The 72089-nt window shown below is 33.5% G+C and overlaps 1 protein-coding gene and 1 long non-coding RNA gene across 2 annotated transcripts; one reads left to right on the top strand and one right to left on the bottom strand.

Moving 5' to 3' along the window:
* Positions 1-21894: 21894 nt before the first annotated feature.
* LOC145938282 (uncharacterized) lies at positions 21895-64310 on the bottom strand. Its single transcript, XR_014425700.1, has 8 exons — positions 64138-64310; positions 55601-55767; positions 26291-26537; positions 23800-23907; positions 23595-23691; positions 23400-23486; positions 22223-22449; positions 21895-22003 (listed from the first exon to the last, which is right to left on the bottom strand). It is a non-coding gene; the product is annotated as an uncharacterized LOC145938282 (long non-coding RNA).
* Positions 31131-31876, top strand: LOC145938671 (uncharacterized). Its single transcript, XM_083042437.1, has 2 exons — positions 31131-31338; positions 31471-31876. Exons 1-2 carry the CDS (start codon positions 31131-31133, stop codon positions 31794-31796), a joined length of 534 nt encoding a protein of 177 aa, XP_082898563.1. The 3' UTR covers positions 31797-31876.
* Positions 64311-72089: the final 7779 nt, after the last annotated feature.

Below are 72089 nucleotides of genomic sequence, written 5' to 3'. Positions count from 1 at the left end.
TGTTTTCTATTCCTGAACTGATGCAATAAGAATGAGACAATAAAGTATATTTTGTCTCACTCTAATTTATTGGACCAGTGTGCACAGTTCAGCCAGTGCAAGAATAGAAAAACAAGCCTTATATGGCATAGAACAATATATATATTACTATTGTACATACAATATATATATATATATATATATATATCATTTTTATAAATATTATTTATGAATTTTTCCTTTTTTTGTGTGTTTTTCATCACTATTTCAAATGTCGCGCTTCGATAAGCCACACCAATATGGCGCTTAGTGTTCCCCCCTTACGTCTGCTTGCCAGGCAAGGGGGGTATATCCTCCCTGTCAATTGTCAGTATGCATTAGTTGTATTACTTCGGAGCTCGTCGTATTTGACTTGTCAAACGGAATTTACGCTAATTTCTCTCGCACGCACACTTCACAAGTAGGTAACTTTTCGTCGCCCATTACTTTTATTCCGTATACACATTCGTGGTTTACTAGATATTTTAAGTCTTTCATATTTAAATGTCCGAAATTTTCGTGAAGTTTTTGCCACGAATTTTCTTTGACATTCGCGATGCTTGCGATCTCATTTGTATCTTCGATGACGTATAAATTTGCCACTCGCTTCGCCTCGAAAATCTTCTCATTATCTTCGTTTACGACCGTTGCGCCATCCTTTCTGAATGTAACTTCATGCCCATAATCAGTTATTTTTGCCACTAAAAGTAAGTTTGAGCGAAGATTTGGCACAAACAATGTGTTCTTTAGTACGGCTGTTATTTTATCACTCACGTTTAATTTAACGATTCCAGTTCCGTGGATTTTCGTTGAGTCCGTCATAGCCAGATTTAACGTTAGTTTATTTTCTTCATTAATCTCTTCGAACGCAGATTGATCGCGGCACATGTGCAAAGAGGCCCCAGAACTGAGACACCAAAAGTTCCGCGGTTTTAAGATGGTCATCATAGAGGGCTCTGTCTTTCCGACAGACGTGCACGCCCTCATGGCCGCATCCGCGCGCTTTGAGTCTTTATTGCTTCTTCCAATGGCCGTCGTAGGGGGCTCTGTCTCTCCGACAGACACACGCATTTATGACTACTTCCGCGCACTTTGATTCCTCACTATTCTTTTTTTGAGTGTTCGATTGCTTTTTACAATGTCTCGCCAAATGTCCGACTTTCTTACACTTAAAGAACTTTATTTCTTTTCGTTCGTCACTTTTTTCGGCCGAATTTCGCGTATACTGTCCTTTAGGTTTATTCTGTTTCGAGACAAACATAGCCGTCGTCGATGCTTCTTCAGCATTTATTCGTTTCCGCGACTGAAATTCTTCCAGTAACTTGATCCTCAATTCATCGGGTATAAGAAGTTTTTTACGCGTCTCGATTGCCACTCTAAACGGTTCGTAATTTTCCGGTACACCAGTGCTGGAATTTATTTGCAACTTTCGGCCGAATTTCTTGATTCACGCCTACTACTCTCCTCTTACTGCTCGCGCCTTAGCAACGCGTCGCCGGACACTCGTTATTATATTTTTGATACGTTTGATACGTTACATACATTCCTAAAACAATATCGCGCTTCTTGGTTACGAGCGTCTGGCGATTGCTAAGGCGCGAGCAGTAAGAGGAGAGCAATAGACGTGAATCAAGAAATTCGGCCGAAAGTTGCAAATAAATTCCAGCACTACGGTACACTATAGAGCATGAGAATCGTAACAAGTTCTGGATTTATTTTTAGTTCCAACTCTCTTCTAACTTGTCCACGATATCCAAGAAATTTGCAAGATGTCTGTGCATGTCGTTACCGTCCTTCATTTTTGCGTGGATTAGACTCTTCAGTAACATCGCTTTTCGCGCTGGCCCTTGCGATTCGTAAATCGATTGCAATTTCTTCCATATGTCCTTAGAAGTCACACATATCTTGATGTGCTTTAATTTTGGGGAGATGGATAGGATTAAGTCCGACATGGCCTTCGCATCGTTGTTAGTCCATTGCAAAATGGCCGCTTCGATCTCCGTCGGTCTTGGTATTTCGCCTGAGACGTAGCCCCAAGTATCGCTTTTCATTAAAAGAGCCTTTACCTGCACTTTCCACGTGTCGTAGTTATCTCTGTCCAACGGCTGGATCCTTACATTTAATTGACTCATTTTTCACAATACTTTGTAACGAGCAGAGATGGCCATAACTAGTAACTTTTGTATTTAGTTACGTAAAAGTTACAAGTTACGAATGTATCGAGTAACTAAATTTTCATTGCTACTTCGTTACAAATTTTGCGAGAAGCCACTGTTACTCGTTATACTTGTAACAAATGACTAATGAAACAATAACAGAATAACAATAACAGAAATCGATAAATTAAATAAAAAAGAGTAATTATTATATTATTATTATATTATTATATTATAATTATTATATTATCATATTATTATAATTATTACTATTTATATGTCGATATTCGTTACTAATCGCCACTTTATCGAGGATTCGCAATATTTGAAGCTTTCACGGCGTTTGCTTTCATTAGTATCCTTTGCTCGAAGTGCTCTTTCGATAAGCGATTCTATTTCGGTAAATTCATCATTGTTGCATAACTGAACAGACGCTCGACAGGTGCAGATGATGGCAACGGCGTGTTAAATTTAATAAATAATTTTCTTATAAAATAAATTTTGTTACTCATTACAAATGTATCGAGTAACGAATATTTTTTTGTTACTCGATACTTTTCTAACAAGTAACAAAATTGATTTCGTTACTCGATACATTTGTAATGAGTAACAAAAATAAATTTGTTACGCATTACAAATGTATCGAGTAACGAAATAAATTTTGTTCCTTGTTAGAAAAGTATCGAGTAACGAAAAAATATTCGTTACTCGATACATTTGTAATGAGTAACAAAAAAAATTTGTTCACTTTCGCACGACTAATGATCTTTTCGATCACTCTCGAGATTCACTTTATCAGTCCGTCCTGGCCCCATAACCTGTAGGAATTAGGCAGGGATATGATTGAATAAAACACACACAGTTAAAGGAAAGTATTCTTTGGTTTATTCGAGTTCGTGTCCTCGAGACAACGGGATGGAAACGACTGACTGTCGTGCCACAGACTATATATATAAATATATGTAGAACAAGAAAAAACGCGGGCAAAAGATGTCGCCATATTTGTCGAATTGACTAATCAATATATACAATAAATCTTCATGTTTTGTTTATTTCAAATATATGTTGAGTTACTTTTAATTAATTACGTCAATTAATTCTATTCTCTTTCTCATTATTAAAATTCATACGATAACTTTCTTTAAAATTTAATATAATAAATAATGCGGCTACTATTCTTAATTTGTATGCATTAGGTTACTTTTATGAGACACTTAAATGGAAAAACGTATCATGATAATTGTTATTTTCAAAAATTTTATTAGTAATTACTTTTCAAAACGCTATTGTTGGAATGAGAAAAGTAGGAAGAAAGAAGCTTTCAAAAATTCATTATTAACCAACTGCATAAAAAGTAAGTTAATATTTAAATTACTAGTTTTCTCGTTTTAAAATAAATAAAATAAATAAAATAATTATTTAAATATTGTATATTATAAGCACATTAATGTTTTCAATAACATAATTTTGAACATCTCAATATTATATAATATAATCTCAATATTAAATAAATTTCCTTGTTTTTTTAGAATGTGTCCATGCGAAGTTCGAAACGGATGACAAACAAATTATGGAAATCATCTAAATGGTTTATCCAGGGTAAATTACGATATGACAGAGATAAGTAAGTAAATACTAAATAAAGAGTGACATTGTTTATGAATTTACATATTAAAGTACTTATTAATTGTTATATGTATGTTTAGGGAACGATTGCAACGAAGACAAAGAAGACAGCTATCGACATAAATTATTGCTTCAATTTTATGTTCTTTTTTTTTAATTTAGAAAAAAGTTTATTTTGTGTTTAAAATAAAAAAAAGTTAAAACTGTGTTATCTGTTATTCAACAACAATGTTATTCAAATAATGTTATCCAAATATGCAAAAATCCAAATGTTTTATTTTATGTAGTAAAATATTATTTTTAATTTAGAAAAAAATTTATTTTGTGCTCGAAAAAAAATGAAACTATTATCAGAACAATAAGTAATGTTATCCCCAAATATAAAATCAAATTTTTATTTTTTATGTAATAAAATATTACTACAATGCTACTCAATACTACAATACAAATAAAAATATAATAAAAATTATATAAATATAATGCATTGTTTATTGCTTATATTTATAATTTTTTATAATTATATTTTTTTTTATATCCTAAAGCTAAAATACTTTATTATAAGTAGGACAAATTACATATACTTACAATTCTTATATGAATAACGTAAATACCTAGACTTAACATTCGACTTTTAGTGTGAAGCTAACCAGTTAACAAAAAATTGCAATTAAGAGCTACCTTTACATATTACTTTTTCTTTTCTTTAAATATAAATGTTGATCGAAAAGAGAATTATTTTTCTATATAATCTTCTCTTTTGAATCAATTTTGATTATAAAGTATTTGGAAGAAAAGAAGGGAAAATATGTAAAGATAACTCTTTGTTGCACAGGTACTTTATCAATGATATGCCAACATTACGCTTTCTGTAGAGAAATAAATAGGGAAACTATATATGAATATTATTAGATTTAGCTATATTTTTTTTAAACATATATTGATATATTACAGTAATTATGTTTATATTTATTACATTAATTACATTGCAAATACTAAATAAAAATCGTACAATGAAAACATTAGGTATATGTTATTGTACATAATTTTTATTGTAATGTTTTTTAGTATTTGCGCAATTCTCTGAATATAATAAATTTAAATATCATTTTTGAATTATTTTAAATTTACTTCAGTAAGAGTTTCGTAGACTTCCGTTTCCGGTGTTGAGAGTGACAGTCACTAGTAAAATCGGTGCGAATTTTGGGAGTGTAAGGAGCGAGATTAAGGAGAGAAAAGAGTGAGAGAGTAGTAAGAGTGAAAGAGTGAAGTGGAGTAAGGGAAAGTGTAGGAGAGAGAGAAGAAACAGATTAAAAGGGTGAAATAGGAGAATAAAATTGCAACGGCGAATGAGTCAGCAATAAGTAAGATAGACCAGGGTAGTGGGGAAGAGTGGTGCGGGAACTAGAAAGAAGCAGTAACGGTAGGAACAGGTAGAGGGAGCAAAAGTTACTAGGGAAAAGAAACGACTAGGGAGAAGAAACGACAGATAGGTGGCGTAGGAATATAGACGGGCATAGAATACGAGGAATAAAGAAAGGAAAATGGAAGAGATACCTAGAGTAAAAGGAGAATGTCTTAAAGATAGGAGGGGAAGTATGGGAAGATTAGAGAAATTTTTACTAAAGAGGAAAAGGGTAGATGTGGATGAAAAAGAATTGAGAGAAACGGAAAGAATGAAAGGAGAGGAAGATTTGATTTTTGAAAAAAGTAAAAGAGTGATAAGATCACCAAAGGAAGGATATATGGAAAAAGAAGAGGGGAGTATAGGTATAATATTAAAAGAGATTAGAGAATTAAGAGTAGAGGGAAAGAGAAGATCTAAAGGGGGGAATAGATGTTACAAGAAATGAAATAAAGATAGAGATGATGAAATAGAGATGATGAAAATGAAATAGAGATGATGAAAATAGAAATGAGGTCAAAAGAGGAGAAATGGAAGAGAAAGAGAGAAAGAGGAGATGAAGGAATTAGTAAGTTAGAGAGAAGGTTAGAGAAGGGAGTAAACAGTTGGAAGTGTGAGGAAAGGATTAGAGATATAGAGGGGAAATTAGAGAGCGAGGAAAGACAGAGAAAGAAAAATTTGATATTTAAGGGTGTGAGAGGAGAGAAAGGGAAGGCAAAAGAAAATATTGAAAAAATTTGTAAAGAAATAGGGGCGGAAGTAGGAATTGAGGATATTAAAGAGATAAGGGCAGAAAATGAGGAGAGAGGAAAGATGGTGGTAGTTAAATTAAAATCTGAGGAAGATAGGAGGGTTTTAGAAAATAAGAGAAAGTTAAAAAAGAAAGAGATCTGGATAGATGAAGATTTGACTTTCAGGGAAAGAAAAATGAAATGGAAACTGAGACAGATAGCAGAAGAGGTGGAGAAAAAAGGAGGGAAAGTAAAGGTGGGATATGGAAGGATATGGATTGAAAACGAGTTATGGTTTTGGCATGAGGAAGTAGAAGAGTTAAGACATGGAAAGAGGTGAAGGAGAGAAGAGGTAGTAAAAGATAAGATAGGGAAGGGGGAAGAAATAGGGGGCGCATAGAAAAGAGTGAGGAAAATACGAGAATGCATAATGAGGGAAGGAGAGTAGGGAAGGAGATTAATAGAGAGGAAAAAATAGGGAAGGGGAATCAGAGAGAAGAGAAGGAGATAATGGAAAAGGGAGAAATATATAAAATAGCGTCTGGAATGTGACAGGTTTAGGAAATAAAGATAAAGATTTTTGGAAAGAGCTAGAGGAATGGGATGTGATGTCTTAATTGAAACTTGGATAGATGAAAAGAGATGGGAGAGGATTAAGGGGATGCTTCCAAAGAAGTATGTATGGGTGGTTCAGTGGACTGGGAGAAAAAATAGGAAAGGAAGAGCAATAGGAGGAATACTTATAGGAGTACGTGTAGGAATAAAAATAGAAAGGGAAAAAGGATAGAAAACAAAGAAGGATTATTAGCTATAAGGATGAATTTAGGGGGAGAAGAGTGGGAAGTGGTAGGAGTATATATAAATAAGGATTTAGAAGAAAAACTGGAGATTTTAAAAGAATGGATAGAGGAGAAGGGTGATAATAGAAGAATGTTAATAGGAGGGGATTTTAACGCAAGGACAGGAAGGAAGGGTGGAAAGGTAAGGGAAGAAGGGGAAGAAGAAGGTAGGGAGTCGAAAGATGGAAAAATAAATGGGGAGGGAAGAAAGTTATGCAGTTTTTTTGGAGGAATAGGGATGGTTTATCTTTAACGGAAATGTAAAGGGAGATGAGAAAGGGGAATGGACATATACAGGAGAAAGGGGAACCTCAGTGCTCAACTACGTGATAGGGGATGACAGAAAAAAGGGTGGTGAATTTTAAGGTTGAGGATAGGATTGACTCGGACCATCAACCAGTGACAGTATGGGTCAAAGGGGAAAAGAAGAGTAGGAAAGAAGGTAATGTAAGAAAGAAAATAAGTAGAGGAATATGGTCAGAGGAGGGGAGGAAAAAGTTTATGGACACGTTCGGGGAGAGATCAAAGGAAGAGGGAAAAGGGGTACAGAAGGAATGAGGAAATTTAAAAGAGAGAATCAGAAGAGCGTTAAAGAAAGTAGAGGAGAATAGAAAAGAAGAAAGGAAAGGAGGGTGGTGGAATAAAGAGTGTAGAAAGAAAAAGAAAAAAGTTAGAAAAGAACTTAGAAAATGGAGAGAGGAGGGGGGATCAGGTAGGAGTTATAAAGAGGAGAAAAGGGATTATAAAATTATGTGTGAGAAAAAGAAAATGGAGGAATTAGAGAGATGGGAAAAAGAAATAAGAGAAATTAAAACAGAGAGTCAGGTATGGAAGGTTGTGAATAGATAGAGAAAAAGAATAAATGAGGGGATTAAGATGGAGGAATGGGATGGTTATTTTAGAGAATTGCTAGGAGGGGTAGAATGGAAGACGGTGTGGGGTAGAAGGAAAAGGGAGGAAAATGGTGAAAAAGAAGAGTTAGGGAGAGAGGAATTAAAAAGGATAATTAGAAAAATGAAAGATGGGAAGGCAACGGGAGAAGATGGAATAGCAAATGAGATATGGAAATATGCAGGGAAAGATATAGAAGAAGGATTGTGGGGAAATATGCAGGAAAGTATGGAGGGAAGAAGGATGGCCAAGTGATTGGAGTGAAGGTGAGATCGTCCCAATTGTGAAGAAAGGAGAGGGAGAAAGGGTAGAAGAATATAGGGGAGTGACGTTAACACAAACGGCGTATAGAATATACGCTACGGTGTTAGCAGAGAGGTTAAGGGAGGAAATATAAGGAAAAGGTTTACTACCACCGAATCAGACGGGATTTAGGAAGAGAATGGGAACGGTGGATAATATATGTGTTGTGAATTATCTAATTAATAGACAGATTAGTAAAAAAGGCGGGAAAATGGTAGTTTTATTTGTAGACATGAAAGCGGCATTTGATTCGGTAGACAGAGGAAAGTTAGTCGAATCGATGGTAAAGAGGGGTGTAAGGGAAGGATTAGTAAAGAGGTGCGCAGAGATTTTAAGGGAAACATGTAGCAGGGTGAGGGCGGATGACATGGAAGGCGAAAGATTTTGGACAGTAAGAGGGGTTAGACAGGAGTGCCCTTTGAGCCCAAGCCTATTTACGTTGTTATTAGATAGAATGGATATTTATTCCCCGCAGGGCTATAAAGGCGCTTTTTAAAGGAGCGTTCCCCAACCTTTTACGTCCTCCTAACTCTCCCCGTACCTGGCCATTTGCGATCTCACAATATATATAACAAAAAAATACAAAGCAAAATACAAAAATACCAAAAGACAAAAATATTCCATCTTCTCTCCTCTTTCTCCTTCCTCTCGCCCAGACTCATCCTTCCTTCCTATTCGATCTTGCCGCCTCTTTTCTCTCTTTCTCTTTATCCTCCTTTTTCTCTTCTCTTCTTTCCTTCTCTCCTCCTTCTTCCATCTCTCTCTCTATTTGCTCGTATCCTGCCTTCTCTTCATTCATTCCTTGAGCTTTCCGGTTTTTCTTCTCCTTCTTCCTCTTAGTCTTCATCTTCTTTCCTCTTCCCTTCTCCTTCCCCTTGCTTTTCTCCGCTTCTTACTCTCTTTACGACTCTTTCCTTTCCACCAAGTCAGATCTTCCTTTCGCCCATCTCAGTCCTTCCGCGTCCCAGAACCATTCTTCGCCATCGATCCATATCCTCCTATTCGTCATCTCCACTATTCTTCCCCTCTTTCTTTCCATCCTTGCTTTCTCCACTACCCTCCACCTTGCGCTTCTCTCCTCCATCGTCAAATCCTCATCAATCCAAACTCCCCATTTCCTACTTATCTCCCGACATTTTTCCAACATCTCAACTTTATCCTTTTCCTTCTTTACCTCCACGATCAGTACCCAGGCTCCCGTCTCTCCTATCCTCTTCATTATATCTCTTATCTTCGCTTCCTTCCCTATCACTCTCGCTACAATCTCCTCCACAAACATTCGCCTCCCTTCTTGGTCTTCTCCATCCACTCCTTTCCAGATCAAGTTCCTCCTTCTCTTCCTTCTTCTTTCCTGTTCCTCCTTCTTCTCCTTTTCCTTTCGGCCTCTCTCCCGTCTTTCCATCTCTCTCCTCCGTTTCTCCTTTCTCTCCTCTATCTTCCTCCATACCTCCAATCCTTTACTTCCCTCCTCTTTTTTATCCATCTCCATCTTTCTTCTGCCCTCTCTGTCTCCTCGTCCTTCCTCTTGCTGCAGATCTCCTTCTCTTTCGCTTCCTTTCTTCTCATTTTGTTTACTTTCCTCCCTGACGTTCTCATCCTCCTCTTTTTGCCTTCATCTTTCTTCTTCACTTTCTTTCCTCTTTCTTCTGTTCCTTCCTGAATTGTATCCTCAGCCTTCGCGTCCCATTTACTTAAACTTTCCTCCTTTTCTTCCTCTTCTTTCTTCATATGGTCTCCATCCAACGGTTTCTCTTTTAACGCCTCTCCCTCTCTCCTCTTCTCATCAGCTCTCTGCCTTGTATTTCCCCCTCCTCTTTCTCCTCCTCTTTCTTACACTTGCCTCTGTCTCCTCTCTCTCCTACAGTCAACTCCTGCTCTTCCATCCTCCTGTCCTCTCTCTGCCTGTCCTCCTTCCCCCTGTCACTCTTAGCCTCCGTCTTCCCCTTTCCTTTCTCCATCTCCCTCTCCGCCCTCTGTATCACTTTTGTTTTCTCTGTCCTCTCGTCCTGTACTTCCTTCCTTCCTTCCGCCTCTCCTTCCCCTTCTACATATGTCCTGTTTTTCTCTCCTGTCTTTCTCTCCGCAACGCCTTGCTTCTCTCTCCACCCTTCTAACCTCTTTCCTGACTTTTCTTCCAAAATCTCCACTATCCTTACCACTAACTCCTTCAACTCCTTTAACTCCTTTATTCCCTCCTTCGACTCCATTTCCTTCGTTAACTTTATCCACCTTATCAGCGTCCTTTCCTCTTAATCTCCCTTACCTCTCACTTTCCACCGGCTCTCTAACCTTCTTCCCATCTTCCAAAACATTTGTCAGCTGGATCGCTATCGACCCTGCACGTGTCGATCATACCGGTGGCGCCCTCTTTCCACTTCCTCTCCTGTATCCACCTTCCTTCGCCTTTTCCATCTGAACCGCTCGAACCACTCTCTACTTGCAGCAACCTCCGTGGCGCCCTCTCCATCTACCCTTTCTCTCGCCTAAACCTTTCCGTACTGTCCAGCGCCCTCTCTCTCTCATCTCCTCTGCCACGTCACGTCTCATCGTCTTTTCTTCCCGCTGCTCCGTATTATTCAACCTTCCATAAAATCCTTACTACTTCGTTCTCAGGCTTACCATCACCTCACTCAACTCCTCCTGTATTCCTCTATCCGCCTCTTATTTCCTTCTTCTCCATCTCACCCAACAAACCACCTTTTTCACATCCCAACACGGAGCACTAGGTTCCGCCTGTTACTACCTCAGCGGCCATGTCCGATCCTATTTACGTTGTTATTAGCGGATATAGATGAGAAGTTGCAAAAAGGGGGATAGGGAGGGGTAAAGGTAGGAGGAAGACAAATATACACTTTGGCATATGCAGATGATATAGCAGTTTTGGCGGAAGATGAGGAGGGAATGAAGGGGATAATAGGAAAATTAGAAAAATACTTGGAGGAAAAAGGATTGGAATTAAATATAAGAAAAACAAAAATTATGAGATGTAGGAAGGGGGAGGAAGGTGGGAAAAGATTAACTGGAGATGGAGGAGAAGGGAAATGGAGGAAGAGAATTTAAGTATTTGGGGTACATATTAAAATATAATGGGAGACAGGAAGCACAAATTAGAGAAAGAGTAAAAAGGGGAGCTGCTTTGTTAGGACAAGTATGGGGAATTGGAAAGAGAAGATTTGGAAGGGATTGGGGAAGAAGAATATGGCTGTTTGATAAATTGATATGGGCAGTAATTAATTATGGAGTAGAGATATGGGGATGGAAGGAAAGGAAGGGGATAGAAAGAATTCATGAAAGGTATTTAGATGGGTGTTAGGAGTAGGAAGGTACATACCAGGCTATATGGTGAGAGAGGAATTACAAAGGGAAAGGTTGAAAGGGAGAGCAGGTTTGAGGGCATGGGTATATGAAAAGAGGTTAGAGGAAGGAAGAGGAGGAGAATTGGCAAGGGCATGCTGTGAGGAGATGAGGAAAAGAGCGAGGATAGGAAAAATAATATCAGGATGGGAAGAAGAGAAAAGGGAATTTTTTGAAAGGAGGGGGTGGAAACTGGAAGAGGTAGAAGAGTTAAGGAAAGTAGGACAGTTGAGGGGAGAGGATATAAGGGAAAACGAAAGGAAGATACAGAGAGAGGATAGATGGGAAAGAATAGGAGAATGGAGGTCAAATGAATGGTTTAAGATGATTAAAACAGAAGGAATACCGAGCTACTTAAAAAAGGAAGGGGAAAAACTAGGTGGCAGAGGATAGCCAGATTTAGATCGGGAGGGGGAATGAGAGGAGGGAGATTCTGGGAGGAAGAAGAGAAAAGGAAATGTAGGATATGTGAATGGGCTATGGAAACGTGGCAGCACGTATGGGAGGAATGGTACGGGAAATAAGGGAACCATGGCGGGAGAAGATTAGAGATATATTAGGAGAAGAAGGAGAGGGAGAGGAATGGTTGAAAGAACTGGAAAGGATAAGAGAGAATGAAGGTGTGGCTGAATAGGGGATGAATGAAGGAGCAGATGGAAAATTGGAAATTTGTAAACGGAAACGGAAGTCCGATTAGAGTTTAGAGATTAGCTTAGGGCAGAGATGTGTGTGTATGCGTATAGTTAGGAGGCGTTTTTAAAAGATTTATTTTGCGTGGCGATTAAGCGATGTATTGCGACGAAATAAGAAGCGAGCGTTTATTTATAATTTTTGTATTTTTGTATTTTTATTTTTATTTTTTATTGTTATTTTCTTTGTATTACGATTTTATATATATGTGTTTTTAGGTATTTCATATTTTATTTTTGGTTTTTGTATGATTATTAGTATTATATTTTTTAGTTTTTTGTTTATTTTTGTAATTTCCACGCAGGGAAAAGAATTTGTACTGATAACGGGGATAACTCCCTTATGTAATCTCTTTGGAGACGCAATAAATATATCTATCTATCAGTAAGAGTTTCGTAATCTATTTGCAATATTACAAAAACAATTTAAAATTATTTCAATTAACCTTAAGCAATATTTCAAAGAAAAAAATTAGGTTTTAATTATTTCAGTAATCTTTTGGAAATATTTCAGAAAGGAATATGAATATTTTAGAAAAGTTGCAGATTTATTAGCAACCTTTCTACAAGGTTTCAAGTGCAAGAATCGCGGACATTTTCCAGAATTGTTTCAGAGCTGTTGCAGAAACATTTTTCAATATTTATGACATGTTTCAATCTATGACATGAAATATTCCTGAAATATCTTTCAAAAGTTTCTGTGCTGTATGGGTGTGCAAACATGGAATCGAAAATTAATTGATTTTACAGATTATCCTATATAAAATATTATCAAAATAAATTGATTATAAAGTAATTTTTTATGATATTCTCCCTTACTATTTTTATATGCAGAATAGTATAACAGATAAATTTATAAGAACAAAACAATGTAATTCTAGTTTTAAAAAATATATATAATGTAATATATAATGTAAATAAAATTTAAATATATTTAAATTTATGAATGTATAAACTTTATAAATTGAGGCCATGAATGGAAAAAAGGCACATAGGCTTATATGCCCTTTTTCCGTATATCATCTAAATTGACTCAGGTATGTTTTATATATTGTATAACATACAAAGAATATATTATTTCTCTAATGTAACAATATTATATAATAAATAATATAATAATAATTATATATGTATAATATACAATATACAATGTATATACATATACAGGGTGTCCCAAAACTCATAATTGACCTTTCAGAGGCAGATTTCTGAGATCATTTGGAGATGATTTTTCCTCAGCGAAAATGTCGAGGCACCAATAATTTTCGAGTTATATGCTATTGAGAATAAAGGGTTTTTCGCAAACTAAGCCTTATAGAAATAAAATATTAACAGAACTACATTCTTCAATTAATTTCACAAGTAGAGTTTACTTTAATAGAATTTTAATTTAAGGCTTAGTTACAAAGATACACAATGGCAAAAATTAGGAACATGCAAAAAATGACGGCCTACATCGACATTTTCGCTGAGGAAAAATCGTCTCCAAATGATCCCATAAATATTGTATATATATGTTATATATGTTACATATATATATATATATATTATAATATACATATAATATAATATAAAATATATAATATATTATAATACTATATAATATATGTATATTACTATTAATATTTTAATATTTATTTAAACAATATATAGAAAGTTATAAACAAAATAATTAATTATGTTTAATTAAAAAAAAGACCACGATTTTACCTTATTTATGGAAAAAGCACATAAATCAATTTTTTTAAGCTCATAAAGAAAAAACAAATATCATCTTCAAATCATAATCTCTGTTTTCAGAACGTTTAAAGAGGATATGTTACTACACCTTTAAAAAAAATGATTTTAATCGCATTATTTTTCATTGAGTAATATTATAATAAAAATTTTGAAGTCGATTTTCTCGAAACAATGTTTTGGCATATGTGTCTTTTATCCATTCATGGTCTCAACTTCAAATAATATTATATATAATGTGAAGTGTAATTTTATATTTATTTTTTATTAGAAATGTAAATAAGAAAAGCTTACTTTTTGTAAATATAAAAATAATGTTAGTTTAAAACTTAAACAATTACCTTCACAAAACTGAATATTAATATTTATTAAAAATATTAATACAACTGGGCACATTGATGCAAATAAAGACATGATAAAATTAAAACCAAAAAAAATCGCAAGACTGCAAATATCAATATTTTCGGAGTTTCACAGTTTTATGCATTTGCTTTTTTATGCGAATTTTACGGAACAACTATTACTATTTCTAGGAGGAACTTAATTTTTTATGTAAACGTATACTTATCAATTCTACAGCAAACTTGTAAGTTTATCATTTACATCACTTTTTATTCATAAGAGTAATATTGTTATCTTAGTTTGTTGACTATTTATTGAATTTTAGGCTAATGCAGAGTGCATTATTAACATAAACTTTATTTGAGATATTTTATTGAAATGCGAAATTATATATATAATTATACACAGGGTAGCCCATTTTAAATGACGTAGGCAAATATCTCGAAAAAATGAAAGATACGGAAAAACGTTTCAAACAAAATTTGTATGGGTTCAAGGAGGACATAGATAGTGGCAAAGATTTGACTTTGGATAGTCGTTTGAAGATCACGTGAAGGTTATCTTCAATTTTTTTAATGGAACTTATAATTTTTCATTGCATATTCTTGTAGCTTATCTCGAGAGCTTTCCAAAACACTATAATAAAATATTTTTCTTTTAAGTACCTTTTGAGTCATAAGGCTTAAAGTTAATCAATTTTTTTATATAAAATGTAAAATATTCTGTAAAATATTGAGTTTTTGTATCTTACCTTAATACTTTTATGCCAGAATAATAAGATTAATCAATTGATGTAAAAAAAACACATAATTGCTTTAAAAAAAAGTTTGTAATTTGCAACAATGTTTTTTTTAATCAACTATGTGCTTTCTTTACACCAATTAATTAGTCTCATTATTCTAGCATAAAAGTATTAAGATAAGATTACCGAAAACTAAATATTTTATAAGATATTTTACATTTTATGTCAAAATATTGTTAACTTCAAGCCTTAGGGCCGGTTTCACCGGTTGAGACCGGCCCTTATCCATTATTAAAAAGAAGATGTAAAGTCGATACTCGCATATATCGAAGATCGTGTCACCGCTTTATCCGCGATGTTGATTGATTGTCCCGATGTCGAATAATCGCGCGAGGAAACCTCTTGACAAACACTAATTTTTATTATTTCCGAGTTATTCTGCGTTATAAAAAACGGAGCTGTCTCAAACACAACCGCACTGTTTGACAGTTGTCACAAATCTAAGATGTTTGATGTGAGACGTGAATTTTGCTTAATATCATTGAAAGATGTTTAATTATCTATGGCACGTCGTTTTACTTTTTAATAGCAAACATTTTAAGTACAAAACTAAAATTGAATTTCTGATTTTCAATTAATAAAGAAATTATTCGGAAACATTATTATTATGTAGAGACATAAAAATTTATTAATTATTTAAAATGATATTGAACGTAAATTTTATTTTAACAGCATAGGTAAAGATAAGAGTTTTAGGGCATTATTATTATGTGCTGACATAAATATAATTCATTTTTATTACATAGAAACAAAATATTTTTATTTTGTAAATAAATTATTAAAAATTAGAACAAATTTTTTAATACACACATTAAAAATATACATTATCAAAATATTGCAAGTATATCTTATTTTTATATTTTGTAATTCATATTATATTGCATTTAAAATGTGCACATTTTTATTAACATTTAGAAGTAATAGACAAATTACTTTTTTATATCATCTAGAATTATGTGTATTTAAAATTATTATGTGAAATTATTTTTATGCAAAAAAAGATAATTTAATACATTTCTACAGATTGCAATTTTATTTTGTTTTATTTTCAATATTTTCAAGAATTATGAAGGAATGTATAAAATTAATTTATGAAAATAAAATTTTATTGGGACATTATAATAATTCAATAAATTAAAATTATATTGCGACATAATAATAATTGGCTTAATTAAAATCATGTTTGGACATAACAATAATTCCGAATTTTTATTATGTCATGACATAATTTTAATTCATCGAATTTTTATTATGTCGTGACATAATTTTAATTTGAACTGGTGATTTTTTATTCTACAATATTGGCAGCACTGAGTAGTATGGCACGCCGTTTTATTTTTTAATAGCCAGTGCTGTCAATATTATAGAATTAAAAATTATTAGCTCGAATTAATGTCGTGACATAATAAAAATTCGATGAATTAAAATTATGTCGCAACATAATAATTCTGAATTATTTTTATGTCCTTATATAATTTTAATTCATCGAATTTTCATTTTTTCGCGATGTATAATAACAATTTATAAATTAAAATTATGTCGCGACATAATAATAATTCGATGAATTAAAATTGTCGAAACATAATAATAATACGATAAATTAAAATTATGTCACGACATAATAAAAATTCGATGAATTAAAATTATGTCGCGATATAATAATAATTCCATGAATTAAAATTATGTTTGGACATGAATACAATTCCGAATTTTTATTATGCCCCGACATAATTTTAATTTATTAATAAGAATCGCAATTTTTCTTAAGACAATTATTTTTTGAAACTTTTATATTGAATGGAATATTATTTATGCTATTAAAAAGTAAAACGGCGTGCCATAATTATCGTACTTATTTCAAGATATTCATTTTATTTTATTTTATACTGAGCTGTCATTGCTATCATCTTATTGACATTTCATAAAAGATTACAAGTTGCAAGTATTAAATATTGTATGTACTGTTATAAGCTGTGTTTATTGAGTGTATTATTATTCAAATTATTTATTAATAGTAAGTAAATAATGCAATTATTATAATTTTAAAATACAATTTTAAATATAAATTTTTGTTTCAGTAAGATATTTACATAAATTTTTCCTGTATAAAAATTTAAATATGTAATATGCAGATAACTTTATTCATTAATAATAATAAATAATAACATTAATAAGCATGCGCAGTATCTTATGCAGCCATAAATTAACGTTTTCTTACTTACCGACATCATAAAACTTTGAAATGAAGTAAAAAAACGAGGTATGAGCGACAATTTTCCTTCTCATTGTCAGAATATATTTTACACATAAAAATGAACAAATTTACAAAATTTCAGAAAAATCGGAGGTGAGGGCATTATACTGCACATTTACCATTTAAATTTTAATTAATTAATTACATAAATATTAACATTATGATTTATTGTTTCAGGAATTAGATACTTATATAAAGTTTTCCCTTAGACTGTGAATCTCGAGTTCTTATTTGTCGTAATTGTTCTTGAGTTCCTATGTATCGTATGTTGTCTTTAAATTATTTATCATAGTAAGTATATAATTGAATTATTAGAATTGTATTATTAAATTATTTCACATTTGTATATAAATATAAATATATTTTTGTAATTAAAAATTAATTATTTATTTTAATTAATTATTAAATTAATTATTATAATATATATTCTCAATTTATTATAAATTATTATAAAAATAAAAATTTATTATTTAAATTTTAAATAATTAAAAAATTTAATTTAATAATAATATTTATAATTTATATTTTCAGAAATAACAGTTTTCCTTTTAATTGATCTTCCTGAATTCTTATGAATTTTATATGTTCTTGATGTTACGTCCTAGAGATTCCACGAGTATCTAATTTCTGTAGATAATACAAAGCGAACTTTTGATTAAATCTATTAGAAACTTTATTGACTTACATGTTATTACGATATATGTGTATATATCCCTAACAGCACAGATAGATTCTGAGAACAATCTGAGACTATCGCAAAAGTGTAATGCGATAATCTGAGAACAATCGCATTACGTACTGCGATTGACGAAGTACTTACTACGAACATTCGAATGTCCGCGGTACTTTCTCCCATAGAATTTCGCCGCGAATGTCTACAGCTTGAGGGCAGTTTCAGGAAATGATAAAAACGGGAATGTTTTATTAGTCGATCATTATGCACGCACACATATGCAGCCAGGCGCACGCGCTCACATATATAGATTAGGTTAGGGTTAGGTTAGGTTATTAATTTAATTATTTCACTTATTTATTATTATAAATTAATGTTTTTATTAATATAAGAATTTTTTTACAAATGAGAAGTTTTACAAAACTATAGCATGCTCGCGAAGAGCATACAAATAATGTATAAATATACAGTTGTTTTATTATTCATCGCATCAATCCATGGCAAATATTTTAAATCATAGATTGAAATATGTAGATATAGCATCCTCTTTTAGTACAATTGTAATTCATCATAGAGGGAGAATCAACAAGAATCTGAAAATAGAAATATATTAATTATTATTTAATTAAATTACAGTAAATTATTTAACAATTTACAATGATATAATACAAACTTTTTGAAAATATCCTCTTATCAGACTTATCCCTTCACTTGCGTCGAAAATATACGTATCCCCGGTAATAAAATTAATTCCAATCAATTTGTAGAAAAAATGATTTTCTGTCATACTCTTTCAAAGCACTAGTTTGCTGCACCATTATAGCACTTCAAAAGTAGAAAATCTTGTATTTGCAACGATATATAGAATTACACTTTTATATTATTGCTACTGCCATATCCTCACCTAAAAACAAGCAGACACATTAGTATATAAGAGTCGGTCTACGAGAAGTCGAAACATGCGTCATATTTTTATTAAAATCAAAATTAAAACTTTCATTAGACATTAATGTACACATTTATATAGAAAAATGTTATATGTTTTACAAAAAAGAAACTAGTTTTGTCAACTGGAAAATAATGCTCAATTTGAAAAAACACTTTTCTATCTCCACTCTGACTTGTTGTAAACAACGTCTCATCTAATTTGCAACGCGGCTTTTTATGTTGCGGGACTCTTTTTAAATGAGCTATCATATATATATATATATATATATATACCAGAACTAGTGGTAATTAAATTCGCGCGCTGTATAATTGCTGGAGAGAAAATAAGAAAATTACATAACTAATCGTTTCATTATTACTATATACATTTAATATAATTATAATACTTATTATAAAACAATAAAAATTTTTCATTAGAAAAAAATTATAGTTAAAATATGTAAAATATTTATTCATAATTGCATCTTCTTTCTGTTTCTATTTTTTATTTTTGTAGAGTATAAAAAAATTGAAAAAGTCGAAAATTCTTTTTATTAATTTTATTTTTTCTTCTTTAATTAAATATTATTTTTATTTACTTATAAATAAATCTCATTGAAATGTAAAATAAATATTAAAATTAAAAAATGTTATATATGAAGCAGAGGCACATTTTATTTTATTTATTTATTTTCCATCTTTGACAAAATAAAAAAAATATTGAAAATAAATCAAGCATTAAGTAGAACGTCGACGGCACTTTTTTTTATGAAAAGCAACCTCAAAAAAAAACAGGAATGTTTTATATCAATGACGTTCGTCGGGTTCTTCAGTTTCTTCAAGTTCGTTGCTTCGAACTTGACCTCTTTGAACCGAACTTTCTTTCTCTTTTTTTTTCTTTATTTCGATTCATGCGTTTTTTGGCATGTGCTAACCATATTTTTATGGGACTAGAAATTTGTTCATCCTTCACAGATGCATGTGCGTTTCTTATAACACCTGTAAAACAACAAATTTTTATATCTCTTTATTATTTCGAATAATTAATACAAGAAATATCTATATATCACTACAAGTTTTTAATATTATGATTATTAAATTAATATAAGTGATAGGGCCTTAAGAGCCGAACGCGGATGTTGATGCGTATTCCAACGAAATTTAATTTTTTCGCTGGACTTAAATTAATTGTGCATAGGGCACGAATTTTACTGCTTGGTATACTGCCAAGTCTTGTATGGAATAATCTCATACTTGAGATTTTTATTCTATACATCCCCTCTAACCCCCCTAAACCCCCCTAAAGAATTAAATGCGAGAGAAAAATATAGATCCGAAAATCGCTGAATCGGGAATCGAACCCGAGACCTTTCGCTTGCCGGGCGACTGCTCTTCCATCTGAGCTATTCAGATCCTTTCGATTCTATATTTTTCTCTGCTTTTTAAATAAATACTTTAACTAACGCCTTTTCGGCCGGCGTAAATAAACAATAAGAATTACTATTAAGGCTCTTCCGTAATAAATACAAATATAAGTGATAGGGCCTTAAGAGCCGAACGCGGATGTTGATGCGTATTCCAACGAAATTTAATTTTTTCGCTGGACTTAAATTAATTGTGCATAGGGCACGAATTTTACTGCTTGGTATACTGCCAAGTCTTGTATGGAATAATCTCATACTTGAGATTTTTATTCTATACATCCCCTCTAACCCCCCTAAACCCCCCTAAAGAATTAAATGCGAGAGAAAAATATAGATCCGAAAATCGCTGAATCGGGAATCGAACCCGAGACCTTTCGCTTGCCGGGCGACTGCTCTTCCATCTGAGCTATTCAGATCCTTTCGATTCTATATTTTTCTCTGCTTTTTAAATAAATACTTTAACTAACGCCTTTTCGGCCGGCGTAAATAAACAATAAGAATTACTATTAAGGCTCTTCCGTAATAAATACAAATATAAGTGATAGGGCCTTAAGAGCCGAACGCGGATGTTGATGCGTATTCCAACGGATTGGAATACGCATCAACATCCGCGTTCGGCTCTTAAGGCCCTATCACTTATATTTGTATTTATTACGGAAGAGCCTTAATAGTAATTCTTATTGTTTATTAAATTAAATTATTAAATTAATAAATATATGTCTAATGCATGTATATAAATGTGACGAATAGTTGAAGAATGTTAAGGTTCCTGTCGTCGTGGTCATGTTAGATGTGATATCAGAGGTGAGAAAGCACACGCTGAAAATTCTTAGATTCCATTTTTAAATGAAAAGATATTTCGATAAAACACTACTTTAGATGGCTTTAGCACACTTTTAAAATACTTAACTATTCTTTTCCCTTGACAGTCAATCCACAACCGTAAAATAATCGTGATTGTGATCAAACTGTTATGCAGAATGATTGCAAAGACTAAACAGACAGGCCTCATATTACAATCATTTTACAACTGTTGATTGATTATAAAGGGAAAAGGATAGTTTTCGATTTTTAAAGTGTGCTAAGGCCATCTAAAGTGCTGTTTCATCGAAATATTTTTTTTATTTAAAAATGAATTCTTAGCGTTTATTTTCTCGCCTCTGACGTCACAATTCCAACATGGTCGATGAGCAGCCAGGAGCTTTAATAATAATATATTATTACACATATAAATAATTTCATAAATTTAATAAATATATAATACAAATGGGGCGAACGTGGTCTATAGAGGGCAAACATAGTCTATAGAGCCGAAGGTCCCGGGTTCGATCCCCGGTAAGACCAAAAAGTACATTCGCTCGTTCTCCTCTCGGAAGGCAATGGCAAATCACCGAGAGTACACCTTGCCATGAGAACTTCTCTAAGAATGTAAACAAAAACATCATTGGCCGTTCGGAACCGGCGTTAAACTGTAGGTCCCATATACATGTGTACAATCCACATGCCCAAACACATGTATATGAATTTCTTTCTTCAGAAGTCACTACACGTCGAACACGACGTTGTATGCAGAAGAAGATACAAATATTTACAAATATATCTTACAAATTCGGAAAGAATTTTAGCATTTAAAATTAATAAAATAAAAAAAAAATTTTTTTTAAATATTTTATTTACTAAGAATTACTTGGCACAAGCTCAATTTTGAAAAAAAAATTTTTTTCAGCATTGTGTCAGCTGAATAGCACTGCAACTTCGTTTGAGACTATTTGTCTCATTAAACATAAGCAAGAATGTTTAATATCTTGCCCTGTTAATCGTGCTAATTGTTTGATCTAGAATAATTTGAAATTATTATTATACCTATGTTTCAAATATGAACAATTGAAAGTATAGCTGTTTTAATTATTCTTTGGAAGCGTCACTTAGACGTCCCTAATTAAACAAGTGATATCAATTTAGGATCTACAATTCTTAAACTGCAATCGTAAACTATTACTAATTGTCCTTCTTTAAAAAAACATTTTAATGTGTATGTGTGTTGTTATATTTACCATTTCATTCCGATAAGATGTATTATTGCCAAGTTTTCTTTCCATAGCTAACTCATTTTCACTTTTCAAAGGCAAATCTTGAAAAATGTCAATTTTTTCCTCTTTTTCTTCTGGCTGTACTGTATTAGACATCTTGTCTAAAATTTGTTTTTGTCGTTTTGTGACATTACTTATTTTAATTTCCAGATGCAGGAATTTTTGAACGACATAGCGTTCAAAATCAGATCCTACATACATATAAAAATACATTAATGCGTGTATATGTGTGTGTGTGTATATCATAGACCTTATAGATATGGACTGGTAATACATAAAGCAGATCTTGTCCGGAGGGGGTTAGAGAGAGAAACACACAGACATAGTATATCTAGACCAAGCGTTTGCCTTTATTTAAGGAGTGGAGGTAAAGGTGCACGTAGAAAGAGACACACTCTGTTCTGTGCCCTTGCGTTCTTTCTCATACATCTACGCGTCCTACCTACGCGTAACACACCTTGCGTTCTCTCTCTTTCATGCATGCGTAGATGTGTGAAAGAGAGAGAACGCAAGGGGCATAGAACAGAGTGTCTTTTTCTACGTGCACCTTTACTCCCACTCCTTAACACTCGGTCTAGATATACTATGTCTATGGAGAAACATACTACTTCTCTTTTGCACCAATGATATTTCCGGATACTCGGAGAGAGAAAGTACTCTCTCTACGAGTGTCCGGAAATATCATTGGTGCAAAAGAAAGAGTAGTATGTTTCTCTGTCTAACTTCCTCCGAACGCTGCTGCTTACAGAAACTATAGGCAATTACCAGTCCATATCTATAAGGTCTATGGTGTATACACACACACACATATACATATGTATATACAAGATGTCCTAAAATTGATAGTAAAAAAAGACAATCTACAAGTAAAAAGAAGGTAAAATTGTCTTATAAACATGTCTGAAAACGCACTCCGACTGAGCTACACTCCCTCAAAATTTTCTGAAAAAACTAGAATTTTCTGTATATTGTCTATATTAGGGCTTCAAATTTTATAAAAATTGGTAAATACATATTCTTTTGGTTTTTATTAATTTTTTTGTCAAAAATTATCTAACAAAATTTCGAAAGGAGTTTTAAGGAGGAGGGTGCAACTCATAGACTTAACAAATAATCGTAGATTATTAACTTGCATACTAACCTTCTTCATAATTTATGATCCTTGCCAATCTATTTGGAGTGACATTTTCATTATCCTGCTAATCATCATTCACAGTGCATTGCAAATCTAAAATAAGTAAAAAAACATGTCATTATTAACATAATAGATACTCGTAACAAAGATAAAAATTATTTACAAAGATAAAACGGAATTTATATAGATTTATTTACATACTTTGTTTATAATTTAAATTCGAATTTGTACGTGGGACTATATTTTCGTTATCCTGCCATTCGGCATTCGCACTACAGCATTGTAGTGCGTTGTGAATCTAAAACAAGTAAAATATGTTATCATTAATAGATCCTCGTAACAAAAATAGAAATTATTTACAAAGATAAAATAAAATATATAGTATATAATTTATTTGCATACTAACCTCGTTTATAATTTAAATCCGAACTTGTATGTGGGACTATATTCTCGTTATCCTGCCATTCGGCATTCGCACTACTGCATTGTAATGCATTTGTAGTGCGTTGTGAATCTAAAACAGTAAAATATGTTATCATAGATACTCTTAATGAAAATAGAAATTATTTGCAAAGAATATGACTCTACAAACAGTAAAACACATAAATATTACCAAATAATGTAAACACATTTATCTAAATATAATATTATTTGTGTAATTTGTGAGAAACAAAATCTTCTTAAAAAATTGATTCCAATAATTTTATTTTAGCTAAGCTTATTACTTAAATGAAATTTTATTTATTTGCATTATCCATTCATATTATTTGTCATTCACCATTTTAGCCATATTATTTGTCATTCACCATTTTAGCCATATTATTCGTTACATCGCATTATTCATCATTTACATTATTTTTTATTCTTTATTTTTATCATTTTATTAGGTGTACAACTTTGCTTCCGCCGTTTTCCTATAGATAGCTTTAGCGGTAAGTAGTGGTCGAAATAAATAGATCATAGACGTCATGCAATAAACTTGGGCATCTGTCAACATAACCCCATAGAAACATTAGTCGATTTGTGTCTGCATCATAAAGTTATTCTCGATTGAAAATGTCAGTTTACGAGCCAAATTCTCGTCATTTGCGGGAGGTTTTAATTTTCTGCTTCAATATGAAGAAATCTGCGGCTGAGGCTCATCGAATGCTCTCAAATACTTATGGTGAGGCCGCTATTAGTGAAAGAACCTGTCGTGAGTGGTTTCAACGCTTCAAGAATGGTGATTTTCACGTCGAAGACCAGCATAGCGGTGGAAGAGAGAAGGTTTTCGAAGATGCAGAATTGGAGGCATTACTTAATGAAGACTCGAGTCAAAGTCAAGAAGAATTGGCACGATCATTGGGAGTGACTCAACAAGCAATTTCAAAACGCCTCAAAGACATGGGAATGATTCAGAAGCAAGGAAATTGGGTGCCGTACGAGTTGAAACCGAGAGATGTTGAACGGCGTTTGTTTGCTTGTGAACAGTTGCTTGAAAGACGGAAGGGATTTCTGCATCGCATTGTGACTGGGGACGAAAAATGGGTTCATTACGATAACCCCAAGCGCAGAAAATCATGGGGATATCCCGGCCATGCTTCCACGTCGACGGCCAAACCGAATAACCTCCCGCAAATGACGAGAATTTGGCTCGTAAACTGACATTTTCAATCGAGAATAACTTTATGATGCAGACACAAATCGACTAATGTTTCTATGGGGTTATGTTGACAGATGCTCAAGTTTATTGCATGACGTCTATGATCTATTTATTTCTACTTACCGCTAAAGCTATCTATAGGAAAACGGCGGAAGCAAAGTTGTACACCTAATATATGCATTATTTTCTTGTTGCATTGTTATTATTAATTACAAGAAAAATATTCAAAAATTAAAAAATTAAAAAATTTTGATATTACATTAAGGTATCTTAATTACGTTGAGATATATCTTAATATATAACAAGAAATATTTCTTGCTGCTCGAATTCATCGTAAAAAAAAGTAAAATCAATTAGTTGGGCAATGGTCCGAATAAGGAATAACGAATAAAGAATTAAGTTTTATTTATGAAAAAAAAAAAAAATTATTAGAACAACAATGTATTCGTCTTTCTTAATATTTTATTTACATTGAAATTCAATAATATATATATATATATATATATATATATTATTGAATTTCAATGTAAATAAAATATATATTAATATATATAAATAAATATGCGTCTGCAAGAGGTCATCCGAAGACGAGGCAGAAATATACAATTTTATATACGAACATATATCCCTGCCCCAACACACACACACACACACGTCCGCACGATGGGCAAAATCCGACCAGCAACTTCCCCGTAGTGCCCATCGGATAATGCTAATGTTGGCGGTAATTGAATACATAGGCAAAAATGCATAGGTAACTTTGATATCCTGTAACTTCGCGAAAAAAAATCGTACGGTATTCCATTTTTTTTTAATTTGTAGAGAAAAGTCTATATTTTACGATAGTTATGATGATATTTGCGAAAAAAATTTAGCACACTTCATAGAGTTCGTCAAACAATGCAATTTTTTGAAAAAAAAAACATGTCCCTCCTTTTAAAGGGATGGAGAAAAGGGGAGAGAATAAAATCAAAATCGAACGAAAGTTCCTTAAACTAGAGACTTTACCCTTTAAAACAAAAAAAAAAATTTTTGAAATACGACAATTTTTCGCGGAGATACGCTTATTTGAATTTATGCTAAATTTTGATATTAATTACGTGTTGCGATAATTTTTTTGACGAGTATAGATAAACGAAACAATTTTTATTTAAAAAAAATTATTTTACATTCAATAATAAAACTTGATTCTTTATTCCTTATATTTAGAAAATTGACCAACTCATCTGCTGCTAATGCCTAATTATATTCTTACCTTTGTGCTTGAGTTTTTTTTTCCTTTATTGATGTCAGTTTGCTTGCATGGAGATTTTGGAAGGGATGAAATTATTGCTTCATCTGCTTTAGACTCTTCACTGTCGTCATTAGAGCTTGATTTATATGTTTTAGCAGCTCTGAATTTTCGCGATTTTTTCAAAAATTTGTCTTCGTCAGAGCATGTATTTACATCTGATAACTACTCGGCTAGCTTTAATTTGGTTCGTGCCACTGCATATAGTCACCTAAAAAATATATTGTTATAAGCATCGCCATTTGTCGAAACAGTAAACAAAATCAAAATATGTATATATGCTACATATAGAAAATAAATCACAAAAAAATAAAAAATATTACATGTTGCAAAAATTTGTATAATAGGATGCTCCTCCCAAGTTGATTGAGGTTCTTTCATACATTTTACTGCTTTGTCGTATTTATTGTAAGTTATGTAACAATTAAGCCATTTAGCTCTTTTTAAATCACTGGTAAACCAAGTCGTGGATATTATTTGAAGTTCATTTTTGAATTCAACAACTAGATATGTTTTATTCTTGTCGGCCATTCTGTGTAGAAATGAATAAGATTTTAACCGTTGGAATGCATCAGAGGAAAAACGGCAAATTTCTCATTTTTGTTTGGCAATTTAACATATTTTTTAACGATGTTTTGAAGTGGCCATGATTTCAAATCAGATAAAGAATGAACAGAATAAATATCAAGCAAGGGGAAGATGAACAGAGAACATTAAACAGATTTTCCTTTTCCAAGAATTCGTGACCAATAATTACAGGAACATTCTGTTTTGTGCAATAAGCCATATTTTCTATACAGACAATTGCGCTACAACTTAAGGGGATCCTAGTCGGATGGCCGAACTCCGACAGATTTGCGCCCTCATCTGAGCGGAACTAAAATTGTCGATCTGCCATACCGACAGCGTTATGCATGTTACAGGGCAATAAAAAAAGCGAATAAAAATTGTGTTCGATATATTGAAAAGACAACATCATATATTTCTATTATTCTATCGCTTCGCACGCATATCAAAAAGTATCGAAGCGAAGCGCATAAATAACAGTATATTATATGTGTGTCTGCCTTTATTACATGTTCACCCATACAGCACCAAAGCTTTCAGTAACATTTCAGAAACGTTGCAATATTGCAAGTTGCAATGTAATATTGCAGAGATATTACAGAGACGTGCAATTGCAATATTTCACCGAAATAATTCAACAATATTGCAGAGATATTACAGAGACGTGCAATTGCAATATTTCACCGAAATGATTCAACAACGTTGCAGAAACATAATCTTTTTGCGCGCCTGCGTAAACGGCACATTGTATATATTAGGTTTTAATAACATTCGTGGCGCGCGTAATTAACATATCACGCGTGTACGCGTGCACCGTACATGTACATTTTTGTGTGAAGTATCGTTGTGCGACTGGCGACACATTATTATCGCTGTAAAACGTGTGTTTATAACGAATAAAATTCTGAAAAGATAAAAAAGGTAAATAAAAATATCACATTTATTTTTCTTTTATTCAATTATTGTTTTATGTAAAACGTTATTGTTTGAAGGTCCAATTATGTTTTAGGTTATAGAAGACGTGGCTCTTATAATTACTTCTTTATTTATAAGAAATTGAGAATAGTGAGAAGGAAAAGGGATCCAAAAGATCTATACAGAAAAAGAAGGTATATAGTAAAAATATCACATATTATTTTTTTACCCAATATTGAGTGCTTTCTGACAACGAACACGCAGTGATATACACTTGAATCTGTGACACAGTCTTACATAGTCTTTTATGTAAAAATTATAAATTATTAGCTTATTTATAAATATATTGATTTAATTATGTAAATTACATAAAAGTCTTAAAATTTTACTTTTAACAAAATTTATAAGTTTTATTTATTAATAAAATAATATTTTTATTTCCTATCGCAATATTATTCTGTTGAGAAATAAAAGTGGCCTAGTATAAATGTCTAAAAATGTTGATATTTGTTGTGCTAGAATTGAAAAGCACTAGTGTGCATATTGTATTACATAATATCTGGTGTATATTGCCTGAAAGCATTCATAATTGTTTTACCTCTCAGATAGCACAAGTGATCATTATGAGCTCAACTTTATGAATTCATATGTAATCTGTTCAAAATGAGCTCAAAAAGGATTCAATATTCTAATGGAGCATAAAATGAATTCTATATGTATTCAAAAAAGGATTTAGAATTGATGACATAAAAATGAATTCGCTGTGCTATCTGGGCTATAATGTTATTGCATGGTATACGCTGTGGTCAAGACTGTGCTACGAATGCTTCAAAACATTATTCTACCTTTATTTTCATAAAATGTAGAAGATAGAATAATGTTTTAAAGCATTTGTAGTACAGTTTGCACCACAGCTTTAAAGATCCATTAAATTAGATTAAATTTATCGTATGAAAAAATAGACATTTTTGCATATAACTTAAATATTTTTAAATAATCACAATACACACATTAACATTTTCTTTCCAATTTTTTACAGGAGAATATTGTTTGTGTATATATATATATAAATTATTCTAAATTATTTAAAAATATGTATAGTGCACAAAAAAAAAATTTTTATATTTCTAAACGTCACATTCGGCGAATTATTGCAAATGAAACTGCAATTGATATTGCAGGATCTTCCACACAAATCAATGAATTAATTACTGTTAATACGTTTGATGAAAGAAATGATATAGATCTCAATGAAAATACAGAACAAAGAATTATTACATACTCATCAGCTTCATATAATAATACTCATTGTCAACATAAAAATAATAATGTAGAAAATAATAATGTAGAAAAATATAATGATAATAGATCTCAGAGTCCGAATATTGATATAAATAACAGCAATAACAATAATGACGAAGCATTTAGAAATGCTACAGCTGCATGGAGTTTAAAATATAATATTCGCCACAATGCATGTAATGCATTGATAAAGATTTTACAGGAACACACATCCTGTAAATTCTTTAGAGATGCGCGAACGTTGTTGAAAACTCCACGACAAACAGAAATTTCAAAAATATCTGGAGGCAAATTTTTTTATTGGGGTCTAAGTAACGTAATTAGAAGCATGTTATTAAAATGTAATTTTGAACACATTTATTTACTATTAAATATTGATGGTCTTCCTATATCCAAATCGTCAAACGCGTCTTTATGGCCTATTTTAATTTCAAATACAATGCAAAATGATGTGTATATTGTTGGTGCATATTTTGGACATAAGAAACCTGAAGATTCAAATGTTTTTTTACAACCTTTAGTAGATGAATTAATACATTTCATAAATGAGGGTTATTTTTATAATAATAGCGTAATAAAAATTAGTTTATTTGCTTTAATTTGTGACGTACCAGCAAAATCTTTCGTATTATATACAAAAGGCCATACTGGTTTTCATAGCTGTACTAATGCATTATTAAAGGAGAATATATAAAAAGTAGAATTTGCTTTCCAAATAGAAAATTATACCCTTTGAGAACTGATGAACTATTTAGTATGAATGCTTATAAAAATTTTCAAATTGGTTATAGTGTTTTAAATAATGTTCCAGGATTTTTACCTATTAGTAGTACTCCGTTAGATTATATGCATCTTATATGTTTAGGCGTTGTAAAAAAAATGATTCTTCTTTGGATAAAGGGACCGTTGAGTGTGCGTTTAAATAGGAGAGCAATAAATAAAATATCACATCTACTGCTGTTAATTAAAAGTTCAACACCAAAAGAGTTTGTTAGAAAACCAAGATCCATTAGCGATATTAAACATTGGAAAGCAGTATAATTTAGAAATTTTCTTTTATATACAGGACCTACAGTATTATGTCATATATTAAAAAAAGATATATATTATCATTTTCTCACACTGCATGCAGCTATGACAATTATTACATGTCCAAATTTATGCCAAGGATATTTTTTAAATTTTGCAGAAGCATTACTTAATAATTTTGTCACATCTTTCCAAGTATTATATGGTGCAGAATACATTTCACATAATGTTCACAATTTATTACATTTGTGTTCTGACGTTAGAAAATTTGGTCCAGTAGATAATTTCAGCGCTTTTCGCTTTGAAAATATTATGTCCTCTATTAAAAAACAATTAAGAAAAAATGAAAAGCCTTTACAGCAATTAGTAAAAAGATACAAAGAAGCTGAATCGTTATTAAAGAGTAATTATAATAGTAAAAAGTTATATTTATGTAAGTACTTGCATGAAGATGGACCAATATGTGATAATCATGATATTAAATCGCAATATGTGCAAATATCTAATGACAAATTTTATATAAATTGTAAAAGTTTTGCAAATAATTACTGTATTATAAAAAATGGAATATGTATTCAAGTTTTAAACATAATCGAAGATACAAATAATAATATATTTTTCATTGGTAGAAAGCTTACATATGTGAAAGATGTGTACGATAAACCTTGTGAATCAAGTCAATTTGGCATTAAATTGATGACTATAGAGAACGATAACAATTTACATTCTTGGCCAATTACAGACTTACTATATAAAGTGTGGAAAATTAAATGTGGAAATGATTCAAACACATTTGCAATATTTCTCTTAAAGCATGTAGTTTAATATAGTGTTTTGTGTTTTTTGTAATATTTTCTGTTATTAAAATTTTTGTTGTGTCTTAAAATATTTCTTTTTGTGTTTTAAAATATTTCTTTTTGTTTTTTTAAATATTTCTTGTAACATATCTTTATATACACAAATACAATGTTTTTTATACGCTGTCAGAAGAATGAGTAGCGGGTTCATAATTATGGAATTCGACGATGGATTGCAACTTATATCGGCAGTATGGTTTAACGCAGATAAGCAAACATGCATTTGGCCGAGTCATTATAAAACAAAATTAAGCATTAATAAAGCAATAATAAAACAAGAAACACCACAAAATGAATCGGATTGGGAAGAATTAACTATAAAAAGAATTTTTGGCGTAGCAGGTAAATTAATTACAGCACATAATCTTACGCGCATACATGTATATATTATATGTGTGTATGTATACCTATATATTATTTATCATAATTTTTATAGTATGTATATATTATTTATCATAATGTTTTATTTTACAGAAACTTATGAAAAGGGAATCGAAAAATTAGTTACTGCCCAAGACACATCTAATGTAGAAAACAATGAAGTATCATCTAATGAGTTACGAGAAAGAAAAAAACAAAAACGACGTATTAATGCAAAAAGAAATATTAGTTCATCTTCTTCAGAAGAGGATAAAGAAAATCGACAAATCCAAAATAAAAAACAATTACCTTCTCTTCCGAAATTACAAGATTTTGTATTAGTAAATACAGTTGTGGAAAATATTGTGCAAGACGCAAGTACGTCTAAGGATATACACGAAGGAACTTCTATTAATAAAACAAATAGCAATGGTAAATAGAAACTATAAACACTTATTTAATATTCGTAAATAATCTATACTAACATTTGTATTATCATTTTTGTATCTCTCTCTCTCCCTCTTTTTGTATACAGATGTGTACAGGCAATGCATTGCAAGCAATTCAGGATTAATTGTTGAAAAAACTATTAATGTTGATGAAGAAAACTATGTTTCTAATGGTACGTATTTTGTTAATTTCAAAACTTTTATGTTAAAATAAAAATGATGTAGTTTATGTTCACACGGCAACAGAAATATTTTAACATACGAATTTATGCGCATAACAGTATATCGGAACACACATATTTCCTTTTATGCATTTGACATATACATACAAAGAAAATGTATATATGTTCCAATATGTACATATAAATTCGTGTTAAGACATTTCTATTGCCGAGCATACAATACTTAAAAGCATATATACATATATACATATATACATATTTACACACACAATACTGTTAACTACATAATAAATTTATTAAGTTAATTAATATCCTTTCAGACTTCAAGAAGCAAATTTTATATAAACTAAATAAAGTTTTATATAAATTGGACTCAATGCAAAATAAAATGAATTTGCTTGAAGAGAAAATGTTATTTCCAGTTAATGTACACGAAGAATTTATTAATGTTCAATTACCAATATCATTATATGAAGATTTACTATCATTTGAAGAGCAGCTGAGTGAAGAAAGATTTAAGAACAAAGTAGTAAGTCTATTTTTTTCTACTATTAGCATAATTATATACCGAGGTAGAGACAAATGTACACAGACAACAACTTTACTAGTGTAAAATCACGCAAATGGCTATAAGTATAACTCGATCATATCAGTCATATACATATATATATATATATATATATATAGAGTTACAAACATATATAATAATGAAACACACACACACGATTAAATCTTTTTATCCATATTGATGATTAATAAATTTATTAAAACATTTACACGATGCTTTTTTACTAGCATGCTTATTTTAAATCAGATATTCTTTCTTTTAAAGTTGAAATATTTTAACTTGACTAGCATGCTAGTTAGATAAAAAAATGCTATATTTAAAAATACACAATGCTTTTTCACCAACTAACACACTAAGCATGCTAGTAGCTAGTAAAAAAAGGATCATGTAAACCACGCTTAAGAGTTACTTACTAAGGCTGTGTTTCTTATTGCCAATACTGAAAATATATAGTATATGTAACATAAATAAATTTTCAGTACTAAAACTGAATTTTTAAACGCAACTTAAATATCAGTTAAATTCTGACATTTTTCATATATTTCGTTATATATATTATGTAACTATGACTAGCATATATAATCAGCTCATAAAGGATGTAACTATTAATATTATTACGCATAACGCGAATTTACACCAGTAAAGTTGCTGTTATGTACATCTGTCTATTTGGGTATGTATATATTATATATTTTGTATAATATTTTATCATTAAGTAATACAAAGTCTGTATTATTTACATTATATTTTTTCAGATTAATATTTTGAAATTAGTGGGTGGAAACAATCCACATGTTATGATACGCAACATGCTAAAGAAGCTACTAACAAATACTTTTGCTCAACAATTCAGTTGGGCTGGCAAGAAGGCTAAACGTAGTTTTAAAGATTTGAGGCTAGCAAATGTAATCATACGTAAGTTCATTTCATAATATAATTGTACAATTGGTATTTTTAATATATTGAATCGTACATTTTTTGTATTATAGAAGCTGTTCGTACAGTACACAACCAAATTACTGATACAGAAATTGGTGATTCTATAGCAAAATGGCTTACTCAAGGTACTTTAAGAGCTCAAAGAGAAAAGTATGTTTATTGTTTATAACCGAATATCATGAATTATTTATTATTTCTTGTTTAAATTAAATATGATTAATATAATTACTTATACATTTTTAGGGTTACGTGCGCATAATCTCGCGGATAAACGATTGGAGGAAAATAATATTAATATAAAATATTAATATATACAGGATAGCCTACATAAAGTGTTACAAACTATTTTCTCCGTCACTGCTAGATATATTAACTTTAATTTTTTTTAATTAAATGGGACAAGATGCTAGAAAATTTGATGAATAAAAAAAATGTCGGGAGTCTTTAAACAGCAAAAGGGGGGCTCCCCGTTTGTTTCTTAAAGGCCCCTGACATTTTCTTTATCCATCAATTTTCTTGTTCCATTTAATTAAAAAAAATTCAAGTTAGTATCTCCAGCAGTGACAGAGAAAACAGTTTGTAACACTTTATGTGGGCCACCCTGTATATATACATACATATACATATACATATATATATATATATATATATTATATATATAAAATACAATAATATATTATCTCTATATATAAGTGCCGTCCGTCTGTATGTATGTACGCGAACTACTTCTACATTTATGGACCGATTCTCACGAAATTGGTACCAAAGTGTTGCAAATTCTTCGGGGAAGGCTGCTATGTGGTTTTTTTTAATTTTTATACACCCACGCATCCACCCACGCGCATGCGCATTTATGGACCGGTTTTCACGAAATTGGTACCAAAATTTCGCAAATTTTTCGGGGATGGCGTTGATGGTGGTTTTTTTTTAATTTTACATCTCCACCCACGCACCCATCCACGCATTAACACATTTATTGACCGATTTTCACGAAATTGGTACCAAAATTTCGCAAGTGTTGCAAATTTTTCGGGGATGGCTGCTATGTGGTTCTTTTTTTAAGTTTTGCCCACCCACGCACTCACCCACGTATCCACCCACGCGCATGCGTTTTACAAGATTTTTTACAAAATTTCTACGCCAATGTGTTTAGAATGATCAAAAAAATCCTACTATGCGGTTTAAAAAAATTTTTTTTCTTTTTTATATAGGAGGCTGTTTTCGCGAAAAAAATTTTTTTATTAATTTCTATGCTAATGGGTTCAGAACGTTTCAAAACATCGTACTATGTGGTTTTTTTTTAATGACATACCCACCTACGCACCCACCCACGCATTTACACATTTGATGACCGATTTTTTCGAAATTAGTAACAAAATTTTGCAAATTTTTCGGGGATAGCTAATATGTGGTTTTTTTAAGTTTTGCACCCCCACTCACGCATCCACCCACGCGCGCGCGCATTTATGGACTGATTTTATTTCGCAAATTTTTTCTATATATATAAATACCGTCTGTTTCAGCCCGTTATATTAAAGATTTATTCAAATTAGAAACTTACACATTCCTTTCTTAACAATCTATTTGGGGTGATATGAGTTTTAATATTCAAATCACCCCTTAGAGGTGATATGAGTTTTAATTTTCTTATATGTCATTTAATAAATGACTATATACATAAGTTGCTGATTTCAAATGATAAATGTCAATGCTAAATGTCATCATGGTTGAAGAAAATATTATAATAAATGGAATAAATGGAAATGAAAGACAATGTATAACAATAAACGAAATAAAGGCACAGAGTGAAAATGAAAACATCGACGAAATGAATAGACTGAAAGAAATAGAAGAATTTAATAACGGTAAATAAAAAAAATAATTTATTACTTAATTATAAATTTTAATTTAAATATTTTTTTAATTTTCAATTTATTTTTATAATTCAAATAATTATTTATAATTAAAAAATTTTAGTGCTCGAAGATGGACTCGATGAGTTATTAATAGAAGCATTGAGTGATTTTGAAAAACAAGAGGAGAATAAAAAGAAGGATAAGAAGAAAGGATTTATAGAGGAAGTTAATAAAAAAGATAAAAAGCGAAAGGATAATGAAAATGATGACAATAAGAACGAGAAAAATAAGAAAAAAAAATTTAATTAAAAAAGATTTTTTTTAAAGGTTTTTTATATAAATATCTATATATATATATATATATCCGTATTTATATGTATCCGTATTTATATGTATCTATATCTATAATATATATATATATATTTATTAAAAAATATATAATATGTATATGTGTGTATTTATTTAATATTTATAGCTATCTACTACATATTAATATAATTAATAATAGTTTTGCTTCCGCGGCCACGTTCGCGTCCACGGCCACGTCCGCGTCCGCGTCCTCGGCCTCTTCCAGCTCTTGCCCACCGAGTTTTGTATTTTGCTGTAAAAAAATATATAAAATTTAAGTTTTTGGTTATATTATTTACTACTTATGTATATTTTTATTTATTATTATTTATCATTATTTATCATTATAATATATTTACGTTGAAACGTATCCTTTTCACCTGCAGGCTGTGAATTTTCAGCAGCCTGCAGTGGTAGCTGTGGATTGTCAGCAGCCTGCAGTGGTGGCTGAGGATTGTCAGCAGTCACCACTGCAGGTTGTGGATTCTCAGCAGCCACCACTGCAGGCTGTTGCTTGATCAAAGCAGCGGCCAGTTGCCGTTGCAGCTCCTGTAATTGTGACTTCAAGATGTTGTTTTCGTCAAAAATTTTTTCGCTGCTGATGTGATTCTAAAAAAGAAATATATAGATTAATAATCTTAATTTCTCTCTCTCTCTCTCTCTCTCTCTCTCTCTCTCTCTCTCTCTCTCTCTCTCTCTCTCTCGCGCGCGCGCGCGCACACGCACACGCACACGCTACGCACACGCAAACACGCACACACACGCACGCACTCGCGCGCACGCATACATACACACACACACACACAAATCTATTTATTCTTTCTCTTTCTCTTAACCTAAGTCTCTCTCTCTATCTTTCTCTCTTAATCTTATTCTCTCTTTCTTTTTCTTAATCTCATTCTCTCTCTTTCACTATGTCAATCCTTTCTCTCTTTCACTAAAAATTAAATTTACTTACATTATGCTGAGTTTCTGAGTTGCACGTATTTTCATTGCTTTTTTTCTCTTTAGACATTTTGACATTCGACTATTGGACATGAGCTCCAAAAAACATTTGAAGGAGATGGGGTACGCGTACAATAAGAATCAAAATTAAAGGTTTATTTACGTGGTTTCAACTACACCCCATTAGCGCGTAACATTCACACAGCCTTAATGATACATCAATCGTTTAATAAATAAATAATCTATAAATTTAAATCTATATATAATTTAATATTTCACGTATGTATGTATATGTGCATAGCACGTAAAATATTTTGTTCATTCTCTATAATTATTACAATTATTACGATTATCAGTTCGCGTAATTATTTTCCACGATAAACGATCTTTCACAATTAATAGTTTATTTACTATTTGTTGTATGTGAGTGTAATTTTGTCAAAATCACCCCTTAGGGATGATACGAGTTTTTACGTTCTTGACGAGTGTCATTTCATAAATGATTATATACATAAGTCGATGGTTTCACATTAAATCACGTTAAATGTCATCATGGATAGATTGAATGAATAGAAAATGTTATAATAAATGAAATCGGTATAACAAAGAAGAAGGAGTCAAAGGTGTAAAAGTTTACGAGAAATGAATTAGTGACAGACGAAGTTATAACGTTGAAGAAGGAGAGTGAAGAGAGAGACGGTACATTTTAAAAAAATTATATATGGCCGATTATTGTCGAGATTTTTACTGTAGCTGATTTAAATAAAAATTTCGGATGTTGAATTAATTTAATTAAATTTATTATTAATTTACTGCACCCCACGAACGGTGCTAGGCTCCTATTGCGATTTATTCTTATTTTATTAATTTTAATTAGAGAGCCAATTTTGAATAATTGTTTAGAATATATTTGTAATAAATGAGTTTAAAATTTGTAATTAATATTTTTTAATAATTACATTTTTATCACATTTTTTTTATATAAAAAAATTATTTCTGAAATATTCGAGATTAAATTAAATTATTACAAAAAGGCTGTTGTGCGCCGATATAGAGCTGCTGTGCGCCTGTAAAAAAAGGCTGCTTTGCGCCTGTAAAAAAGGGTTGCTGTGCGCCTGTAAAAAACGGCTGCTGTGCGCCGATACAGAGCTGCTGTGCGCCTGTAAAAAAAGGCTGCTTTGCGCCTGTAAAAAACGGTTGTTGTGCGCCTGTAAAATAAGGCTGCTGTGCGTCTGTAAAAAAAAGGCTGCTGTGCGCCTATACAAAGAATTAATATAAAATAGAATAAACATAAGACAGAAATCCATCAAGAAAATCGATCAATCTATATATATAAGTAGTTTGCATAAAATAAAAATTCTGATGTACTTCGAGCAATATTATTGCTATATAATATAAAGTAATTTATTTCTTAAATATATATCAATTATAAAAAATAATTACAAGTATGCCTCAAAAGAGAAAAGGTGGAAATTTGTATAAAGTGAGTCGCGAAAGCAAGCGCTTACGACAAACGCGAAAAATTAAGAGTTCGGAGGAAAGATCTGAACGACTCGAAGCTAATGCTCAAAGAAATTCTCAGCAGAGGGCCAATGAAAATGATGACGCAAGGTCTCAACGACTCGAAGCTAATGCTCAAAGAAATTCTCAGCAGAGGGCCAATGAAAATAATGAAGCAAGATCTCAACGACTCGAAGGTGATGCTCAGAGACATGCTCAGAGAAGGCATCAAACTAGACAATTAAATCATCACATTGCGCTAATTGCCAAGGACCATGAAATAAATGTGCCAGTTCATACACTTGGCCAAATGAATGTAGAATGCCAATTTTGCAAATCGTTAAACTTTGCATGTGAAAAATCTAAAGATGCAAAATTTAAATATTGTTGCGAAAAGGGCAAGATTCAATTAAAGCCAATAAATTGTCCTGATTTTCTTAAAAAATTATACATGAGAAATGATTCTGCATCAAAAAATTTCCTTGATAATATTCGTTCATATAACAGCGCTTTAGCTATGGCTTCCATGGGTGCCCCGGGCAATAGAAATACATTGGATGTTGTGAACAATGCTCCTTATTGCTTAAAGATTCATGGGCAATATCATCATTTAACTTCAAGAGCAATGCGCCCAGCGGATGGGCAACCTCCGCGATTTGCACAGCTTTACTTTTTAGATACAGAAGAAGCTGTAAATCATAGAATGAATAACAAAGCTAATAAGGAGTGTGATTCAGAAATAATGAAAAAGTTGTCAAGTTTTATGGTTCAATGCAATGAATTTGCAAACATTCAAGATGATGCGTCAAGTTGAACAAGATCTTAATCCGATAGGAAATAAAACCATAAATTTAATGTTGTCCTTTAGAAAAAATCCTCAACAAGATCAAAGAAGATACAATGCTCCACAAGCCAATGAAATAGCTGTGGTCTTTAGGAATGTAGATGGTGAGCCTCCATTTGAAAGAGACGTTCGGATTTATAATATAAATTCGAACGATGTTCAACAAATATCAATTCTAGACAAAAGGTGTGACCCAATGTGTTATCCTTTGTTATATCCATATGGTAACGATGGATGGCATTCAGAACTTAAATCATATAATTCTAAATATCCAGGATTCAAAGTAACTCAAATGGATTATTATGCTCACCTGTTAGCACCAAGATTAGAATTTAGTCAATTTAAAAAGGCAGGCAAATTGAGATGTCAATTTATACTTGATGCCTATATGAAAATTGAAGCAAATAGGCTTAATTATATTAAATTAAATCAACCTCAATTAAGAGCAGAACTTTATTCGGGATTAATGGATCACCTAGATAATCGAGCACAAAATGAAGGAATTAGAGCTGGTATACCTGTGATATTACCATCTTCATTTATGGGCAGTCCAAGAAACATGCAAGAAAGGTACCAAGATGCTATGTCTTTGGTAAGAAAGTTTGGTAAACCAGATATTTTTCTTACAATGACTTGCAATCCTCAATGCCCAGAAATTAAGGATAATCTTGATGGATGTTTAATAGAATTTCGACTAGATTTGGTCGCTAAAACATTTAACTTGGATGTCAAAGAGATTTTAAATGATCTAATTCATAATAAAATTTTTGGAAATATTATTGCTTATGCAGGTGTGATTGAATTTCAAAAAAGAGGACTTCCACATTTGCATTTACTTGCAATGTTGAGTGATGAAGATAAGCCCCGACTTCAAGAAGTTATTGACATGATGGTATGGGCTGAAATCCCTGATGAAGAAAGATATTCAGAACTTAATGTAAAAATTTTGAAGCACATGATTCATGGTCCTTGTGGAGATTCCTCTCACAGATATCCTTGCACTGGAGACGATGGAAAATGTTCAAAAGGTTTTCCAAAAGAGTTTCGTGAAGAAACTAATGCTAATGTGAATGGATATCCTATGTATCAACGAAGGAATTTTGGTAAAAAATACATCGTTAGAGGCAAAGAAGTTGATAATCGATGGGTGGTGCCATATTCACCATATTTAATCATAAAATATGATCGACATATCAATTTGGAAATATGTTCATCGGCGAAGAGCGTAAAATACTTATATAAATATATTCATAAAGGATTTGACTGTGCTGCGATTGAAGTGCAAGCACGAGATGGCACAAGGCTAATTAAAATAGATGAAATTAACTCATTCCTGGATGCAAGATATATTAGTGCTCCAGAAGCAATGTGGAGACTGAACGGATACGATCTGTTTATGAGGTCTCATACAGTAATCAGATTGGCAGTTCATTTGCCTAATCGTCAAATGGTTTATTTTCGAGCAGGAAATGAAGAGCAAGCTGCTCAGAGAGAGCTCACTCGAGATACTACGCTGACTGCATGGTTCAAATTAAATCAATCTGATGAAAATGCAGTGAATTTTATTTACACAGATATTCCTTATCATTATGTATATGATAAAAAAGAACTAAGTGGAAGCCACGCAAAAAAGGTGGTGAAAAAATAATTTCAAGACTCTATACAGTAAGCATAAAAGATATTGAGAGATTTTATCTCCGTCTTCTTCTACTACATGTGACTGGAGCTAAATGTTTTGAAGATTTGAGAACTGTAAATGGAGTTCTTTATAATACATTTAAAGATGCAGCAATTGCAAAAAACTTGGTAGAAACTGATAATCTTTGGGGAAAAACGTTGGAAGAAGCAACAGAATCGAATATGCCTGCACAACTTCGAGAATTATTTGCTTACATTTGCATCTTTGGAACTCCAACAGATGTACCAACTATTTGGAATAAATATAAAGATTTCATGATTGAGGACTTTGTACATAACAATGTTGTAAATCCTGAAAATATGGCTTTAAACCATATACAAGGAATTCTGATAAATAATGGAAGTAGCTGTGAGAACTTCCAATTGCCAAATCCAACTCCAGTAAATATTTACGTAACAGAGTATAATGTGGATGAAGAAAGAATACGTGGTGATTATTTATTATCGATACTAAATGCTGAGCAAAAGCACGTGTACGATATAGTCATGCGAGCAATTGAAAATGAAAATGAACCTCAGAGGTTATTTTTTATTGACGGGTTTGCAGGAAGTGGTAAAACATACCTATTTAACACATTTTTAAGTGTTATTCGAGGAAGAAACGAAATAATTCTTCCATGTGCTTCAACTGGAATTGCAGCCACACTTCTGAAAGGAGGAAGAACTTATCACTCTCTGTTTAAGCTTTCAATCCCAATTGATGATGGAGCTAAATCAAATATTAGAGGAAATTCTCAAGTTGCACGAGAATTGATTAATGCCAAATTAATCATATGAGATGAAGTGAGCATGACTGTTGGACATGCTTTAACAGCAGTTGATAAACTTTTAAAGGATTTGATGAAGAATCCTCGACCATTTGGAGGAAAAGTAATTTTATTTGCAGGAGATTTCAGACAAAATCTCCCAGTAGTGCCTCATGAACAAAAAGCAGCTATAATTGAATCGACTGTAAAATACAACCCTATATGGAGGAACGTAATTCAAGTTAAATTACAGCAAAATATGAGAACTGGGGAAGAGAAAGAATTTTCAAATTGGCTAATGCAACTCGGAGATGGTAAATTATCAAATACGGATGGACTACATCTCGATACAATTGAAATCCCCAAAGATTTTATATCAAAAGAATCTCTTATTAATGAGATTTTTGGTGATAGAATCACCATGACCGGATTAGAGAAAATCCAGATCGAGCGATACTTTGTCCTAAAAATGAGGATACTTTTAAAATTAATGACGCAATCCTTTGTCAAATGGAAGGAGAGGAAAAGGAATATATCTCAATTGACTTTATTGTAAGTGATGATCCACAGGAGCAATTAAATTTTCCAACTGAGTTTTTAAACTCTCTGACACCTTCTGGAATGCCAGTTCATCGAATTAAAATAAAAGTCAGTACTATAATAATCCTATTAAGAAATTTAAATACTAAGAAAGGACTTTGTAATGGAACAAGATTTATTGTAACTAATTTGAAAAATAATCTAATTTATGCGGAGGTTCTAACTGGTCCTGCTCGAGGACAGATTGTCATCATTCCAAAGATAGATTTAATTACAAGTGATTTGGAATTGCCATTTAAATTTAAACGAAGACAGTTTCCTATTCGAGTATCATTTGCTATGACAATAAATAAATCACAAGGACAGAGTTTAGAAAAAATTGGGATTTATTTGCCACATCCTGTATTTGCTCATGGTCAACTTTATGTGGCATTTTCTAGAGCAACCAAAAGGGAAAGTGTAAAAATTAAGATTGATGAATTTAGCAATCAAGGACATCTAATTGAAGGAAGTGAAAAATGTTTTACAAAAAATGTAATATACAGAGAAATTTTGTAAATTGAAGAATTATGAAATTGTATGAGAGCTAATAATAGCGGGTTAGCGGTGGGTACATTAGACGTAATCAAAAAATATTTGAGTAAGGAAAAAAAAATGGGTATAATAATTAAATAATAAAAAAAAATTAAAATTTGTATGTATATACTATATTTACTAAACTAATGTTTCAGATTTAAAACATATTAAATTGTGTGGAAATTAAAATAACAAAAAAAATTAATATAAGCAAATAAAATTTTAATTATAAATATTTAAGTTTATGCAAAACAAGACGCAAAATACAATATCAGGGAGTGCAAAAAAAATAATAGTAGTCATCTTCGAAAAATTTGCAACATTTGATATAAATTTCGTGAAAATCGGTCCAAAAATATGGAAGTAGTTCGCGGTAATACAGACAGAACAATTAATCTTTTGTGTTAAATCAGGTTTTATAAAGGCTTTATGAGAACCGCGCGAAGCGCGGTCCGAATTATAAAAGCTTTGAGGACCGCGCGAAGCGCGGTCCGAAACGCTAGTACTACAATAATAGCAAAAAAAATTATTAAGTGCAATTAATATGTATTAATATAACGTTGCGTTATTAAATAAGAAAACTTTTGTTGTGATATATATATATAGTACAATAACAAAAAAAAATTATAAGTGCAATTCATATGTATTAAATATGTAACGTATTAAATAAGTTGCGTATTTAATAAGAAAAATTTATTGTGATATATATAGTACAATAGATGATATATATAGTACAATATAACAAAATAAAAAAAAAATAAAATTTATTAAGTGCAATTAAATATATGTAACATTGTGTATTAAATAAGAAAAATATTAAAATATATATATATCTTTCACTGTAACGTTAATATGTTATTGTAATCTTTCTGAGGGCACACATTTTAATGTTACTGCAATGTTTTATTGCAATGTTTCTGAGAGCACACATTTTAATGTTACTGCAATGTTTTATTGCAATGTTTCTGAGAGCACACATTTCTATATTGCTGCAATGTTTCTTGCAAATGTTTCCCAGGGCGGACATTTCAACGTTGCCGCAATCTTGCAACAACATTGCAGAGATATTTCGCAACTTCCATGCAATATTACAATGTTTCAGTGTAATGTTTATGCAATGTTTCTGTAATCTTTCGGTGCTGTATGGTCAACACAATTGTTCATATGTGTGAGCGTATTGCGTTTATAAATATCTATTACATATATGTAGTTATATTTATATAAATACTTATTTATATAATCAAACATATATATGTTTATATAAATAATACATTATTATTCCCAGCAAACACACGCATGTAACTGATATTTCCCGTTATATAACCAGAAAGTATCTGGAAAGTATCATTGATATGTATAACTAATTTATGTATATAATACATAAATGTGCTTTTGCTTTACATTTCATATATGTAAAAATAGCATATAAAAGATACATAATTATACTATGTGACGTGACGCCTTTTGAGCCCGTCACAAGGGCAATAGCTCGACCGGGGCGGGAAGGGGAGAGCCGTCCTGGGGTTGCTTCTCACACCCTGAGAGATAGCGACCTTAAAGCGAAAAGATTATATTTTATTGTTATTTTTGTTTGTATAATATTTCCTGCGTTACCGTATTGAGCGAATGTGAGTTGAAATAACCGTGACACGACTAACTGAGTGGAGGATTCCTCAACGAAATGTGCAGCAAGATTCCGGAGATCCAAGGAGGAAACTACCGTAAATGGATACCGTGCAAAAGGTCATGTATCGAGTTCCCGTCGCTACCGCCATCCCGAGATATTATCTAAACTATAAACTGTTCTAGAGATCTGATGGAAGCGCTAAAGGATACCGAGAGGCCCCCTCATGCTGCAGAGTGAGGAGAGGGCCCTATATCAGCCCATAAACACCTGCGGGAAGGATTGGATGACGGTCCGGCCAGCCTGCCAATTCAAACCCCGGAAATCAAGAATTATGAGGTGATACCGCCACGATATCGGAAAGAGCGGGAAGCGAGTCTCCGAAAATCACGGGTACAAGGACGAGGGCGCCGAGGGATCGATGGGCGGATCCCGGCGGCCCCACGACGACCGAATATCGATAGGATGCGCGGGAAATCGGCGCGGAGCTCGAGGGACCTAAGGACTCTCTCTCGGAGAGTCACTTCTGTCTGGCGTACGGAACGAGTGAGAGGGACTCCAGGACGACAACCGATCAGCCTTGCGAACCTATTGTAAGCCGCCACTCGGGTAGTTCGTGAGTAGAAATTGTTCCCGGTCCAGCTAGTGTCGTGTATTACCGTGCCGTGGGTTAAAGTCTGTCGAGTAAAATCGACAGCTTTATACCGAATTACCGTTTCCGTTAAGCGGAGCATAGTTGCTCCAGAAAATTGTTACCGCGATACTGGCTCATACCGGGTACCGCGAAAGTGTCTCTCTCAGGGAAGTTGCCGCCGACAGTCGTCATAAGTTAAGACTCGAGAATTATATTGTATTGTATCGTATCGTATCGTATCGTTGTTTTTGATGGAATTATAAGATCGCGTTAAATAACATCGGAATTTGTGCGTGGTCGCTCTCTGCGAGTTACCGTTACTGTATCTATTGCGAGGAACTCGGCGAGAGTCGTAAATATAGCGCGAAATTACCGTTTGTTTCATTTCGTAAAGATTCCGTAAATATCGTCTCGTCCCGTCCGTTCGAGTGACCTTCGTGGCAAATAACGTTATATATAATCGAGGTGAGCCATTGGGGACTCCTCGTTAATACCGTAATTACCGTTCATTAATATTCCGACCTTTCGAGATATCGATTGGGAAGACTGTAGTCTCGCGCGCGTGAGGAATGCTGCGACCACATTCCGGAGTTTTTGTATACCGCGCTTACCTTCTCGCACCTATTGTTCGCTACCGGAGCTAGTTTCGATTCGAATACGTTTATATACCGTGTGTACCGATTACCTCGCACATGGATTCCCACCGTAAGGTAATCGTTTCCTGTAATTTCGAGATTGTTACGGTATCAATTGTATATGTCCTTCTAATGTTATGTGTTAAATATATTTGTTAATTAATTATTGAAAATTGAGTGTCAAATAATTTCCCTCCTCTCCTCCAGAATCTCTCTCTAGCGTTACCAAAGAATCGCGCCCCTCTGCCATACACTGAACTAGGCGCAGCCGGACCTTTATATCCAGTTTCTTAAGATATTCTCGTTACCGTGGCGCGAGAAATCGCGCCTGGCGCCCATTTATTAGCATAGAGTTTATACTGTAAAGTACCGCATTACCGTTGACTACCTATCTCGTTACCGTATCACCTACCTACGTTTCGATAGATATCGCTCCCGATTTACATTGCACGTCGCTTTCTCGAGAGCGGCGTTCTCGAGAGAGGCAAAGGCGTCGCAACTATTATCTGATACGTATCATTATCTGTGAAACGATATTATGTAGTATAGTAGCATGATTATGTAACATAAATATAATATTTACATTATATAGATATATATCTCTGATATATCAGAGAAGTACTTTTGTTATAACATGATGTATCATAGTTACATAGTTACATAATAAGTAACATACATGTATATTACATGTACTGCTAAATGTCAGCAACAAAAGTACTTCTCTGATATATCAGAGATATATCTATATAATGTAAATATTATATTTATGTTACATAATCATGCTACTATACTACATAATATCGTTTCACAGATAATGATACGTATCAGATAGTAGTATAATTATGTATCTTTTATAAATGCTATTTTTACATATATATTAAAATTTGCAAAAGCACATTTATGTATTATATACATAAATTAGTTTCATATCAATGATACTTTCCAGATACTTTCTGGTTATATAACGGGAAATATCAGTTACATGTGTGTTTGCTGGGTATTATACATCATGTTATAACTCTGAAAGATATACATATGTTACATCTCTGTGTTTGCTGGGTTATATAATCGTCGATTATATCAATTGGAAAAAATTGAACTGTATTAGATTGTAATTTACTAGAAAGTTACATTATAATATCCAGTTATATATACATATATGTATTATACACATACATCTGTATGCGTCATATATTTCTTATATTTACATACATACATAATACGTATACATATATATTGTATATATATATATATATATATTTATTTATTTATTTATTTCTATTCTTAGGCTGCCTGATAAAAAAAAACATGTCTCGAAATTCTCGAGCTCGCTTGAAAACAGACATTTTTTCGTATAAACGTTTGAAATGGATTGAGTCGTAAATCTTATTTATAAAAAAAAAGTGACCCAAGTGTGACAACCGCGCATCGAGAGCACGTGCCAGTCACGAGTTTCTCGTCCAGCTCGCGCGTATGGGGTACGCCACGATCTCCCCTCTACCCCCACCACTACGACTTGACGTGTGCGAACCGAAAGGAAAGCCGAAAGCAAAGATGCCAGTTCGTGTACGCTGGCAGCCGCGTGTGGTGGGGATGGCGTAATAGCATGAAACGGGGTTTACATGAGCCGCCGCTTCGACTAGAAGAAGACAGATACATTTTCTGTTTCCCTTTTTCCGAGCCGACGGACTGTAAAGCCCGTTTCACGCTATTACGCTATCCCCACCACACGCGGCTGCCTGCTGCCAGCGTACACGAACTGGCATCTTTGGCCGAAAGTGAAATCAGTGATCTCTTAGCCGTCGCCTGTCGCCTGTCGCCTGTCGCTCGTCGCCCGTCGCCCGGAAGCAGAACCGAAAAACGAGATGGGGAGACGTAAGTAAATCATTACGCTTTATAAATTATAGGCTGTGGTAAAAGCTACGCTATGAATGCTTCGAAAAAAACATTCTATCTTTCTTTATTCTTCTTGAATGTAGAACAAAATAGATGTTTCAAAGGGTACTTTTTCCGATTCACGTATAATGCACACGAAGCAACAGAAACTCTATATGTGTGACGTGACTAGATTTTTTGTCACTTCTTGCGCATCATGCGTGAATCGGAAAGTGCCCAAACCATTTGTAATGCAGTCTTGACCGTAGCCATTGAATGTATGCATTTTCTATTTCTTCTCTCTCTCTCTCTCTCTCTCTCTCTCTCTCTCTCTCTCTCTCTCTCATTTCCTAATAATAAAATAAATGTTATAATATATCTTTCATTGCAGCTCGAAGCGAAGGCAGCATACCAGCCCGTGTGGAAATTTATCCGGGCGTCCCATATTCAATACTGGCCCCGTATAGGCATTATTAAGGCATCCAAAATAAGGGCTTGCCAAACTCAAGCCCATTTAGGACCTAGTTAAGACCTAGTTTTCATTTTTTTTTAATGTCATTTTGATTTGTATGCTTAGAGCCTGTCTCGGGTCTGATTAGGTTAGGTAATGTTTTCCTCAAGAACTGGGCTCTCTGTAAGAGTTATAGTTGGACATACTTAAATTAAAATGTCTTGAGGAAAACATTGATGATCTAATCAGATCAGAAAAAGACTCTAAGCATACAAATAAAAATAATATTAAAAAAAAATAAAAAACTAGGTCTTAACTAGGCCCTAAATGGGCTTAAATTTGGCAAGCCCTTATTTTGGATGCCTTAGTAATGCCCATACAGGGCCAACTTAGTAATGCCCATACAGGGCCAATAATGTACTTGCAAAGTATGAAATTTTTACAACACGAATGTTTAAGGCTGTATATTGTAAATTAAATATTAAAAAGACTTAAAGAGCCGTACATAAATTTTTATTATTATTGTATATATAACTAATATAAGATATAATATAACTAAACTATAAAAGGATCATTAAAAATATATTTAATAAACAATTTCTTACTATTTTTAAATGCTTTTATTGTACTATATGTTATCGTTTTAACAATTTATGAGCTTCTTGATTAAAAAATATTTAAAACATCGAATGGTTTTTAAATGTATATGTATTAATATTTTGTATAAAAAAGTACATGTGTTCATAAGAAGTGGAAGAAAAAATGAAAAGTTCTTTTACTCTACTTTTGATGTAAACGATGCAATCAATACATTTTTTAAAATACACATAAAGAAATGACTCAATTATCTAAAGTTTATTCAAACTGTTTACTTTTTGTGATATTAAATAATTAACTTATACAATAATTATATATACTGATCGATCCAATGCTACGTGCCAGTGTCGAGCCGACACTGGTTTCTGACATTGACCTGACATTTAAAAAAAAATATTTGTATATCCATTTCGAAATTTTATTACTTTTTTTAAACTGAATTTGTTTCTTAAGATAATTTTTGAAAAATTATATATTTGTGCTGGTTATGACATATGCAGATATAACACTTATATTAAATTAAAAAGTAATCTACCACGTAAGGCAGTTGGCTCACGATCCAGAGGTCCCGAGTTCGAGTCCCACCAAGGTAAGTGTGTTTTTCAAATACAAGAAAACATTTAATCCATTATAAAACGCCTAATTTTCAGATAGAATCATTATATAAGTTGTATGTAGTTAAAAACAAGTTAAAAAATTTCGAAATGGATATATGATTATATATCCATTTCTATATCTTTTTTGGCCCAAGCCAAAATTTGTACGCCCATATTGGCCCAAGTTTGGAAAGTAATAAGGGTCCTAGATAAAAGAGCGTGACATCTCGAGATTGGGCCAAGATGGGCGTCCTAACTCGGGCCTCAAATAAAGTTAGAAAACCTTTATAGGGCCCGGTTATAGCCTATATAAAATTTCCACACGGGAGGGCGAAAGGCGGTGTCGACGACATCGCCACGACCGAGCCCGACGCCGAAGCCCAGGCCGAGTCCGGCACCCAGGGCGAGTCCGATGCCGAAGAGGACGACGCCGACGCCGACCCCGGCACCGATGACGATGCCGCCGCCGACCCCGGCACCGACGGCGATGTCGACTGCACCGGGGCAAAACGTAAAAAAGGTTAGTTTTATAATATTTTGTAAAGTCTATCTTTGCCTATAAAAACAATGAAGTAGTTGAAACTGTATTACATTTATTAGTCTTTTTCTACATATAAAATTTTGCAGAATTACACTATTTTCTCAGCGATGCAAGATGTCAGATAGTAGATACTATTATTGTAAATATCGACACATTATCATTTAAAAAAAAGTTATTGGAAATAAAATTTACAAAAATTAATTTTATTTTTATAGAAACTAAAAAAACAATGCTGATTTTTACATTGATTGTATCTGACAGCTTGCATCGCTAAGAAAAATTTATAACTTTGCAGAATTTATACATAGAAAAAGATTATGCACAGTTTCAACAACTTCATTCTTTTTCTTATAGGCAAAGATATATAACTTTACGAATGTCCCATGTACTGTTTCGTGAGAGAGAGAGGGAGGGAGAGTGGGGGAGAGGGGGAGGGGGAGGGGAGAGAGGGGGGAGAGAGGGGTGGGGGCATGTTGCAGCTCCATCTATCGCGACATTACGCAACTAATCTGTTGCTCTGTTTTATTGTTCATCCTTGATTTCGCACACACATATGCACGAAAATTTTCTGCACCGTTTTCTTATTTATTAGGCTTCTAAACTTATATCTGAAAGTTCACTAATACTTCTTCATTCAATTTCTAATCGGAACCTATCTTATTTTGTACTTACAAATAGCAGAACTTTTATATTAAACAATTATTTTTTTGACCTGACGACAGAAGCCGATAAAGAAATTATAGTTTTTTAGTTTTTTCTTGTTTTTACATAAAATCGGTAGGTTCTGACTTTGTTTCTGTACGTGCTTTAATTGTGGAAAAGCATTTATTATTTTATTAAACTAATAAAAAGCTTTCGGTGCACAAAAATCTATAATCATCCGATCGATAAAACAGACAGATAGCATCCCCTTAAGCCACAACAACTATCAGCGAGTGTTCCAGTTTTAAATGTCATTCCGTTGAACTTGATAATTTTATATTGTGGATTGTAACAATTTGATATAAGCGGACCATCGTAATGTAATAACGATAAATTGGAACATTGTGGAACAGAATGTAACAAAGCAGTTGATGTGTGTAAGTTCTTTTCTTTTTCAATGCGTCTCCGCACAACTTGTTTAAAGGTTTTTCCGCTTTTCGTAGATATTTTTTAAGTGTCTGCATATAGTTTTCAAATTTAAACGCACTGAAGTTATCAAGAAGTCCATATCTTTTGACATAATGCACAAGATGAATTAGACTGTGAACATTATGTGATACATTTTCAACTTCGTACAGTTTTATAAATGTTTTAATAAAGAAACGAATGAGATCTTGCGCATAGCTTAGATGTTCATGTAAGTCTTCTGAAGACAAGATTCTTATAATAACGTATAATGTCATAAAATGTATATATACATTTTTATTTATTACAGATTTAAATGCCAATGGACTTGTATATAATAATATTAGTCTATATTCTGTGGCTTTCCATAATTTTAAACAATCCAATCTTCTTGGTTTTCTTGCAAATTCTATTAGTATTGATGGCTTTAAATAGTAATTAAACGTGTAGAAATTTTGTTTACGGCTCTGTATTGTAATCGATATTGTACTCCTCCATGAAGCCATAAATTCAATAATTTGCGCATAATTCCCAAACATATTAAGTGCATATAGTCCAACGAAACATTTGTTATAAGTTTAAAATAAGGAATATTTAACAGACTGCACGTTGTATTTGGTTTGTAATATTTATCGTTTATCTTTTGTATAAAATCATCATCTGATCTAAGTGGTCCGTCAATTTGTGGGAAACATATTCTATTTTTTATATATTCTCCTTCCGTAGTGCATTTCGTACAACTAGAATGCCTAGAATGTCCTTTGACACACAAAACGAATGATTTAGCCGGTGTATCACAAATTAAAGCTGCAATCCGACATGCTATCTGTCGATCGTTGATGTTAATTCCATTTTCACACATTTCCGTAGCCTCATTGACAAAATCTTTTAAGAAATGATTGATGTTCTTCGGTTTTTCATAGCCATGATAAAGTCCAATCATGAAAACGTTACCATACGGAATAACTGATCCAAGTATAGGCCAAAACTGTTGTTGCGATGATTTTGTTAATGATAATCCGTCAATGTTCACAGCTATTTTTAAGTAATCAATATTTTCTTTTACAGAAAATAATATTTATCTTATAGATTCAACTAAACCAAAATGATAATATAATCCTGGTGCAACTGTACGGATGTTGTCTTGTTGTTTTGGTATTTTTAAAATTGTTTGTGCATCCAGAGAGTGTGGAAAAACAAAAATGTTTTTTCAATGTTAATAGTAATGCTTTTAGAGCGATATGTGTAATTTTATGCTCTACAGCCCAGACTGCAAGATCGTCTTCAAAATCGCTTTCACTCTCATTTTCAAATGGCAGATCGCTTGATTCATCGCGAGAAACATTTAAAGATTGTAAATCCGACTCTTGTTCCGAATGTCTGTTTGCATTTTCATATTGTACAAATATGTTTGCATTTTCATGTTGTATAAAACCAACATTTTCACATTCCATATCATTGTCTGTATCTATTATTTTAGAATTAATTCTGTCATTGTTCAAATCTGTTGTGAATTTACTATTATCACACGACAATGAAGTTCTATCAAACAAATTTTGAGAAATAATATTTGCCTCCTTTGCAGCTAATCTTCTGAGATATCGCTTTGATACATATAAGATATCTTTTCTTTGACGTTGTCGATTCATTTTCATGTGAAGTGTTATATCTGTACAACATGAAAAGATTAATGATTGTAGACAAACTAGTATTATATACTATGTACTTGTAATATTATATATTATTTACAAGATAAACCAGTAATAATGGTACAAATAGAAAGATGATTTCTCAAGAAAAAGTAATTTATAAATATAAAATTAAAGTTTTCTATAAGATATCAAGAGACAGGATAGTGTTTCGCGCCAAGTAACGCGCAAGCAAAGCCACGCGCAAAAGCAGCGAGACACGCCATGTATCTATTCATACAAGGTCTGTCCGGAAAGTAACCGATGTACGCTAATATCTTTATATCTGAGTGTGCTATTGCAAGAAAATGAGTATTCCTCATTTAAAAGGAACCTTTGTGAGTGTTCCTGGCAAGCAGCACGGCTTTGCAGCCTGTCAATCGAAAACGGTATATAGATGTGTATGGTGATCAAAACCGTGAGTGTCGCATTTCTAATTTTTCAATAATGAGCGTGTCGAGTAATAAATTTGTGAAAAATTTTGTTAAAAATTTGACAAAATAAAATAATGATTTGAAATAATTAATATGATCCGTGTAACTTCTGCCTGTTTTCAAAATAAAAAATTTTTTAAGAGGAAAGACATTTGTCGATGTCGACATAAAATAGAATGCAACGCTCACGGTTTTCGTCACGTACACATTTGTATACCATTGTCGACTGACGGGCTGCAGAGCCGTGCCGCTTGCCAGGAACACTCATAAATATTCTCTCTAAATAAATATTTTTCATTTTTTGTAATAACATACTCAGATATAAAGATATTAGTGTACATCGGTACTTTCCAGATAGACCTCGTATATATCAAATTGGCCATTTTAATGTTCCACTTCAAATATCTCTTTTCTAAAGCTTTTCATAACAAAAATGTCCCGTACAAAAATTGCAGAATTTCGAAAGAGAAAAAAGTTGGCACTGATAATTTTTTCCTAAAAACCGATTTTCAAGATTATTTGAAAGCCATTTGTTCTTTTAAATGAAACTGCCTTAATTTTTTTATATAAATTGTTTTCTCGCAATATTCACTAAGAAAAATTATAAAGATAAGATGGCCAAAAAGTGAATAGTTTACAAGATATTTTATGCTTTAGTTTAACATAATTTCACATTTCAAACTATGAAATATCATAAAATATTCATTTTTCGCCGAATATTGCAATATCAATTTATATACAAAAATTAGATATATTTATATTTATATTATATGATACACTACATTTATATATTTATATATATTATATTCATATATATTGTTGATTATATTGATATATTATATTTATATATATTTATATACACTCGTCAAAAAAATTAACGCATATGTATTTTAAGTCAAAATTTCGCATAATTTCAAATAAGCATAACTCCACTAAAAATGATCATATTTGAAAAATTTTTTTTTCACTGTCAAGCTTGAAGTCTCTACTTTAAAAACCATTCGTCAGATTTTTAATTTATCCTTCTCCCCCGTACGCCACTGCTTCAAAAGTAAGGACGGGTTTTGTCTCTAAAAAATTGCGTACTTTGACGCACTCCACGGGGTGGAATAAATTTTTTTCGCAAATATTATCATAACTATCGTAAAACGTGGACATTTTACTACAAATTAAAAAAAAAGGAAAGTTTGTACGATTTCTTTTCGCGGAGTTATTACATATGAAAGTTACTCATACATTTTTTCCATTTACCGCCAGCATTAGTATTACCCGACACGCACCACGAGGTTGCTGGTTGGATTTGGCGCATAGTGTGTGTGTATGTGTGTGTATATGCGCCCACGCGTGCGTGCGTGTAAATTTGGGCTTAAATTTCTCAAACAACAATTAGACCATGCATTAATATGCGTGAACGTATAGAAGAAGTAATCTGAAGACGAGGCGGGAACACACAATTTTGAATGAGAACATTCCTACATTTCCCTCTCCTAACCATACGCACGCACGCACGCACACATACACACACACACACACAGCAGAGAGGTTTGGAGTCATTAAATGGAAAAAATGTATGGGTAACTTTCATATGTAATAACTCCGCGAAAAAAAATCGTACAAACTTTGCTTTTTTTAAAAATTTGTAGTAAAAAGTCCACATTTTACGATAGTTATGATAAGATTTGCGAAAAAAATTTATTCCACCCCGTGGAGTGCGTCAAAGTACGCAATTTTTTAGAGACAAAACACGTCCTTATTTTTTAAGCAGTAGCGTACAGGGGGGGGGGAGGATAAATTAAAAATCTGACGAATGGTTTTTAAAGTAGAGACTTCAAGCTTGACAGTGAAACAAAAATTTTTCAAATACGATCATTTTTAGCGGAGTTATGTTTATTTGAAATTATGCGAAATTTTGACTTAAAATACATATGCGTTAATTTTGTTGACGAGTGTATATTATATTTTTATCTATTTATATCATATATTTTGATTTTGATATATTTATATTTTTATATTTATTTATAATTTTAATTTTTTGTAAGATTTTTTGTTTCAGAAAAGATGTAGTTTTAAAATTGATATAATTTGACATGAAACATATATATCTGGTAAACTATTCATTTCTTAATATCTTAATACTTTTACGTGCACAATAACGGGATAAATCAATTAGTGTAAGAAAAATACAAGAGTTGGATAAGTTAAATTTTTTCTTAAATTAAACTCAATGGCTATAAAAATAACTAAATTTTGTAAAAGTTGTAAGCAGAAATAAACTTAGTTAAAAGTTAAAGTTAAAATAAAAAAGTTAATTTTCAAAAACATTTCATAAAATAAAATTAATAATAAAAATATTTATAATTAACTTAACTTCGAGTGGTTACAATTAAAAGTAATGGAAATATGGAATTGAAAATTAAATTTTTTACTTAATGAAATTTATATATAAAATATTGAAATTGTTTAATTGTATAGGACATTATTTATAACAATATAATATCAGAGATGATTAAATATTTCTTTTAACTAAATTAAAAATTGCACAAACAAAAAAGTAACTCACTTAAGCTTAAATTAACTAAAGATAAATTAATAAAATTAATAAAATTCAAAGTTGAAAAAGTTAAATATAATAAGCATTATTTAAATTATGATATTTGAATGTCATAATGTTTTAAAAATTAATTCATTCGAAGTACCAAAACAATTATAATATAAATAAAAAGAAAATTTTGTTTCTTAAGTTTATATAAAGAAACATAAAATCATTGTTTTTTATATTGGAATATTTTTTTCTTTCACATAGGAACATTTTTAAGTTCGAAAAATTTAAAAGTTAAAAAAATTAAAATGTATGTGTTGAATAAAGCATACCTGTCGCGTAAATCTTCTCTAATCTCTAACGTAGAATGCTGAACAAGTAGTAGATAAGAAACCCAGCCAGCAGCTGATCAAAATAATACTAATGTGGAATTTTTTTAATAGCTTTTTTTAACAAAAGCATCATGGAAATGCAACTGAGGTATTTGCAATTCTGAGAACTGAAAGCATGTTAATGTTATAAGACTGATGATTATATACAGATAATGTTACAAGACAGATAATTTTTTTATTTTATATTAAAAACAATATAGATATAAATTGTACGAATAACATAGATATAAAAAACGTACAAGTAAAAAATTCAATTTAAATCTTTAAAACAAAATATAATAAAATTTTTATTCATCATATGAAGTGCACACACACACACATACAGTCACCGACAATAGAAAAAAATTGTTTTAAATAACTCGTGAAACTATTCTGCTGACAATTTAGAAGTTACTCTATGTTGCGGAAACTGCATATCATTAAAATATGTTTAACGCTAAAACGTTTTAATTTATATCTTTACATCTTTTGGCAATGAATACCTAGTGCGGCTTTGCAAGCACGAGGATAACCTTAAACTCTTGATCAAAATAAGTTTTACGAAAAGTTGTACAAAATATTTAAAAAATCATGTAATTTATATATATAAATTGTTTCGCTAACTTTATTCAATATTTTATAAAATGTAAAAGTAAAAAGAAAAAGGATTACCTTTGATATCACAGAGTCACGCTTCAATATTTTTTCCACGCCATTCAGGGCTACCGGGAAAAGATCGAAACAGGAATGACGTACGCAAATGTCGTTGATATACAATACTTACTGGGTGCATCCAGAAGCACAACCGCTCACTGAGCGCTCAGTGAGCGATCGTGCTTCTGGATGCACCCACTGTTTCCGTATCTTGAGAGTAAAATTGAGATTATACACGGGCGGGAGATATGAGTACGTTGCACTATCTCAGTACTTTGAGTAAAACCTGAGATTTTACACGTGCGATAGAAAGGCGTAAAATCTACGTATTGTTTCCGTACTTTGAGTCAAACCTCAGATCATACGCGCGCGAAAGGAAACAGAATGACACTATGGAAGATATTATAGCGTTGATCTTAGTATTTTACAGATGATCACAGTACAATGAGTATAAAAATGGGATGATACGTATAATATCATGTGCTGTTAGGGTAATATGCAGTAAAATAATATAAAATAAAAAATAATATAGATTTACTTTAATTGTTTATGTGTGCACATGTATAGTATCTCTTTTTGTGTATTCTTCCTTTATAAATAATAAATTTTGATTTATTCGGCTACGTTCATGTGTCAATGCAAAATATCTTTTATAAGTGTATATTATTAGATCTCGTCACCCCGTTTTCACTATAGGATAACAAAATATTGAACAAATATACGCGATTAATAAGTTTTGTTTTAAATTGAATGAGAAAGCCACGGAGGGGGGAGGGGGGGATTGTTATGAAAAATTTTAAAAAATATTTGATTATGCTTTATCACATACTTAGGTTATTACTAGCGCGCAGTTCATCTTCAAGGTTCATCTTCAACTGTTTCGAGGTTTTCCAAAATCATTTGTTGTAATCGACAAACATGAACACGTGATAAAACTTGATAAAACATGATTACTAAATGCTTTTTTTAACTTTATCGCTTATTTTTCTGGCTTCTCTTTCAATTTAACACAAAATTTAATCGCATATCTTTGTTCACTATTATTGTCGCCCCATAAAGAAAACAGTGACGAGACCTATTATATTGTTACGCTACTATTTTACAGTAAAAATTTAACATATTGTTACGTCCTCGGGACGTAGTGTGTGAGTGAGAAGCCTTTGCGATATTTCGCAAAAGCCGTACAATTTGTACGGCTTTTGCGAAATATCACAAAGGCTTCTCACTCACACACTCACTCGCGTCTCGCGAAATGAATATACTCTCGTAGTGATGTTATGATCTTTAATGCGACGATCCAATACACAAAAGCGAAAAGATACAATAAAATATGCATGCACGAAAGAATGAAAGAATGCTCTGATCTAGACACGTCCGTCCGAGTTGACAGCTAGACCAAATCTAATATGTCGCCGAAAAACAACGACAGGGCGGTTGTCAATAAACAACCCCCTTAACGATGACTCTCAGAGGATGACGTTCAGGGGATGAAAGACCAGGGACGTAACGCTGTCCCTTTCCTTCAAAATTGTCGTCCCGACAATCAACAAGGGGTAGTTGCTTTTGTGCGTTGATTCCTTCAACCAATGTGCTCCGATGCCGATTCTAGGGTACCGATGAGCCTTCTTGCTCTACCCTAGGCTGCTGCCTCAGGTTACCAAGCGACTCCATCTAACAGTCCCCAATCGACGTACGCCTTCTTCAAATGTTGACTCCAGGGCTTCGACGAATCCTCTTGCTCTACCCTGAGCTCCTGCTCAGGTTACCGAGCGATTCGCCACTCGAAGGATTCGCCAATCAATTCTCAGCGTTCCACTTGACACAAAATGATCTTCATCATTCTTTACATCCCGGTCTCCCTGTGATTTCTTACTTCAAAAGATCTTCGGACAAGGGGGGGGGTAACCACCGTGGACCCATCGTTCCTCATGAACTGCCCAAGTCCCTGCCTCAGCATTTGCCCAACGTCCCGCGGGAAAACCACGGATCAAAAAAAACCGCGGGCGAGGCAGTCTTCTTAGAGTGCAAATTTCCCTCTCTTCTAGAAAAATTTAGCTCGACGTTCGGCTTCGGGAAGGTTCAGCTCGATATTCGGCTCATCCACCATGTTCGAAAATTTTCCTTTAGGTAGACCTTCCAGGACAACGACTCTAAAAATAATACGCAGTAACTTAGTACTATTCAATACTACACAATTATTTTTTCTTAATACATTATTCGCCTAACAAAAATCTATAAGCCAGATATTTTCCAGGTTCCGATTTACTCTAATCTAAAGTTCTTTCAAGAAAAGAAGCTAATCGATCTGCATGAACTGTCTTCTTTTTGTGTCGAGGTGTTCTTTGAACACAATAAACTACATCACTTAATTTCTTCACTATTAAATAAGGACCCTCCTAATTGCTTTGTAATTTCTGAGCTTTTCCTTTACTCCTATGAGGATTATATAGCCAGACTCTCTCCTTCCTCAAAAAGAACTCCTCTAACTTTTTGATCATAACGAGCCTTCATTTGTGAAGATTTCAAAACCATTCGTTCCCTAACACTAGAATGAATTTCCTCTAATTTCTCTTTCAATTTTTCTACAAAATTTCTCCCCGGAGGTAATCTCTCTTCAACAAATCTCGGACTTCCTTGCAACAAATCCACAGGTAACTTGAGCTCTCGAGCAAAATATAACTCTGCAGGGGTCACTCCTGTGGTCTCATGCTTCGAAGATCTGTACGCCAACAGAAACATAGGAACCCATCGATCCCAATCCTTCTGATTTTCTGAGACATATTTAGCTAGATAATTTATTATTGTTTGATGCTGACGTTCAACCTGACCATCAGATTGGGGATGCAGAGCAGTCGTTCTAGTCTTTCTAATTCCGAGAAGACGCATTAATTCAGAAAATAATTGGGATTCGAAATTTCTTCCTTGATCTATATGAATTTCAATAGGCACCCCATGCCTGGAAATAAATTGGCTAACAAAAATTTCAGCTACCATCTTGGCTCTAATATTTTTCACAGGGTAAGCTTCTATACACTTTGTGAAACAATCCCAATTACAAGCAAATATTTGTTTCCTAACTTGGTCAACGGAAGAGGACCAAGGATATCCATTTGTACCCTTTCTAGCGGAGCTCCAACGTTGTAAATCTGAAGAGGAGATTTTCCTTTTCCTAAGGGACCTCTCTTTGAGACACAAATTTTACACGTCTTACACCATTCTTCTACATCCTGTTTACAAGTTGCCCAAAAGAATCGTTTCCGAATCTTTTCTAAAGTCTTGTTCACTCCAAAATGTCCTCCCGACGGAGAATCGTGTACTTCCTCCAAAATTTCCTTTACTTGACTCCGAGGAACTACTAGTTGAAGAAAGCTGGATCTGAGATTCGGAGCTTCCCATCTTTTATAAAGAATACCATCTCTCAAGACCAAAGAATCCCAATACGACCAATAAATTTGTGCTGGAATATTTCCAACAGGAATTTCTGAACGTGATGGTCTCTCTCCCATTTCTTTTCCTTGTAACACAAATGAAATACTTAAATCTCTTCGTTGTGCTTGACGCCATTCTTCAAGGTTCTTGCCTTCTAGTATAATTCGAGCGACTGTCTTGTCATTGTCAGACATATTCTTCTTCTCTACTCGGAAGCAATATCCACAGCCGCTCGACTCACACATCCGTCTAGATAATCCATCGGCATTTTGATGAGAAATTCCTTTTCGATAAACAATTTCAAATTCATATTGTGGGAGTCTTTCTAGCCATCGAGCCAATTGTCTTTCTAAATCTCTGAAAGACATAAGCCATCGTAATGAAACATGATCTGTGCGAATCAGAAACTTTCGTCCTAAAAGGTAATGACGAAAAAAATTTATAGAATCTACAATCGATAAAAGTTCTCGACGAGTGACACAATAATTCCGTTCTGATTTACTAAGAACACGACTAAAATACGCTATCACTTTTTCACTTCCATCTTGTTTCTGTGACAAAACTGCTCTAATTCCTATATTTGAGGCGTCTGTATCTAAAATAAACTCACCTTCTTCTTTTGGAAAAGAAAGAATTGGAGAAGAACTTAATAATGATTTTAATTTTTGAAACGCCTCCTGACATTTTTCTTCCCACATAAACTTATCTTTATTCTCTGTTAACGTATACAGAAGTTTAGCCAAAGAAGAGAAACCTTTCACAAATTTCCTATAATACGAGCAAAATCCGAGAAAACTACGTAATTGTTTTCTCGTATGTGGAACCGGCCAATTTTTCACGGCAATTATCTTTTCGGGATCCGTGGTAACACCCTCCGCAGAAACAATATGACCAAGATATTTTACATTATTTTTAAAGAAAATACATTTCTTTGGATTGATCTTTAAATTTGCTTCTCTTAATCTTGAAAATACAATTTTAAGATTATTAATCATTTCAGCAAAAGTTTTTCCAAAAATTATCACATCATCTAAATATACAAGACAAATTTTTGATATTAAATTTTGTAAAATTTTCTCCATTAATCTTTCAAACGTTGCAGGGGCGTTACATAAACCAAAGGGCATAACTGTAAACTGCCAAAGTCCCTTGCCGATTGAAAAAGCCGTTTTCTCTTTATCCTTGGGACGGATCTTAATTTGCCAATATCCGCTTTTAAGATCAAGCGTGGAAAACCAATAATTACCTGATAGTTGATCAAGAATTTCATCAATTCGAGGAAGGGGGTAAGAATCTTTAATAGTCACCGTATTCAATTTCCGATAGTCAACACAAAATCTGATCGAACTATCCTTCTTTCTCACATAACAGCAGGAGAAACTGAAGAAGGACTGTGTGACTCTTCAATCACTCCACGTGTTCTCATTTCCTCTATATTTTTATCCACTTCCTCTCTTAAATGGATTGGAATTCTACGGGGAACCTGTTTAATGGGGAGAGAGTCTTGCACATTTATGACATGTTCTACCGAATTGCAGTTTCCCGCAACAATATCTCCGGAAAATACATTTTCAAATTCTCTTAAAAATTCAATAAAATTCCTTTTTTCTAAATCTGTTAATTTTTTAGTAGAATTGTTTTCGAAGAGTTCTTTCAAGGGAACCGGAACTTCTTCTGAAGACTTTTCAATTCTAGCTATTTTTCCTTCTAATCCAGAAACTCTAAAAGTTAATTCAAACACTTTTTCTAAATTAATCATTTTCAAGAAATCTACTCCCAACAAACATTGATCACTAATATCAGCAACGATCATAGGCATATTTACAGAAAATCTTCCTAATTCGACTCTAACTTCCGTTTGAAATTTAATAGGAACTTCTCTCCAGTGGGATATTTTAGATTAATATTTCCTTTACGAACACTATTCTTTTTATCAATAATACTACTATTCACAATAGAAACATCAGAACCCATATCCACCTTGAAAAAACACTCTTTTCCATTAATTTTTCCTTCATAAATAAAATAATTTAAATTATTTCTTATGCTATTGACATTAAAACTAATTCTCGGGGAATTCCTTTCGCGAGCCGAACTTCCCCCGCACAGCTCGGCTAACCCGAGTTTCCCTTTTCCTCCGGGCAATCAGATCGAAAATGTCCGACTTTCCCACACGTCCAACATTCTTTTCGGCCGGCGCCAAATTTGCTGCCTTGCCAATTCCTTTTTTCTTTCCCCTCTCGCTCGCCTTCTGTTTTATTTCCTTGTGCTGCGTCTTTCTTTTCACTAAAATTTTTATTAAAATTTCCTTTCTTTTTTTCGCATCCCTCCCCTTGAATCATTTTAATCGTTTTTGCTCTTTCTATTGCGACACTCAAAGATGTAACATTTTCTAATTGAAGCGTTTGCTTCACAAAATTGTCAAAAATTGCCGAAATGAATTGCGCGCAGGCGATTTTGTCTCGAACTTCATGCGAACACTCGGGATATGCGAGGCGAACTAATCTGTCTAATTCTGAACACAACGCGGCTAGATCTTCACCAAATTTCTGTTTTCTATTAGTAAACTGGACATAAAAATTTTGGGATAAATATCCTTCCCCAAATCGCAACTCAAGTTTGGATTTTAGTTCCGCGAATTCTAAATGTGATACATCTTGAACTGTCTCTAAAACGGTGCGCGCTTTTCCCCTCAAACACGAAGCGAGAGCGACAGTCTTTGTTGAATCATCCCATCCATTCGCCCGAGCAATTAAATTAAACTGAGAAAAATATTCTCTAAGCGATACCGTTCCATCGAACATATCTGGCTTTAATTTAAAACCTAGTTCTGTGCGAACGCGATTTTCTCTGACGTTATCAAGTCGCGATCCCGAATCTCCGAAAGCTCTATTATTAGAAGGACTTAGCTGTCTGTCGCGTGCGAAGATCCTCTGCTCTAATCGGCGCAACTCTTCGTCACGTTGCTGTAATACAGCTTCAAAACGCGCTTGCTGTTGACGACGTTCCTCCTGCAGCTGTTGGATCTCGTCCATCGCAGTGTGCATAAAGTCCACTTCCGTCGGCATTCGTTCCGTCGGCTCCTCGCTCACGGTGACTCGAGGTGGAGCTTGCGATCGGGGGTAATCCTCGGGGATTTGACATTGTGACTTTTCCTCGTCGATGTTCTTCGATCCCGGACAAGCCCCCAAAATGTTACGTCCTCGGGACGGCTTTTGCGAAATATCGCAAAGGCTTCTCACTCACACACTCACTCGCGTCTCGCGAAATGAATATACTCTCGTAGTGATATTATGATCTTTAATGCGACGATCCAATACACAAAAGCGAAAAGATACAATAAAATATGCATGCACGAAAGAATGAAAGAATGCTCTGATCTAGACACGTCCGTCCGAGTTGACAGCTAGACCAAATCTAATATGTCACCAAAAAACAACGACAGAGCGGTTGTCAATAAACAACCCCCTTAACGATGACTCTCAGAGAATGACGTTCAGGGGATGAAAGACCAGGGACGTAACAATATACTATAAAAAAGAATGATATAATCCCTAAAAACTTACCTTTTCAAAAAAGGTAAAAAAAAACACCAAGTACACGCGCGGCAGTGAAAAATTAAAGTTGCAAACCCATGTGGAATCGTACTAAAAAAAATAATGATATCTAAAATTGCACCAAGTGAATATAGAAACTTGTACCAATAAAAAATTAAAGTTGCAAACCCATATAGAGTCGTATAATTATAGACCTTGCTTCCGAAGCACCCGGTGATATAAGCTGAATTTCGATTTGCGCTTGAAGTTGCAAATCCGTATAGAATCATATAAAAATTAAAAATTAATACAAATAAAAAAATTAAAAAGTTTTAATTAAAACAATACTTGGCACTGCTAAATTGAACAATATTCTACAGTTAGTTTTAAAATTTAACAGCGCCAAGTTTCGTTTTAATTAAAATATTTTTATTTTTTTTTATTTGTATAATTTTTAATTTTTGTATGATTCTATACGGATTTGCAACTTCAAGCGCAAATCGAAATTCAACTCATATCACCGGGTGCTTTGGAAGCAAGGTCTATAATTATACGATTCTATATGGGTTTACAACTTTAATTTTTCATTGGTACAAGTTTCTATTTTCACTTGCTGCAATTTTTTGATATTATTTTTTTTTAGTACGATTCCACATGGGTTTGCAACTTTAATTGTTTACTGCCGCGCGTGTACTTGGCGCTTTTTTTTACTTTTTTTGAAAAGGTAAGTTTTTAGGGATTTTAAATTACTGGACTTATAAATTCGAAGTCCATCGATATTAAATTGCAAATTAATTACATCATTTCCAAATTGTACGGGGTTGATGCATTTTGCTAAACCATGTGCAATTCCGAAGTAAATATATTCTCCCAACTTACCCTCAATTACTGATTCCATTCCTTTTATTTCGTATTGTGCTGACGTCGTTTTTAAAAAAGTTATTGATTTCTTCGGGAGTGATAAAGGAATTAACGGATGTCTCAAAATACCTAATAATTTATCCATATGCGTGTGCGGAATATTTGATTTGATTGCCCAAATTCGTAATCATTTTTCAATGGAGGCTAACTCATCTTTGTACGTTGAATAGCAATATTATCAACTTCACTTTTCACTGTTAGCTTCGTCAGACAAATTAGATTTTATAGTACTATCATCTGGTTCAATGCAATTTTCTACAACTTGAGTATCCTTAGTGAAAACTTCGCTGCATTTATACAAGTGTCCTTTTTGATCTTATCTAGCAAACGATTAAATTTGCTTGTATTATGATATGCACATTTTTGTTTTTAGATACACAATATGTAGTATTAGAGCATATAATGTAAGTTATATATTATGCATGTACATAAATCAATTATTTTAATTACCAGGATTGGGAAGTAACGCTTTACTTGTAACGCCGTTACTGTTACAGTTACTTTTTTTCGGTAACTGTAACGGTAACGGCGTTACAAAAATTTGTAACGAAAAAAGTAACTTTGTTACATTTTTCGGTAACGAGTAACGAATTTAACCGTTACTTTTGTCGTTATTTTTACCGAGTTTATTCGGTATAATTTTCATACAAAGGAACATATTGACAAAATTGGGAAGCGTCCCATTTGACTACTATTATATTTATTGCATTATGTATGTTAATTCGGATATAGTATTAGGTTGTTCCATATAAAATGTCCGATTTTGCAATGTAAATTTTCAAGCTTTCTTTGTCAGTAAAAATCTTTATATAACATAACATACTTTTATTCGTCCCCTTGGGCATTGAAGGCGCTTTTAACGAGGAGCGTTCCCGAACCTCTTACAATCCTCCTTTCTTCTCTACCATATATACAATATAATAATACCACATACTGCCGACCGTTTTCCAACACTCCTTTTTCCTCCACGTCTCCCAGCATTCCTCTATCGCCTTTCTATGTTCCTCCACAATCCGGCTTTCTTTTCCCTTTTCTACTCTCCTGCTTTCTCGACCTTCTTCTCTCCACCTTCCTTTTCCCTCCTCTTCACTTTTCCCTTGTCACATTTTCCTCCCCTCTCCTTCCTCTTTTCCTTCTCCCTGACTCATCTTACTCTCCCCCCTTTTCTCACCGACTCTGTCTCCTTTTTTCCACCAGGACCCGAGCAGGCATATGGGGTGTCTTGGTTCGAACTGGATTCGAACCCGGGACCTTCCGCATGCCTGCCAGATACTGAACATGCGGGGCCACTTGTCACCCCAAAAAAATCTTTATATATATTTGTATATTTTTTATATATCATTTTAAAGTTCAACATTTGCCTTTTTATATCTGATTTTATTCTTTGATTTAATTGATTTTGAAAATATTTTGTTCATTTTTTTCAGTATGAATAAACGTGATTTTTGCGTGCTTTTTTGATATGAATAGAAACGTGGCCATAATGTGCAGCAATCGCTCGAAACATTAATGCTGCATTTGGTGAGAACTTTGTTAACGAACGCACCAATATACAAATTTTTTTTTTTTTTTTTGTCATCCTAATTTTATTAAAATCTGTCCATGTATGTAGGACATTTAGCAATATTTATGTCTTAGAATTGAACATGGGAAGGACGTTTCCAGTGATACGACCTTATATATAGATTATACTTTGTATAATTATATGATTATTAATACTTGAAGTAGTTTTAAAGTTTTTAGGATAAGTTAAGTTATCTCACATATTCATACAATGTTGTATATTAGTATATTTTAGGATATGAAGTCTGTTGGTATTTTTCTCTTAAGTCTTCTCGTTTTAAAGAATTTTTTCATGAGGTTTACTGTTAGAGAGTTCGGGTGATCTAGAAGTCTGTTACGATAGTTTACACAACACTTAACAATTTCTTCTTTGATGCTCGGTATTTGGAGGTCGTGTTGTATGGAATCATTAGTTACAAACCATGGAGCGTCTAGAATCATTCTTAGGATCTTGGATTGGAAACGCTGCAGTATTTCCACGTTGGAGTTAGATGCTGTTCCCCATAGCTGGATGCCATACGTCCATACTGGTTTTAATATTGCCTTATACAACAGTAGTTTATTCTTCACTGATAGTTGTGATCCTCTTCGTAGTAACCAGAACATTTTACGTAGTTTAAGTCCGAGCTGTTTCCTTTTGGTGAAAATGTGTGATTGCCAGTTCAATCGACGATCGAAGTGAATGCCTAGGTATTTAGCGGACTCTGATTGTGGAATTGGTTGGCCATTGAGTGTCACCTGAGGACAGGTTTCTCTTCGGATAGTAAAGCTCACATGGACTGATTTGGTTTCATTAGCCTTTATACGCCACTTCTTCAGCCACTTTTGAATGGCATTAAGATTTGTTTGTAGCATCTGAGAGGCTGTTACAAGGTTTGTGTGAGAGGCTATAACTGCAGTATCATCCGCGAATGTTGCCGTTGTTACTCCAATTGTTGTAGGTACGTCAGCCGTATAGAGGAGGTAGAGCACTGGGCCTAGCACACTTCCCTGCGGCACTCCCGCTTGTATTTTGTGAAGATCCGTGGTTACATCTTGATTTTTTACAAAGAAGTGTCTATCTTGAAGATACGATTTTAGGAGAATGAAGTAGTTTATAGGTAGATTTTGTCTGATTTTGTATAATAGGCCATCATGCCATACCTTGTCAAAGGCTTGAGTGATATCCAGAAAGGCAGCCGAGCAATACTTTTTCTCCTCTAACCCTGTGTGTATCTTTTTATAGATACGGTGAGCCTGCTCGGTAGTAGCGTGTTTTTGTCGAAAGCCGAACTGATGGTTAGAAATTAGTCCTTTTTTTCTATTATTGGTCTTAACCTTGAGAGCAGTAATTTTTCAAAGACCTTTGACAAGATTGGTAGAAGACTGATTGGACGATATGATTTGATATCTTTCGTTTTTTTTCCCTGGCTTCAATATGAGTATGATCTGAGACACCTTCCATTGTAGTGGAAAGAACTTGGTTCTCATTATAGCATTGAATAGTTGAGTTATAAATTTCCACCCTTTCTCTGGTAGATTTTGAAGTATTAGTCCAGTAATCAGGTCATATCCTGGAGTCTTTTTTGGGTTTAGGTTATTTCTGATAGTTTTGATGATTTCGTTCATCTTAAAATTATGCAGAGGTAATTCCTGTTGGTAGGGTTCGTTTATCGCACGACAGATTACATCTTCTCTTTTTTCTGATTGCGCTACCTCAGGATGTGGTGTGAAAACTTCGTTTAGGTGTTGAGCAAATGCGTCCGCTTTTTCCTTTGCACTTCTCGCCCACTTTTCATCTGGTAAACGCACTGGTGATATTGGGATTTCAGGTTGCTTAAGCCGCCTGGTCGCCTTCCAGAGTGAATAGTCAGTTGCTTGCGTTGCACTCAAATTTTGCAGATACTCCGTTATACCTTGATTTCTTTCTGAATTAAGCATTTTACGTAGGCTTTTAATTGCTTTATTTAACTTAGCTTTTAACTCTGGGGATCTAGTTATCTGCCACTGTTTCCTAAGTTTTCGTTTTTCTTCTACTTTTAATCTTATCGTTGTTGAAGATTCGTTAGCATTGACCTTTGTTGAGTTGAACGGAGTAGCGTTCCATGCTGCTTGCTGTATGCATTGATTGAAGTGCTCTATTGATTCCGTGATTTCATTTTCAGTTCTTAGGGCTATTGATGTGTTTAATGTTTCTTCTACTTGTAGTCTGAAATATTCCCAGTCGGTTTTTTTATTACACAATGTGCACGGTTTTTCTTTTTCGAGCATTTTACTGCTCAAGGTGAGCAATACTGGCGAGTGATCTGAAGACAGTTCCAGACATGATTTAACCTTTAAATAACGTTTGTTTATGTTTTTGGTGATGTAGAAGTCGATAATGTCTGGGATCTTTCTTCTGTCTGTAGGCCAGTACGTCGGTTCTCCCGTGGACACTGATTCGAGCTTTAGGCGCTCCATAGCTTTATGGAGTTCTTTGCCCTTTGGCGTCATTAATCGTGAATCCCATTGTGGGTGTTTGGCGTTGTAGTCTCCTCCGGAAATAAATCGGTTACCCAGTGTTTTAAGATAGAGCACAAAGTCACTTTCTTTTGTGTTATGCTTCGGAGGGCAGTACACTGCTGAGATAGTAAGAGGGCCAAGCCAGTCCTCTACAACTACATTCGTGGCTTGTATTTGCTCTGTTTGAAATGCGTTAATTACGTGATGTTTTATGTTGATAATGGCAGATCCTCCGTGGGCAGTGCCATCCGGATGTATGGTGTGATAAATTGTGTATCTGGGGATCTTGATGTGACTCTTCTTAGTAAAGTGAGTTTCAGATATTAACATAATATCTATAGTTTGATCTTTCAAGAAGGTTTGTAGTTCAAGTTTGTGTTTCGCTAGGCCATTGGCATTCCAGATTACTAGCTGTAGAATTTCTATCATTGTGATATTTTAGAAATTAGAGTGGTTAGTAGGTTTAACATAGTACTCAGTTGTTCCGTGAGACATTTTATCATGGATTTTAGTTCTTGAAGATCATTAGTTTGATGTCCTTGAAGTTGTTGGTTTGATGCTAGAGTGCTATAGGGGTGTCCTTGCGTCCTTTCTGCAGTTGCAGCCTGTGCATAGGAGAGTCTTGAGCTGTTAGGCTGAGTTTGCTCCGATATTCGTTGCGAATGTACAGTTTGTTTCATAGTATTTTGTTTTGGTATAATTTCTTTATTCCTTAGTGCCGGAAATTTGGCTTTTTGTAGTTGTTTGTAAATTATGCAGCCTTTATAGTTGGCTGGATGATTCTCGCCGCACAGAACGCACTTTACTTTATCAGATCTTTCTTTATATGAGCAGTCTGACGTTCTGTGTTTACCTGTGCACTTTACACATCTCGGTGGATGAAAACAGAAATTTTTTGTGTGACCGTATCGTTGGCAGTTTATGCATTGAGGTATTTCACGTTTAAAATGCGGCGCTTCAAATTTAATTTTTGTGTTTAGCAGATATTCGATTGTATAAATGCTTTTGTTGTTTTCATCTGGTTTTAGATCTATAGAGAACATTGATAAGGGGTTTTTCGTTATTCTTTGGCGCATATTTATAATGTTTAGCACCGTGTGACCGTGACTTTCTATTTCCTCCTTTATACTATCAATTTCAGTCGAGTGGTGCATGTTTCGTAGTATTACTCTGAAGGGTTTGTCTTGTTTTTTCCGATAGGTGTGATATTCGGTGTTTTTTTCTTTTAAGGATTTGATAATTATATCATAGGCCTCGATAGTTTTAGCTTGAACCTTAACTTGTTCTTGATTTTGAATTTTAATAGTATAATTGTTTTTAGTAATTACATTTAGCATGTTCATTAACGGACTAATGTTATTGACTCCTGAAATAAATATGGGTGGAGCTTTTATAGGTTTAGCAGTATTTATATTTTCTGTTCCTTCGAATTTCTGGTTTTCTAGTTGCTTGTATTTGTTTGTTACACTAATTGGCGCGCTTAGCCAGTAATCGGCAATACGTGTTTGTTTTGAGTTGCGCCATATATTATTATTATTATTTTCAGGACTGGATCTAGGTCGTTTGTTTCTGCTTTTAACCTCTTGCTATTCGTTATGTTTATCCGTGGTATACTTTTTCGAAATTATCTCATCATTATTATAAGATACTTGATCTGTCACGACTGCGGTTATCTGTTCTATTACATCTGATTCAGTCCGTTGCGGCATCGCCTGTATATGTGTATTGCTATGAGTCGTTGTCTGCGCGAGTTGCGCGGTAGTATTATCACGTCCGCTGGCCATAACGGCCGCGGATTATTTTAACTGAGCAGCAATGTGTTTTATTGTTTGTTGAATACTTTAGCTGTTTACACACAGATGTTAAAATTTAAGTGATAAATATTAGCACTATCAAATTATTGAAAATTAGCAACACTGGGATATTTTAGCGCGTTCGGAACGGCAGCGCGATATAAACACATCCGACCCGTATGAAGAAAAAAAAAATTTTAATTTGAAAATAAAAGTTTCACAAATGACGATCGCGTGGTCCTGAGACTATTGTTGATGACTTTAAAGGTTGAAATATTAAAGGTTGAAGCGGATCAACGTCAAACTGTTAGAAATGCATAGAATGGTTCTTATTTTGATTAATATAAAGTTAAGTTTGAAAAATATTATATTATTTTAAATTTTTTATTAAAAAATATTATTAATGATATATTTAATTTGAAAGATGGCCGTGCGAGTAGTGACAGGCGTCGATCGGTGCTCCGAGTTTAGGTGAAATGTGGTGGAGTTATAGAGAGGCTGAGGAGGAAAATGGGTGTGGAGGAGATGGCGTGGGAGCAATGGTGTGAGTGGCCGCGAAGGGAAAGAATAGGATCATAAGGCGGAGGTGCACTGGCGGAAGGAAAATTGGAGCGTGGAAACGAAGGAAAGATAGGCACGAGATGAGGAAGGATGACGTGGCGGAAAAGAAGAAGCGTCGGTAAAAGGAGGATAAGGAAGAGAGCGGTAGTTTGGAGAAGAGGCGTTGTCAGAGAGGGCGCTGGATGGGGAAAGGAGAGGCACGTGCAGGACCGAGGGCGCCATGATAGCGGCAGAGAGAACGGAAACAGGTGGTTAGAACAGTGGCACGTGTGCGTAGTAACAGTACAGCAGCGAGAATAGAATAGTATATAAACGGAATGATGGAGTGGATAAAGGACGGTGTGAGAGAAATAAAGGAGATGAGGAGGATGATGGAGAAGATGTTGAAGTTGATGGAGAGGAACTCGGAGAGGGAGAGTGTGGAGGAGGAAAGGAGAAGAGGAGTGGAGAAAAGGTTAGAGAGAATGGAGGCGAGTGAGAGGTTATGGAGGATGAGCATGCAAGGGGAGGAGAGTAGGGAGGAGGAAAAAAGAAAAGGGAGGAAGGAGTGCAGAGAGAAAGAGTTGGAGAGAGGAGAGGACAGGAGGTGGAGCGATGTGATAAAAGGAGAGCGGAGGAAAGAGGAGGAAGGTGAGGAAAGAATGGAAGAAAGAAAAGGAACTGCGGGAGAGGACGGGAGAGGATTCGGAGGAGAGCGGATGGAAGATGGCAAAAATGAGGCAGTGCAGCGGAGGGAAGAGGTGGCGGTAGGAGAAGGATGTGTGAGTAAAAGGCAGAGAGGAGGAGATATGCAGGGGAAGGAGGAGAGCGGAAGAAGAGAGAAGAAAGTGAGCGCGGGCGGGAAGATGAGAGAAGGGAAGAGAGACGAGGTAAAGGAGGAGAGAGGACATCGGACGAGGGTGAGAGGGAGGTGGTGAGGGAGGAAGGTGAAAGGGGAAGGGAAATTGATGAAAGGGAGTGAAGGGGGGAATAAGAGGAGTAAAACAGAAAGGGATAGTAGGGAGAAGGAAAGAGGCGGGAGGGAGGAAAGGAGTGAAGTAAGAGTAGAGAGAGGGGCGGGGGGTAATAAGGAGGGAAATAGGAGGGACTGGTGATGGAAGTTGGTGGAAGAGGATGATGTTAGGGGAAAGGATAAGGGGGGGAAAGAGTTAAGGAGGGAAGATGGAAAGAAAAAGGAAGGGAAAGGGGGGAGGGAAGAGGGTGGAAAGGAGGATAGGATAGGGAGAAAGTGGGAAGGGATAGCGTTAGAAAGAGGGAAGAGATTAGAGGGAGGGGGAAGGGAAAGAGAGGAGAGAGAGAGGAAAGAGGAAATAGAGAGGAGAAGAAGTAGGGAAAGGAATATAATTTGGAGAGGGATAGAGGGGGAAGATGAGGAAGAAAGAAGAATGATGATGGAATGGTTGATGGTATGGGCAGTAGGAAAGGAGGTGAAGGTGAGGGAAGTTAGGGAGAGAACGGGGGAAAGGGGGAAGAAAGTGCTGATAGTGGAATTAGAAGATGAGAAGGATAGGG

This window comes from Prenolepis imparis, unplaced genomic scaffold, assembly GCF_030444845.1.
Source record: "Prenolepis imparis isolate NDT839.2.m4 unplaced genomic scaffold, iyPreImpa1.0 SCAF_7, whole genome shotgun sequence".
Lineage (NCBI taxonomy): Eukaryota > Metazoa > Arthropoda > Insecta > Hymenoptera > Formicidae > Prenolepis > Prenolepis imparis.
This window is presented reverse-complemented; position numbering and strand designations above follow the sequence as displayed.

Coding starts and splice junctions, on each gene's coding strand:
- LOC145938671 (XM_083042437.1), top strand. CDS start 31,131: ATGAGTAGCGGGTTCATAATTATGGAATTCGACGATGGATTGCAACTT. Junction 31,339..31,470: donor AAGAATTTTTGGCGTAGCAG/GTAAATTAATTA, acceptor TTTATTTTACAG/AAACTTATGAAAAGGGAATC.